Here is a 72089-nt window from a genome sequence, read left to right as displayed (position 1 = left end):
GAGCTCACCCCGTTACACAGCAGCACTAGGGATTCGAACCGCCGAGCTGCTGACCTTTCGATCAACAAACTCAACATCCTAGCCCCTGAGCCACCGTGTCCCTTAGACCACTCTGTTACTGAAGTCATATTTTCTGCAATCGAGTTTGGAGCGGTTTATCTTGAGTTTGTATCTATTATTTGCTCATGTATTGTTGTAGTTGAAGCTGAAGTAGTCATTGACAGGTAGGACATTGTGGTAGATAATTTTATGTACTATGTTTAGGTCAGATTGAAGTCTGCATAGTTCTAAGTTGTCTAAGCCCAAAATTTGGAGTCCGGTGGCATAAATTATTTTATTGCGAGCAGAGGAGTGGAGGATTCTTCTTGTGAAATATCTCTGGACTCTCTCGATTGTATTTATGTCCAATATGAAGTGCGGTTCCAGACAGATAAGCTGTATTCAAGGATTGGTCTAGCAAATGTTTTGTATGCTCTAGTTAGAAGAAGTTACGCAAGATTAGTTAATAACTCTTAGTGCCTTTTTGGCAATGTTATTACAGTGGGCTCTGGCACTTAGGTCTTCAGAAATGAGTACTCCAAGGTCCTTGAGGGAGTGATGCTCGGCATTACAAGACAAGATAGAAAGACCTGCACGTGGATTAAAGAACAAATGGAAGCATGCGATATCATCAAGAGAGTAAAAGAATGGAAATGGAAATGGGCTGGTCACATAGCAAGAATGTGACAGGTGGATCAAGCAGTCATAAAATGGATCCTACTTATTTATTTATTATTTATTTATTTATTTAAATTTTTATACCGCCCTTCTCCCGAAGGACTCAGGGCGGTGTACAGCCAAAGTTAAAACAATTAAATATACAAAATTAAAATATCAATTTAAAATACATATTCAATAATGGCCAAATTAAAACCGTCAATTGACCCAACCTAAAATACCCCATATAAAATTATAAAAAATTAAAATTTGGAAATTTAAAAATCAAGCCAGTCCCGCTTGGATAAATAAATAAGTTTTTAATTCCCGGCAAAAGGTCCGAAGGTCAGATAATTGGCGCAAACCGGGGGGAAGTTCGTTCCAGAGGGTAGGTGCTCCAACAGAGAAGGCCCTTCCCCTGGGGGCCGCCAGCTGGCATTGCTTGGCGGACGGCACCCTGAGAAAAAGCATCCACGAAAGAGACCTAAAACAAAATGGAGCGACAACACCGGCAGGTATTGTGGGCCCAACTGGCAAAAGAAAGCTCTCAGGACTGTAATGGTTGAAAACATGCAGGAGAGGCCTTCATTCTGCAGTGGATAGACAATGGTTAAAACAATGATGAGATGTAGTTTTATTACGAACTATACATATGTGAAAGGTGATGTTTTCCATTCTCTAACTAGTCCTGTCTAGGGTTGCAATAACAAGTTGGTTAACTTTTTAAACATTTATTTAATCAACTAAAAACATGATTCGGATTATCTAAATAATCTTCTATAAACAAGGCAAATTTCTTATCAACATTCTGCATGCATAGAGAACATACCCATTGTGCTGCTCCCTTTCAGGAAATCGGTGTTGAAATTACCCTCATTCTTCAGCACTTGAGGATCTATTAGCCATACTGAGGCTGTAGGATGTGAAGTTTACCTTGTGTATATTTTTGGCCATCACTTTCCCTGTTCTTTGTTTAAGAAATTGCAAAACTGAGGTCATATCCTTCTACCTTTGTTCACAGGCAGGCAGTTGCAGTCGTCTTTCTGACTCTCTTCCTGATCAAATGAGGTTAGGTAAATGGTAGGTGTAGTCTACCTTTATAATGTACTTCCTGTAAATAAATCTCCTGTCTGCTATTGCTATTAAATTTTGTTCAGTATTCTGTGCTCAAGTGAGATTCCTGCTGTTAGGAATGCTCATATGCAGACTCAGAACACTCCACCTTCCAACCATGCAAAGCTCAGAAAATGAATAAGAAATAATAAAAAAATATATTCCTAAATAAAATAATAATCAATTTTAAATTATTAAATATAAAAAAATTCCTAAAACAAGAAAAAGGAAAGGAATCAGTTAAAGCTGGTTTAAATGAAAAAAGCAAAATGTTGGAGATGTAATTGTGATGATGCTACATATTTTCATATTTGATGGACTTGTAAGAATATTAAGGCTTTTTGGATAAGAATTTGGTGGATTTTACAAAATGTTTTGAAAAAGAAGATAAAGTTCCTGCCGCAATTTTTCCTGTTGGGAATTATCACAGACTGTACAGTAATTGAGACTAAGTTGATTTTAAATCTAATAACAGCGGCAAGATTACTGATAGGACAGTATTGGGAAAAAAAAAAGAAGCACCTACAATAGAAGAATGGATATTGAAAGTTGCCAATCTGGCTGAGATGGCAAAAATCTCAGCCTTTTTGAAAGACAATACGCAAGAAAGATATTTAAATAAATGGAAAAAATGGATTGACTATATTCAAAACAGATATCAGACTAAGAGTTATCAGACTGCCTTTGAATGATTAGGATGTATTATTTCTGATTGTTTTGGGGGAGGTTAGGAATTGATGAGAATTGTAGGAGTATAATTGAGTTAGGAGGGAAAATTTTTTAGCATATGTTTGTTTTATTTTTAACTATACCTTGTGTTTGTTCCGGAAAGTCGGGGGGGAGGGGGGGAGGGGGGGAAGGGAAAAAAAAAGTTTTGTAAAACTTTTTCAATAAAAAAAAAAAGCTGGTTTAAATGAACCCATTCTGTTTTACCTTTCTGCCACAAGTTTTGAGTCCCTTGAGATATTAATTGTGACGTTCATACAGGTAATCTTTGATTTAGGAACTGTTCAAAGTTACAACAGCTCTGGAAAAAAATGACAAATAACGGATCCTTGTACTTATAACTCTCATAGCATCCCCATATTTTTTTTTGGTCTTTTAATGACCCCGTAATTCCTTACATCGGGGTGGAGTCAGGGCAACTGAATGGAGCTGAGTGTTTACTGGCCGGATGCCCTTCCTGTCACCAATGCAGAGTTCACAGCAAATAATAACTCATTGTGCCCAGAGGGTGAAATATCTGCCACTAGCTAGGATCGAACTCACAGCCTCCTGATTTTGAGGCAGCAGGTACCTATGACAACTGCAACATCCCAGGGCCATGTGATCGCTATCTGCAACATTCCCAGCCACCTTCTGACAAGTGAAGTCAATGGGGCAAGCTGGAGTCTTTGAATGACAATATGATTCACCTAACAACTGCAGTGATTTGCTGAATAATCGTGGCAAACAAGGTTGCAAAATTGGGCATGAATTACTTAACAACCACCTTGCTTAGCAATGGAAATTCTGGTCCCAAAGGTGGTGGTAAACCAAGGGTCCCCAACCTCTGCTCCGTGGACCAGCACTGGGCCACGGCATGCCAGAGACTGGGCTGCACAAACATGCGAAGTTCCATCCACGGGGTGCAAGCAGCACACAAAACCACATGCCCTCCGATCCACAGGAAAAACCTTTATGGAACCGGTCCCTGGTGGCCAAAAGGTTGGGGGACGCTGTCCTAAACTGAAGCCTACGTGTACTACTCACAGGATCTATCTAGCGCAGGGGTCTCCAACCTTGGCCACTTTAAGACTTGTGAACTTCAGCTCCCAGAATTCCGGGAGTTGAAATCCACAAGTCTTAAAGTGGCCAAGGTTGGAGACCCCTGATCTAGCAGGTCTAGAGCAACATCACATAACCAAAAGTACACGGGCTTTACATCCCCATCCAACGCCCCTCTAATGTCACCTTAAGCATATTCTTACCCAGAATATGTATTCTTACCCAGCTCTTCAACTTTATATTGCCGAAACAAAAGCTCATTATCATGGAAAAACCTACACACAGGGTACAAAGCCACAGTCTGCATAGATTAGAAGGTGAAACAGACTGACTCCAGGTCAGCAAAAGAGTGTGATAAGGCTCTATCCCAGTGATGGCTAAACTTTTTGTCACCGAGTGCTTAAATGCAATGTGTGCGTGACACCCACTTGCGTGCCCTGCCCCCCCACATATATGTGTTATCCCCATGTGCGCCACACCCCATGCGTGTGCGTGTGTGCCCCACATGTGCACCCCACCCCCACCTGCCCACGCATACACGTGTGCCTCCCATATGAGCCCATGCATGCGTGGCAGAGACCCAAAAACTAGTTGGCCGACAGAGGCGGCTGCGCATGCGTGTTGGAGCTGAGCTGGGGCGACGGCTTGTGTGCCCGCAGAGAGGGCTCTATGTGCCACCTGTGGCACGCGTGCCATAGATTCGCTACCACGACTCTGTACTCTTCCTTTATCTGTATGCTGAATATATTTATGGGACTGTCTACTGCCACCGTTTGCCTCCCACCGACCCGTGCGCTCTCACAGAGAGGGACTCCTTAGGGTGCCAAGCAATGTCGGTTGGCGGCCCCCAGGGGAAGGGCCTTCTCTGTGGGGGCTCCTACCCTATGGAACGAACTTCCCCCTGGACTCTGACAACTCCCTGACCTTTGGACCTTCCGCCACAAGCTGAAGACATACCTATTTTTCCACGCAGGACTGGCATAGAATTTTTAGATTTTATTATTGGTTTTAATTTTTAATTGGGTTTTATGGTTTTTAAATGTATTTTAAATTGGGGCCAAATTTGAATAAGTTTTTTAGTTATTGTTTTATTTGTATTGTGTTATTGATTGTTATTTTTACTTGGCTGTAAACCGCCCTGAGTCCTTCGGGAGAAGGGCACTATACAAATTAAATTATTATTATTATTATTGTTGTTGTTGTTATTATTATTATTATTATTATATATTGAGAAAAGCTGGGTTAGAAGGAATCATAGAATCATAGAGCTGAGTGTGATTTTAAAACTGGGGGTGGGCGGGGAGACATTGATTATCGGTGCTATGCTGGCTGGAGAATTCTGGGAATTGAAGTCCACACATCTTAAAGCTGCTGGCATTGAGAAACACTGTTCTATAGTATCCAGTTGTCCCTTCTTCGTTGCGCATTCCTCTTCTATGCTTGTGCCCTGTCATCATGGCTATTTTTGGACATGACTTTAAACACTCAGGAGCAATTTACTTGGACAACTAGACAGATGGCTAAGCCGGCCATTCTAAGTACCCTTCTACTCTTGCCCATCCCTATCCCACTCCAAATTAAAGACAGTGACTGATGGCTGTTCTTCCTGTTAGTAGGTGATACTCACTAAGGAGGGAAAATGATGCCAGGGAGCCGCCTAAATTTGTCCATCATTTAAAAGAGTAAGGGCAGCACCATTCACCGGCCTCGTTACTCTTCTGTGAGAGTAATTCAGTAATATACTTATTTGCCAGCTCAGACTGGAGCATATGACTTTAATGTGGCCATCTGGCTGTAAGCATGTTTCACCCATGCCACATACAGATAGTCCTTGATTTACAGCAGTTCATTTTGTGACCATTCAAAGTCACAATGCCATTGAAAAATGTGATTGTATCTATTTTTATATTTGTCAGAATTATCAATAGAAGAGAATATTTATAACTCAGGTTTGAACTCGAGTTCTTAGGCTGGGTTACTTTCTTGCAAATGTTTCATTACCCAACTAGATAAAAACTTCTTTGATAAAAGAGAGTGGAGTTTGCTCTCTGTATATATATAGTAGTTTGCCCTATCAGTGTTGGTGGGAGTTTTGTTTTCTTTGGATAGGTCTCCTTGATTAGGCTGACTTGTTTACTATTTAATTGTCTGAGTTGGTAGTTCCTTGATTTGGATATGGTTTACTGCAGTGGTGAAATCCAAATTTTTTTGCTACTGGTTCTGCGGGCGTAGCTTGATGGGCATGGTATGGCTTAGTGGGCGTGGCAGGGGAAGGATACGGCAAAATCTCCATTCCCATCTACTCCAGGGAAAGGATACTGCAAAATCCTCATTCCCTCCCCACTCCTGGGGAAATGATATTGCAAAAGCTCCATTCCCACCCCATTCTGGGGCCAGCCAGAGGTGGTATTTGCCGATTCTCCGAACTACTCAAAATTTCCGCTACCGGTTCTCCAGAACCTGCTGGATTTCACCCCTGGTTTATTGCTTGATTGTATGTCTGGCTGGTATTAATCCTAGTGTTAATCCCTGCTTATCTGTGTGTTGATTGCTGGCAAGGATGTGCCCTGTCCTGGTCTTTTTATTTTTGTTTCCTGCTTAGCTTTTTCCTTGTCTCTTTTGAATGCTGTGTAAATGTTATAATGGTGTGCAAATGTTTACATTTGCTGTAGCTGACATTCCGATGGCACTTAGAGATAAATAACTTTTTACGCTATTCAAAAGAAACAAGGAAAAAGCTAACAAGGAACCAAAAGTCCTATGTATAAACACCAGGAACTCCATGGTGAGGATTATATCAGTTATTTGGGGCACATTTTGGCCTGTGAGCCACAGACACAAGAATAGCCCAGTTTTAGCCTAGGTGTGCTTCCCCAATTCTTTGCAAGTTAGAATCTCCAATCTAGAAACCTTCTTGCAAGCGAACATGCCACTGCCCATATTCACCAGTATAGCGGTTATGTACATTGTAGTGACACACACTCTAGGATATAACTTCTCTGTGGAGTCGATTCTTTACAAGATTCTCTGTAGAGTGGATGGCTTTGTTTTCAGATGTTGTTTGTTATGACCAAAGACCATTCTCAGAATCAAAGTTCGTTTCAGGCCTTCAAACTCCCCCACTTTTTTTTTTCTTGATAGGCAATCATTTGTGTTGTAAATGTTGTACCTTGATGAACGTATCTTTTCTTTTATGTACACTGAGAGCATATGCACCAAGACAAATTCCTTGTGTGTCCAATCACACTTGGCCAATAAAATTCTATTCTATTCTATTCTATTTGACGAATGAATTAGAACTACTGCAAGCTGTAGAAGGGTTTTTATAAGGTGACTTCAGTCCTTGTTTTCCCTCACCTGTCCTGGAGAGGGCAGTGGTGTGCCATGGATCTTGCTAACAAGGTTTTGCTAAGAAAATCCAACTTGGACCTTTGCCTAGATGCCAGCCCCTTTGGGAGTTGGCACAGATGGATTGTATCCTGTTTGCAGTTGAGGCAAACTTTTTCCAGCAGCCGCTTTTTCTCCAATCCCCTCAGGAGAATTGGAGCCAGCTAGCATGGCCCTCGGGGTGCTGTTTTTACTGGTGGCATTTACTCAAGGTAAGTAACTAGGGCAGGAAGATGCTCCTGGGATTTTGGATTCCTGGGACAGCTGCACAGGGCAAAAATCAGCATGACTGTTGGTTATCCACTTATGGCTGTTCAAAAAATAATCTGGAATATTGGGCTGCTAGTCTAGGGCAGTGATCTCCGATTTGCAGAGGGAGAGAGGGGATGGTTCTGTGGGAGTGGTGGGCAAGCACACACAGCTCCCTGTGTGAGAGTAGTGGGCACACACGCACACCACTCACACAAATGGAGCTGCATGTCTGCCGCTTCCGCAGCCCGGTTTGGAGCAGGCCGTGGCCCAGTAGTGTGCCACAGCCCGGGGGAGAGGGGTTGGGGACCCGTGGTCTAGAGAATCTGAATTCTGCTGGAAAGCCAGTTTAACCTGCCAAGGTGAGTTGAGTGGCCAGTTTTACAACACACTGCAACAATTATGGCTTTTAGCAAAGCATTCAAAGAATGGCTAAGGTTTATCCGAACGCTCTGAAAACTTTCCCATTACCTGAGATTTGTAAAACGCTTCTAGGACGACTACGAAGGTTTTCATAGCATTAATAGTGGCTGCTCTTTCACTGCTGAGTTTAAACTCGATAATGGACTGGTTTCTTTTGATCAATCACCTCCCTACCACAAAACCTGGTAAAAAAGAGGATGTAAGATTCTGATTCCTGTTGCTCAGAGAGATGAGGAAGTAAGCAATTCTGTTTATCTGCAGGAGAGGAGCATGGAGGAACTAGAAAATAATTCTCAAAGGCTTGGATAATAAATAGGAGTCTGGCTGACCAATTCTCTCTATGATGCACAATGATCTGTAATAAACATTGTACAGCCTTAAGGCATGAAGCATTTTGTTTGATCTACTCCAAAGGCATCGCCCTCAGCTCTTAACTGGAATTCCAATGGGACTATTTTAGTTAATTATTTAACAAACACCAATAGATAAGTTTTAATACAGATAAATTCTGACGTGCTTTAGTCTAGGCTGTAATCTTCTAGCAGTTATATATTTGTAGACTTACAGGTAAGGCTACAATTTAGATAAATATATTTTATTTGGATAAATCTATATTTGTTGGATGAGCACCCTATAAATGGTTCTCCAAGAGTACAGGAAACGCCACATTGGAAAATACCCTTCCAAAGCAATAGGCATCACTGAATCCTTTAAAATGCAAACTGGAGTTTAAAGAATGAATAACAGAATAAAGTACAAAGGGACCTTGGTGGTCTTCTAGTCCAACCCCCTGATCAAGCAGGAGACCCTATACCATTCCAGACAAATGGTTATCCAATATCTTCTTAAAAACTTCCTGTGTTAGAGCATTTACAACTTCTGGAGGCAAGTTGTTCCACTGATTAATTGTTCTAACTGTCAGGAAATTTCTCCTTTGTTCTAAGTTGGTTCTTTCCTTGATTAGTTTCCTTCCATTGCTTCTTGTACAGTAATAAAATAAACATAACTCATGCAATAATTCCAAAAACTCACGGTATCAATAGAATAAACCTGCTTCCAATACAGGTAATACTCGACTTACAACCATTCATTTAATGATCATTCGAAGTTACGATAGCACTGAAAAAAGTGACTTAAATCATTTTTCACACTTAAGACCATTGTGAAATCCTCATGGTCCTGTGATCCAAATTCATATGCTTGGCAATAGGCATGTATTTAGCATGACAATTGGCAACTGACTTATATTTATGATGGTTGCAGTGTCCCGGGGTCATGTGATCACCTTTTGCGACCTTCTAACAAACAAAGCAAATGGGGAAGTCAGTAACAACCATGTCATTAACAACTGCAGTGATTCACTTAACATTTGTGGCAAGTAATGGGGCAAAACTCACTTAACGTCTGAGTGCAGAAACTTTAGGTTCAGCTGTAGTTGTAAGTCGAGGACTACCTGTATTTCTAAGAGCCTCCTTAATATCTTTAAAAGAAGATGTGAAAGCCGACTTCCTCCACTGAGCCAAAGAAACATACACTGATGTTTGGGTGGCCCCATTTGTTGTGCTTGCAGACTGTTTTCTGTTTCCATTTTTATGATGCATTTGATGGGTGTGACAGGCTTTTAATGTTATAACTGGCACAGAGTTGACAACTGAGGTGGCTTACAAGTGCTGTAAAACAGATAGCCTGAAGCAGGGTAAAGATCTCCCTGTCTATCAGTGGTGGGTTGCTCCAGGTTTGGTCTGGTTCTTGTGAACCGGTAGTAACGATGGAGGGAGGCTCTGCCCACCAGCCCGGACATCATCACGAACAATCTGCGCATGTGCAGAAGTGCGTGTGCGCTCCCGTTGCAAACCGGTAAGTAGAACCCACCCCTGCTGTCTATTCCCTGTTTTTGAAAGCAGCAAAGGTAATACATTTCAAAAAGCCAACTAGCAGGTCAGAAAGGCCATAAACAATGTCTCCTTCAGTAGTTAATAATTGAAGATAGACTGCGGTTGAAGCTGGAGGTTCCATTTAACCCTAAGAACGGGTAATGAAACTGATTTTGCTACACTTTGTCTGTCTGCAGACAGCCTTTGTGTTTCAAATAACACAAGCACATCTAGTCTCCTGGAGACATCAACAATTACCGGTACATCAATTACAGCAACTCTAACAGTCTCAAATACAACCCCGAGCGGAGCAGATGTTACCTCAAAAGCAGCCAGCTCACCTGTGCCCCAATCCACTGGAGCCACAAGCAGCACCACAAAAACAAAGGACTCGACCACCAAATGGAGCACCGTGACTTCTCCTACCGGATCCAAAGAGCCTCTCATTACTACCCAAATGGCTGAGTCCACCAACGGCAGCACTCCGGCAGGTAAGAGGAAATTTTGTAACTCGGTTAATTAATTAATTAAATGGTTATGCCACCCATCTCATTCTGCAAAGTGGGCAGCTGACCATAAAAATCATAAATATAAAAATATGATAATATCAACAAAAATAGAGACAAAACTAAGAACCCGAAGACAAAGATGGTACGGTGATAGCATCTTCCCTATATACCAGTAATCTTATCACGCTATTAACCTAATCATGGGTTAGTTGGATTAGATCCAGAGGTATCTTTAGGTAGAGGGTCAAAGCAGTTAAGTGATATTAAAATGGAAGACCTATCTCTTACTTACTTACTTACTTACTTACTTACCGGTACTTACTTTTTGGACTGCCGTTTGTCAAAAATGGTGTAGGGGGGGTTGGATTAGATGACCTATAAAGTCCAGAGGTGGGTTTCAGCAGGTTCTGACCAGTTCTGGAGAACCGGTAGTGGAAATTTTGAGTAGTTTTGCGAATCGGTAGTAAAAATTCTGACTGGCCCCACCCCCATCTATTCTCTGCCTCCCGAGTCCCAGGTGATCAGGAGGAAATGGGGATTTTGCAGTATCCTTCCCCTGGAATGGGGTGGGAATGGAGATTTTACAGTATCCTTCCCCTGCCACGCCCACCAAGCCATGCCACGCCCACCAAACCACGCCCACAGAACAGGTAGTAAAAAAATTTGAAACCCATCACTGATAAGGTCCCTTATAATCTGTTAATCTGATATTTACTTACTTATTTATTAAATTTTTATAGCTTTCCATCCTACCAGAAGCAACTCTAGGTGGCGCATAACAGATAAAAACCACAAATATCAAAACAAAAGATATAAAAATAAAGAATTCTATATTAAGAAAGAAATAGTATGAAAAACAAATATACAAATCCTTAGGTGAAGAAAGGTGTGGGAAGCTCCCGCCTTCCTAGAGAATGAAATATTTTGGGGAATATTAAAAGAGGCAGAATATTATATTTCCTTGAAGGAGAAATGGAGAGAAATTTTTTTAATAAAGGCAGAAAGCAACCCCAGTCTTCCTGCCATAGCCTCAAGCAGAAGCCTCAACGGGCACAAAATATCAGATGGATATTTTGTGCCCGTTAAGAAATCCAGGCTAGCCTATTCATAAAGAAAATGCCTTCAGCCCAGCTCCCCCAGAATTGATGGGATTAAGAATTTACATTCCTCCAAGGACAGGACAGGACGTTTAGGATTTACACACCACCATTAGAATAGCAAAAGTCACAAAGCTCACTACATTGCACAACCCCCTGGAGCATCTCAAACACAAAACCCCATAAACCTATAAAGATCCATCCACTCAGTCAGCTATTTTATCAGCCACCTCAGAAACATACTTCTGTCACCAAAGTTTCTGGCATCCGAAGAGACCTTCTTTCCAACCAGTCAATCTCCATTTTATTCCCAGCATCTTTCTCCTGGCTTGGAACCAGACCAGATTTTTCTTCCTACAAAGAAGAAAAATGGTTACCTCAACGCAGATCTCCTGTTTCCTGCAAGACCGTGCAAGCCCTGCTAACATAACCGGGTCTGAGGGCCTTCCAAAATGACAAAAGCGATGGAACCAGGGGTGAAATACAGCAGGTTCTGACAGGTTCTGGAGAACTGGTAGTGGAAATTTTGAGCAGTTTGGAGAACCGGTAGCAGTTCAGAGAACCGGTAAATACCACCTCTGGCTGGCCCCAGAGTGGGGTGGGATGGAGATTTTGCAGTATCCTTCCCCTACCACGCCCACCAAGCCACACCGCGCCCACCAAGCCATGCACACAGAACTGGTAGTAAAAAAAATTGGATTTCACCACTGGATGGAACTAATCTAATTTTGGAGGGAAGGGTGTTCCACAAGGCAGATGCCATGGCAGAGAAGGCACATCTCCTGGGACCTGCCAAACCCTACCCGATGATACCCGCAGCCACATCTCTGCCACATCTATTGGGACAGGCTGAAATAACCGGGAAGAAGTGGTCTCTCATTTTACATACATCAAAAAAGTCAAATGGAGGCCACAACCATTTATTTATTTATTTTTATCCCACCTTTATTATTTTTATGAATAACTCAAGGCAGTGAACATGCTTCCTTTCTCCTTCTATTTTCCCCACAACAAGAACCCTGTGAGGTGGGTTGGACTGAGAGAAGACACTGAGCTTGTCGATCAGAAAGGTCGGCAGTTCGGAGGTTTGAATCCCTAGTACAGGTCTCCTGCATGAGCAGGGGGTTAGACTAGATGACCTCCAAGGTCCCTTCCAACTCTGTTACTGTTACTCTGTTACACTGACTGGCCTAAAGTCACTCCCCTGGCTTTCATGTATAAGGCAGGAATAGAAGAATTTACAGTCTCTTGATGATTGCCTCAAAGTCACCCAGCCAGCTTTCATGCTTAAGGCGGGATCAGAACTCACAGTCTCCTAGTGATTGGTCCAAAGTCACCCAGCCACTTTTCATGCCTAAGGAGGAACTCGAACTCATATTCCCCTGGTAATTGGCTCAGAGTCACTTAGTTGGCTTTCATGACTAATGTGGGACAGTCTCCTGGTTTCTCACCTGTGCCTTAAAGCCCCACCCTGTTAGAGAGAGAAACAAAGCCCTGGGTGTGATCGCAGCACATCTTAGCAAATAGCACTACTCATGCTTGCTGGAGCACCACCAGAAACACACCTACATGGCACATACTATATGTTATTACTAACTTTATTTCCAAGTAGCCGCCTTATATTTCTGAAAATTTCCCATCCTGTCAAACTTTTATTTTATTTCAGTTCATTAGGACTACAAACATCTGGATGGTTAGTAGAGGGTTGCAGTGTAGGGAGAATCCCCCCTTTTTAACGAACTCCCCATATTAGCAAAGAAATGTTTCCTCCCCAAAGAAAAGTCTTCCCTGAAGTAAAACCACTCAAGCGGCCAGCCTCTGTGAGTGGATATTTAGTTTCATAAATTATTCCATTCATAAACAAAAAGCCTTCAGCGGCAGCCTCCACAAGAGGCTGGAATTGAGCAGATTAAAAAAACAGAGAGACAAAGACACCTAAAATCTACATTCCCCACCCAGCTCCAAGGACAGGGGTTAGGGTTGTGACCTCCCAGCCACAAGACAACAATAATTAGAATACTAAAAGGGCACACACAAGCGCATATTAAAGCAGGGGTCTCCAACCTTGGTCCCTTTAAGACTTGTGGACTTCAACTCCCAGAGTTCCTCAGCCAGCTTTGCTGGCTGAGGGACTCTGGGAGTTGAAGTCCACAAGTCTTAAAGGGACCAAGGTTGGAGACCCCTGGATTAAAGTACATTTCACAAGGAACCTGCCACAAAGCTCTAGAACCATATAAATTAGAGATTAGAATGGCCCCCACTCTGACACTCTTCCAGGAGGCGCTGAAGACCTGGTTCTGCCAGCAGGCCTGGGGAACGCAGAGCGAGACGGAGCCCATTAAATGGCTCATATAATGTGTTGTCGCTGGGACGGGTGGTGATGGTGATTTTATTATATTATTTTATTAATTTATTAGAGGATTCTCTCTTTTATGAGTTTTATTGGTTTTTTATATGATGTTTTTATATTCTTGTAAGCCGCCTTGAGTGGCCATGTGCAACTAGGCGGCAATATAAATCTATAAATAAATAAATACCCATCCACTCACCAGACTGTTTTGTCAGCTGTCCCAGATCTGATGCTATGTTACCTTGCTGCTGATTTCTACATAAATGGAGACCACCTTTCCTGCAGCTTGCCTCCTAATTCATTTTCTCCTGCATCTTTCTCCCAGCTTGGAACTGGACCAGATTTTACTTCCAATAGTAGGAAAGGGGAAAAATCCTCTGTAATGCCAAGTAGCAGTGGATCTGGATTTTTGCCACTTAGCAATGCTAGCACTCATTTCTTTTGAAGTACTACTTGTCATTTGATTGATCAATATGTAGATCAGTATGTTGGTGAGGATCAAATATCTATCTATCTATCTATCTATCTATCTATCTATCTATCTATCTATCTATCTATCTATCTATCTATCTATCATCTTCTCTTCAAACCAGATTAAAAGATTAGCAAAGTTGGAAGGGACATAACATAACATAACATAACATCAGAGTTGGAAGGGACCTTGGAGGCCTTCTAGTCCAACCCCCTGCCCAGGCAGGAAACCCTACACCATCTCAGTCAGATGGTTATCCAACATTTTCTTAAAAATGTCCAGTGTTGGAACATTCACAACTTCTGCAGGCAAGTCGTTCCACTTATTAATTGTTCTAACTGTCAGGAAATTTCTCCTTAGTTCTAAGTTGCTTCTTTCCTTGATCAGTTTCCACCCATTGCTTCTTGTTCTACCCTCAGGTGCTTTGGAGAACAGCCCAACTCCCTCTTCTTTGTGGCAACCCCTGAGATATTGGAACACTGCTATCATGTCTCCCCTAGTCCTTCTTTTTATTAAACTAGGCATACCGAGTTCCTGCAACCGTTCTTCATATATTTTAGCCTCCAGTCCTCTAATCATCCTGGTTGCTCTCCTCTGCACTTTTTCTAGAGTCTCAACATCTTTTTTATAGTGTGGTGACCAAAACTGGATGCAGTAATCTAGGTGTGATCTTACTAGGGCTTTATAGAGTGGTATAACTAGCATCTTCAAAGTAGCTAAAATGATGTAAAATGCATAATGCATGTCTTTCTGAATAAAATATTTAATAGACCCACAAAACAATCAGTAACCTTTAACAATGTTAAAGGTTGACTCAGCCTTCCATCCTTCTGAACTGGTAAAATGAAGACCCAGATTGTTGGGGCAATATGCTGACTTTGTAAATTGCTTAGAGAGTGCTGTATAGCACTATGAAGCAGCATATGTCTCTTAAGTGCTATTACTATTGCTATGGTTGAAGAAATTCAACCTATAGAGCCTTTTCTCCTGTAATGGAAATCCATGATCAATTCTGACCTACTGAATTTTGGGCTGCACTGTAGCTATACGTAGAGAAGGCAGGAATATGAACAAATTGATTGAAGAAACCATTAGGTGGCACTGCAGTCTGACAATAGCCTTTGCTGCAAAAATCATGTCTATTTTTCCCATCCAAAGGATAAAGAAGCATCTTTCCAAAGTACTAAATCATGAAAAGTCCCAGTCTTGGTTTGTAAGGATGAGGTAGGGCTACCATACTGCCTCCAAATGTGGGGAGGGCCAAATACAGAAAATTGCAGCTCCATGCCTTCTGGTACGATCCAGGTTTTAGCAATCCAGATGAGTTTGTTAAACCCAGAAATGTTTTCTGGAGTCACTCGGAATACCTGTATAAATCACTGAATCCATGCCCCATCTTTTTGTTAAATGCATGGTGTCGGTAATAGACTTGCTCAAATAAATCCATGAATAATGGGCACACAAGGAAGCTATCCATTGTGCAGATCATCATATAAGAAAGAACAAAAACTGTATTCTGTCATCTCGGTTTGGTGCCATGTATAGAAGCTGTAGGCTATGGCTTATACAAATATCACATCTTTTACCACTGCTGTATATTTTGTCTAGTTTTCTCCCCTTTCCAATTTTGATTGAAAAAATATATAATTTGATCGAGCTTTGTCAGTCTAGACCAGTGTTTGTCAATCTTAGCAACTTTAACAGAATAACAGAGTTGGAAGTCTTCTAGTCCAGGGGTCTCCAACCTTGGCAACTTTAAGACTTGTGGACTTCAACTCCCAGAGCTCTTCAGCCAGCTGTATTCAAGAATTGGTCTAGCAAATGTTTTATATGTTCTGGTTGGTAGTGTAGTGTTTTTGGAGAAGAAGCTACACAAGATTAGTTTACAACTCTTAAAGCCTTTTTTGCTATGTAGTTGCAGTGGGCTTTGGCACTTAGATCATTTGATATGAAAACTCCAAGGTCTTTAACAGGGTGGGGGTCATCTGTAAGGTAATGTCCATCAAGCTTGTACTTAGTGTTTAGGTTCTTTTTTCCAATATGTAAGACTGAGCATTTGCTGGTTGAGATTTGGAGTTGCCAAGTTTTAGACCATTCAGATACAAAGTCAAGGTCTTTTTGAAGGGTAGCTGTATTGTTGGTGGTGTTAAATAGTTTGACATCGTCAGCAAAGAGAACACAATTACTTGTAATATGGTCACAGAGATCATTAATGTATAATATGAAGAGTGTTGGTCCAAGAACGCTGCCTTGGGGAACATCACTTTTGACAGGAACAGGATTTGATTGCCAAGTTTGACCACTTGTTGTCTGTTTGACAGGAAAGCTGTTATCCAATTCTGGAGGGGTCCTGAGATGCCGTAGGATTTTAGTTTTAGGAGAAGTTTATCATGTACTACTGAGTCAAAAGCTTTACAAAAGTCTGTGTAGATTGCATCTATTGCTTTGCCCTGATCAAGATTTGTAGTCCATATGTTTTTGCAGTGAAGAAGTTGTAAATTACAATTTTTAGACACTGAGTGCCCAAACTGCACACGCGTGCACAAACTGAAAGATGCATGAATGGACATGAGAGCATGCGCAGCAGAGACCCAAAGACCAGTTAGCTCGCGGGAGGCAGGGCATCCCAACACCAGCAACGCAGCAAGAGGTAAGATCTTTTTCTTTCGTGAGCTTCTGTTTCATCGTTTGCAGGGAAACAGAAGCTCACAAAAGAAATACATAGAGATCTGACCTGGGGCGACGGGGCATGTGCCAGCAGAGAGGGCTCTGTGTGCCACCTCTGACATGCGTGCCATAGGTTCGCCATCATGGTCCTATAGCATTCCGGACAAGTGATTGTCCAGTCTCTTCTTTTTTCTTCCCCTAAGATGTGTAGGCTTCGGTTTCCAGATATCCACTCCCTTAACGGAATTTTGGGAGCTGAAGTCTACACATCTTAAAGTTCCTGAGACTGAGAAACACTGGTCTAGAAGCTAGATGATGGTGATGATGTTGGAAGAAATATCCATTTAGTTCAGTTACAAGCCGGTAGAAAGCCACTGGAGACAAAATGGAGGCTGGAGGCTGATTGATGAAGCAGAAGCACATGGGTGGTTCTGGGAAGCTGACCATGTGGAGTTGAGAGTGGGGGGTATTTATACCTTCTCTTGGGCTTTGCACTTGAACTTCCTGTTCCTGTGCAAGAACATGTATTCTATTGACTGTTGTCAAACTCCCATGGGGCCATGTACATATCCTAGGAGTTTGTCTGAGCTACGTTTGGTTGAAGTTTGAACTGCTGGGGGTGGTGCAACTGAGATGATGCAATGAAGGGGCTTTGGGCAATTCCTACTGTGGCTGATGGCTAATCCTACCTTCGTTGGATCTTGGGTGAGGGTATTTGCTTATGAGTAGAACTAGCTATCTCTTTTAAGTGCTGACATCTGCTGAGGGCTATTAAGGAAAATGGGGGCTGCTTTCCAAGAGCATGTTTCTCCATTTCTCATCCAGGGAAATATAATTTTCTGCCTTTGTAATATTTCTCAAAATATTTCATTCTTCTAGGAGAGGGGTGGGTGCTAACTTTCTACAATGATTTTGGTAAAGAAAAGTAGAATTTGATAACATGATCTGCACACACCCGCTGCATCTTTTCTGAGATTGGAATTGCGACTGCATGTTCTTCCTGGCCGTCTGTGTTTCTCCCTTAGAGCCAGGTTTGGAGTCTAAAAAAAAGCCTGATAATCCTAGAGCTTCATCTTTTCTCTCTCTCTCTCTTACAGGACCGCTTAGCACCGAACCGGCATTTTTAACAAAACCAGGCCTGGTGGTTGTGATCTGCCTCTTCGTCTTTGTCTTAGTCATTGTGGCAGTTGTGGTCTTAATAAAATGCTGCCGTCCAAAGGAACCAGCCTTTAAGAAGTTGGACGAGGTGCCGATGGTATGTACTCCAGGGTGGGGTATGAAACAAAGAGATTGAAAAGGCTGTTTCCTGAAATTCAGGGTCATAATCTGTTCTTGGCGTCAAATGTTGACAAACTGGATAGCAGTGGCATTTGAGAAGGCTCCATTTCAGCTTTGTCCTCTCTCCTTTTTCCTTAACAGGGAAAAGTTGCAGAAGATTCTCCATTTGCCCGATTCCCACCAAAATAACCAAGCAGGCTCTTTCCGACTCATCTTCTGGACACTTGCTCCATGGATATTTTAAGCAAGTGTCAAGAATGTCTACTCCACCCGAGAGACTTTGTGTGTGAAATAAACTTGTTCTAGTTGCATGAGTGCCAACTACTGTTTTGTGTCATTTAGCTGCTCTGGTATCTGTGTATGTGTGTGTGGGGGGGGGAACATGTATTCATTTATGTGTCAGTTTAAATAAATATTGATTTTGCAGATGCCTTTCTAAACGTGAAGAATTTTTGCACAGCTACTGAGCTCTTGAGCAATGCTCTACTTTTGTGTTTCTCCACTTTGATAGCTTGAAGATGTGTGGACTTCAACTCCCAGAATTCCCCAGCCAGCACAGTGGGTTGGGGAATTCTGGGAGTTGAAGTCCATGCTTCTTCAAGTTGCCACGGTTGAGAAACTGTTCTAATTGGATGCTGCAGCTCATCTTTTGCATAACCTAGCTCCCTGGGATGTTTGTATGTTTGTTTATTATTTATGTATTTATTAACAATGCATAAGCAGGGGGTTGGACTAGAAGACCTCCAAGGTCCCTTCCAACTCTGTTATTCTATTATATTCTATATAGATACCCAAGTTACACAGATGACTCCAGGCAGCTTACACCATTTAAAAAATTTAAAAGATCCACCATATAATACAGGGAGTCCTTGACTTACAATAGTTCGTATAGCGACAGTTTGAAGTTACAACAGCACAGAAAAAGACTGTTTTTCATGCTTATGACCATTGCAGCACCCTCATGGTCATATGATCAAAATTCAGAGGCTTGGCAACTGACTCCTATTTATGACGGTTGCTGTGTCCTGGGATCATCATGTTCTAAACATGATGATCCACCAGCAATGTTCTAAAGTCAATGAGGAAGCCGGATTAATGTAACAATCATGTCATTAATTTAACAACTGCAGTGACTCACTTAACAATTGTGGCAAGAAATGTCATAAAATGGAGCCTAAAAGTGGTTTTACAGGCGGGTTTTTTTTGTGTATCTACAATTGAGCCTACAATTTATGCTGCTAAGTGAGACAGATGTTAAATGAGATTTGCCCTATTTTGGGGCAAAGCTCATTTAACATCTGACTCACTTAGCAACAGAAATTGTAGTCTCACTTGTGGTCACACATCAAGGCCCACCTGTAAAACCATTTTAAAAGGTATTAGTGATCAATATCAGAGAGTAAAACAAGACCGAGCTATAAGATATGTCAGAAGGACAACAATTATTCATCACAGTAGTTCATGAAGTCATATATAAAAAAGGGAAACCCAGAATATTTACTGAGTTCTTTTCTTCAAAGGAAACAGCATCATTTAAAAAAAATTTAAAGGAAAACTACCTCTCTGAGGTAAGAAATTTGCCATTAATTTCTGCAGAGCCTGGAAGGCACAATTTCTATCCATTCCCTTTTTGTCCTGCATAAATGCGATGCTTTTACAGAGTTATTGGTCCAAAGAACGATCAGATATTTCATATCTTCAAAAGCTTTAAAGGAATGTGAAATACTATTTATTACACAAGGGAATCCTGAGTGCTGCCTGCCTCAACCATCTTGCTTGACACTTCCTAAATTAACTGTCTAGAAATGCGCCTGCCAGGCTAATGAATAACATGGGCAGGGAGTTAATTAGTCATACTAATTGTTGGGCCCTCAGCAGCTCTCCTTGGCATCGGTGTTGGCATGTGGTGGGAGCTAAGAATATCCATTTGTGGCGACATAGGAAGACAAATGACAGGCAAAAACTCTTTCCACTTTTCAAAAGCAAAAATCCCTGCAGCGAACACAGGCATTTCTATACACAGAGAACATTCTAGTGGAAAAAATGGTGACTGACAGGCCCTAGTGTTCTGGGCACAGACAGTTGGCAATTGCAGAGGATCTGATTTACCTTCCTTTAATCCTGCCTCATGGATGGGCTGGGGTTTGTTTTTAAGCAGCCAAAAATGGGCAATTGACCAGCAGAAAATCCACCTGCCAGCCTCATCTCCAGAGAATTGGACTGATGTGCCTTTTTTTTTTTCTAAAGAGACATTCTGCTTCTAACAGAGGGTGCCAGGAAATCCATAGGTGAAATATAAGGGCAGCTGTAATAAGACAGTAATTTTCAACCTTGACAGCTTGAAGATATGTGGACTTCAACTCCCAGAATTCCCCAGCCAACTATGGGGCATTCTGGGAGTTGAAGTCCACACATCTTCAAGCTGACAAGGTTGAAAAACACTATACTAAAAAGCAGACGAGTTCTATACATGGAAGCTTTATTTGAGTCATTTGAGTAATATTGACAACAAAATCTGTTCTCCATGAGGGCATGGTGATAGCCTTGCAAAATGGAGCTGGTTAGCTGTGTCAGGGGATGCCATAAATAAGACTGGGGCAGCAGAGGCATCCATGGATGGGGAGTGTCAAAAAAAAAAAAATCTCGCCAAAATAATGGTTGAGACTGCATGATTGAAACCTCACCCCTTTTTCAACCTGCATTGCATACTCATAAATAAATGGGCTTGGCTGCCATCTTGGACTTTTTAAAAACTTTCCTTTGGATGCCTCACAGACAGAGCAACAGCTATTTGTCCTCCAGAACAGGGGTCTCCAACCTTGGCAACTTTAAGACTTGTGGACTTCAACTCCCAGAATTCCTCAGCCAGCTGGCTGAGGAATTCTGGGAGTTGAAGTCCACAAGTCTTAAAGTTGCCAAGGTTGGAGACTCCTGCTCCAGAAACTAGAACAGCTAATGCTCAATTTACAACCATTCATTTAGTGACCATTCAAAGTTCCAACGGCACTGAAAAAGTGACGTGACTATTTTTCACACTTGTGACCATTACAACATCCCCACGACTCATCTTTATGATGGTTTCAGTATCCCAGTGTCATGTGCTCACCTTTTGTGACCTTCGGACAAGCAAAGTCAATGGGGAAGTCAGGTTCACTTAAGAACCGTGTTATGAACTCAACAACTGCAATGGTTCACTTAACAACTGTGGCAAGAAAGGTCATAAAACAGGGCAAAACTCCTGTAACAAATATCTTGCTTAGCAACAAAAATTTTGGGAATAGAGGTCATAAGAAGGACTATCTGTAATCAAGGATGAACTATGTCTGTTCATAGCTCTGTTTAACCACGGTGGCTATGTATATATATTTATAAGATCTTAAAAATGCCTTGAATCATCTGGCATTGAATTTCCATCAACAGCCCGTCAGTCTTTTAGTAAATTCCCAAGCATGCCAGAAAAGCCACAGTTCTTCACTGGTCCTTTTTTCCCAGCAATTGGCAATCTAAAGTAGCCATAGTCTTATAGTACTTCCAAATATGCTTCCAAATTTTTCCCAGCTGCAGCTAATCAGTAATTAATCAAACTGCAGCTAATCAGTAATTAGTAATTTAGTATGTCATTTCCTTAAAAGGCTAAGCACAGTTTTGACTTTAAAAGGATTTCTTGTATTTACATCCTGATGTTTCTTTAAAAGATCAAAGTGTCTTGGGTGGGCAGGTCCTCTCATTTTGTAGAATGTAGAATCATAGGGCTGGAAGGGATCTTGGAGATCTTCTAGTCCAACCCCCTGCTTAAGGAAGGATACTATCCTGATCAAATGGTTGCTGAGTCTATTTTTCAGACACATATTTAAGATAGTTAACCTATCGGTTAAATATGAATACAAGCTGTATACTCTCACCCTGCCTATTTAACTTATATGCAGAGCACATCATGAGAAAGGTGGGGCTAGATGAATCAAATGTTGGAATTAAGATTGCCGAGAGAAATATCAACAACCTCAGATATGCAGATGATACCACTATAATGGCAGAAAACAGGAACTAAAGAGCCTCTTGATGCAGGTGAAGGAGAGTGCAAAAGTTGGCTTGGAACTCAACATTAAGAAAACTGAGATCATGGCATCCAGCCCTCTCAATTCCTGGCAAATAGATGGGGAAGAAATGGAGGTAGTGACAGATTTTATTTTTCTGGGCTCCAAGAAGGGGACTGCAGCCAAGAAATTAAAACTTGCTTACTCCTGGGGAGGAAGGCTATGGCAAAATTATACAGTATACTAAAAAGTAGAGGGATAGAGGGATCATCATGCCAAAAGTGCGTAGAGTCAAAGCTATGGTTTTCCCAGTTGCAATGTATGGCTGTGAAAGTTGGACCATAAGAAAGGCCGAGTGCCAAAAAATTGAGGCCTTTGAACTCTGGTGCTGGAGAAGACTCCTGTGGGTCCCTTGGACTGCAAGGCAATCAAACCGGTCAGTCCTAGAGGAGATCAACCCTGACTGCTCTCTAGAAGGCCAGATCCTGAAGATGAAACTGAAATACTTTGGCCACCTAATGAGAAGGAAGGACTCACTGGAGAAGAGCCTAATGCTGGGAAAGATTGAGGGCAAAAGAAGAAGGGGACAATAGAGAACGAGGTGGCTGGATGGAGTCACCGAAGCAGTAGGCATGAGCTTAAATGGACTCCAGAGGATGGTAGAAGACAGGAAGGCCTGGAGGAACGTTGTCCATGGGGTCATGATGGGTCGGGCACGACTTTGCAACTAACAACAAAAAAACCTATTGGAATATTCATTGCTATCTAATCTTCAGGAAATGTATTACAGAAAGAAGATTTTGTCCCTACAATGATTCTGTTCCTTTGAGGTAGGTAGGCTAAAAGGACGACTGACTTCCAATTGCCCATTGGACTCTACTGTCAAGGGGCGGGGCTTGCCCCAGGGATCTCCCCAGCTGATGTTCAATGCCATTAGTGATGTACTAATCTGTTTTGTGTGACTGTAGCATGATGTCTAAAACATGGGTTGTGATTTAGTGTTTTATACATATGGTTGTGGTTTATTTTTGACAGTAAGGGAGATGAATTTAATGAGGTTCCATTGCCAGGGTGACATGGGGTGAAATATATTTTAAGTCAGAGCAGATAATATTTGGAAGCAGATCAAACAGATCCCTCCCTAATTCACAGGAATAGGAGTAATAACAGATGGAATAGCACAAATAGGCTTGCAAGGTTTTCTTGCTATAGCCAAAAAGTACTTTTAGTCTTCCTCTGGAGTTGATTATTTAGTCTGGACCCCTACTGGGGCTTACATTTATTACATTAACCAAGGTCAGTAAACTATGGTTTAGTTAGTGTATTGTGTGAATGCATTTCCAGAGGAGATCCTGTATGGGTTGGCAACTGACCTGTAGGGTAAAGATGCAACCCAGATCTGAATAAATATTTGCAGACTCAAAGAATCTGGTGTCTTTTTGAGAATAGTTAAATCTATGTAGTTTGTCTCTGAGAAACAAAAATTGAACATTCATCTACCTTCAGAGATTGGTGCACCTTGCTCCAGGTATGGGATGGAAAGATTTAATCCTTCTACACCGTGCTTCAGATGATCATCCAATATTTCTCTCTTATTTATTTATTTATTTATTTAATCATATTTGTATACCGCCCTATCTCCCGAGGGACTCAGGGCGGTTAACAGGCACTTAAAAACACATAAATACAGAGTAAAAAACAATTAAAAAACTTATTCTAAACGCCAAATATTTAAAAATATAAAAGATAAAACCCAGTTTAAAACCCGTAAATTTAAAATCTAACTCAGTCCTGCGCAAATAAATAAGTGTGTTTTAAGTAAGTGTGTCTTACTGTATGACCCTGTAGAAAAGTAGAGGAAACACATCTTGAGTTTCCAATCCGATTCAAATTTTCTGCCGCAAACGATCTCAAAACGTCTGGAAGAACAGCCAGCCACCAAAATGGGATCGCTCTTCTTTCTGGCTTTAGTTTGTTTGCATTCCTGCTGTCCATCATGCAGCACTGAGTCTATTCCAAGGCGTTTTCTCAATAAATGATTAATTTTGGGTGTTGGAAAATTAACTTTCTACTTCTAGCACCCCATGACCTGTGAGTCCTGTTACAAATTTGCCAAATCTATGGGGAGAGAAAATGGGTCGGATTTTTAAAAATATATCGATAAGTGTTTAGGCATAAAGTAGTCAGCTTTGATCTGAAAAAAGGTGGGTTACAGCAGGTTCTGACCAGTTCTGGAGAACCGGTAGCGGAAATTTTGAGTACTTCAGAGAACCAGTAGTAAAAATTCTGACTGGCCCCGCCCCCATCTATTCTCTGCCTCCCAAGTCCAGCTGATCGGGAGGAAATGGGGATTTTGCAGTAACCTTCCCGTGCCACGCCCACCAAGCCACACCCACAGAATCGGTAGTAAAAATTTTTGAAACCCACCATTGGTCTGGGTGTATCGGAGGTGGGTTTCAGCAGGTTCTGACCAGTTCTGGAGAACCGGTAGTGGAAATTTTGAGTAGTTCGGAAAACTAGTAATACCACCTCTGACTGGCCTCACCCCCATCTATTCTCTGCCTCCCAAGTCCCAGCTGATTGGGAGGGAATGGGGATTTTGCAGTAACCTTCCCCTGCCACGCCCACAGAACCGGTAGCAAAAATTTTTTAAACCCACCATTGATCTGTGATTGTGATCCAGTCATAATTGATGTGCTGATTACAGAAGTGATGAAATAAGTTATCTTTTTAAAATTTTTAATATTCAAATATTTGAAGATCATTTTTTCCACGTTCAAATGCTACTTGTTTGTGATCCAAGGCTCCACACTTTTGATGGTGGTGATAACATCTGGAAATGTTGAGGGCATATCTTAGGCACTTTGTGAAAAGGCTGCTAAGGGGACATAACTAGCTACAAAGCAGCTGTAATTTTTAACATATTACCATGAAAAATGTGCTACCTGTGCATGCAGTCAACCTGCATCTTTCATGGTATTTTGGTTAAAAATAGGAAGGCCTCCTTGTCTGTAGATGGGCTTATCTGTGAGAATATACAGATATGCATGTACTTTAAATATATATACTTGTGAATAATTTTTGTTTGCATTTTGGCACCTACAAATCTCAATTTATCTGCGAGTATATATAATAGCCTCTTTTGCAACTTGTGCTATAACTCTGGAAACAGGATAGGAAGCGTATTTATGCTTTTCAATTCTAGAATTGGAGAAGAATGTAGACAGCTAAAAGAATAAAATGACAAGATCATCAAAAAAATCAACTCAGTTTTCACTTACATGTACAAATGATGTACAAATGACAAAAAGTCTGGGATTGAGACCCGTGTGCAGCGCAGTGGGGTGAGCTCCCATTCCTTGCCTCAGCTCCTGGAAGATAACATTCTGTGCACTTTTGGACATGGAAAGGGCACAAAGTTGGACCCTACTAGACAGAAAAATCTTTACCTTTATCTACAAATGACCAGGCCCAAAACATCCTACCATGAACACATTATGTGAAGATCCAGCATTCTGAAAATGTCTATAAGGCTGGAAAAGGTAGAAGAAAAGAGGAGGATAACCAGTAACAAGATGGACAGATTCATTTCTAGTGACGATGGATGCACCCTTGGAAGACTTGAAAGACCAGGTTAGGTACAGATCATCATGGAGAAAATCTATGTGGTTGCTAGGAGTCAACAAAGACTTGGTGGTACGTAATTGATTTACCTTCTTGAGAGGTAAATATAGCACGTAAGTTGGTAAGTTTTGGCCCAGCGGATTCCTACCGCCTCCAATACATGCAAACTGCCAATTTGCTTAGGCACAGTTTTGAACAACTCCTTTTTTAGAAAGTGTTTTTATTTTTATTTCTCATAAACATACTTAAATGTACAGTCTCTTATCCATTACTAATCATACATATTATCTTTTAACTTTAATATTAGTTCATTCTTCATCCTAAAAAATTAGGGTATACTCGGGGTTGCTCTTCTACCGTTCCATCTCCCTTACGTTACAACAACCCTTCCTCTCCTTCTCCCCTCTTTCCCTTCCCTTCTTTTTCTATCCTTTTCTACTTTCTTCTTTCCTCCTCTCCTTCCCCTTCCTTTCCCCTACTCATCCCCTCTTCGTCTCTTTCTAACCCTTTCTTCCTACTCTTACTTCCTCTCCCTTTCCTTCTCTCTTTTTCCCTTTCTTCTGTCCCTCTCTTTCCTCTCTTCTCCTCTCCTATCTGTCCCTCTAATCCTCTCTCCAGTCCCTCTCCATTGTTGTATTTATTTTCAATTCAATATATGTTCAAAATGGTATTTAAGCAACCCCGATTTTCTATTCACATACATTTTCCTTTCAATTTCTTTTCTATTTTGCTAATTACACCCATGTCATCATTAATGTACATTTATATAGTAACACTTTTTCCGTTTTCCCGCTCCATCCCCCTTTTCCATTTACCCAAGGTGCCATCTGGGTTTCTATTCCTTTTTTTGTCTTTTCTCTCGTTTGCTTTTTGCCCTCTCCAATTTATTGATCTCTAGTCTTTTATTCATATTCCTTTAACAACAACAACTCCTAAGACTGGTGTGTCACGAAATAGACAGAAAACAATTCACCCAGCACAAAAGCTGATGAAAGAGTTTTTTCTTGCCACTTTGCCCCACCGCTACATTTCTGCAGAACTTTTAAAATAAAGAAATTAGAACTAGGCCTTTGGCAGTGGTGGGTTTCAAAATCTTTTACTATCGGTTCTGTGAGTGTGGCTTGGTGGGCGTGGCATGGCTTGGTAGGCGTGGCATAGTGGGTGTAATGTATCTTTAAAAGTTTTGGCGGGAAAAAAGCACGTTGCTGATTGGTTGAGGCCACCGGCTTAACTGTATATAAGGAGAGGTTTTCCCGGGCACTGGTTGCTGGGTTCACCATATAGTAAAGAGCTGTTGTCACTATCCTGGTCTCCTGCCTCGTTATTGCCCGAATCTAACAGTGGGCGTAGCAGGGGAAGGATAGTGAAAAATCTCCATTTCTACCCCAATCCAGGGGAAGGTTACTGCAAAATCCCCATTTCCTCCTGATTAGCTGGGACTTGGGAGGCAGAGAATAGATGGGGGTGGGGCCAGTCAGAATTTTTACTACTGGTTCTCCAAACTACTCAAAATTTCCACTACCGGTTCTCCAAAACTGGTCAGAACCTGCTGAAACCCACCTCTGGCCTTTGGATAGGGCAGTGTTGACTAACTGGGGAATTCTGGGAGTTGAAGTTCACACATTTTAAAGAATTCACACACAATTTGAGAAACATCGTGATAGAACAGACAAGAACTCCGACTCCCAACAGAATAATCCACCAACTTTCTCCAGAAATACGGAGATGATGCTGCCCTGAAGAAACCCCCATCTTCTTGGAATTTTGCTGGTTGAGCAACTTTTGAAGAGAGACCATACTTGCTGGGTGGGATTTCAGATGTGATCTATGGACTGATACCTTTTTCTTGTTTTCACCTAAGCCGTTCATATGACATTCACACCAACAGCAAGGAGAAACAGAGCAGCATCAAATGAAATGTAAAGAAAAGCTTCCATTTAATTCAACAGCTCTTAGTTGAATCAGCAATGCTCTATCATCACCTGTGCTCGTGTGGGCTTACATCCTGCAGCAATATCTTTAACATTATTAAACAACAACTTCTGCCTGTCCCAGACCCTTGAAAAGGATTTGGTAGGTGGAGAAAAATGCCAAATCCAGTCTAAATGTCTGGCTGACTGAGACCCACCATGAGAACAGAGACAATATTGCCAAAAACAGGATGGGATTTTTCCTTTCGCTTTTTCCTTCTCTGATTTGCTTGCACCTGGACAGGGAAGGGTTACACGCCTGTTTGAAAAGAGAGAGGGAGGGAAGGAGAAGTCCAATGAGTTTCCACAAGCTAGAGCTTTCCTGCTGAGCTGCAACCGTTTAGTAAGCAGCACCTCCGCACTCCAGGAGCCGTGAGAGTCCTTGTGCTTCTCTGTCCTGCTAAAGTGTAAGTCCATTTGGGAAACTGGAAAGGGAGAAGGTTGGTGATATGTATGCGTCTTGGATTGAAAAGTGAGCAAAACAATGTTGGCACCTGGATTCCCCCTGTATTTGTTTCGGTAGGATTACCTTAGAGCAGTACTTTTCAAACTTGGGGTAAATTACCCCAAATTGGGTAAAAGTGATTGACACAAACCCATTACCCAATCACAACAGGAACATTGAAATAAGGACAATCTGTTAAGCAGTAAAAATGGGGTTGTGATAGGCACTTTTTGGGTAATGAAGGAAAAAGTTTGGAAAGCATTGCCTTGTAGGAAAGATAAAACTGTAAATTGCTATTTTTGCTGGGATTCTCCAAAACGAAATGTCAAGCATTTAAACCAATTCTTGATTCTAGCCCAGCACCTGTGTTCCATCTGAACACAGCCCATAGTTGGGTGCTGATTTTTCCTGGTACCCAGACAAAAGAACAAGAGAACATATTTGAAAGAATGGTGGTACATGTCAGGCTGTTTGTGAAAATCACCAGGGCAGAAGCAGTGAAAAGAAAAGTTTGCAACTTTATGGGAAAAGCCAGCAGAGGTGTGAAGTTCATAAGAATATACAGTAAACTGCAAGAACAAAGAAAAGCGCCCAGATAGGCCAGCATGCTGATTCCAAAGGGGGCAGATTGTCCAATATGGAACTCTGTTTACAGGATATATTGTGGGAAGCCATTCTATATTTTTTTTCTGCCTGCCAGTATGTAGTAGAGGTAGACTTTTCGCAACCTGGAGGCTTTATTTATTTTGAATTATTGATAGAGCCGTCAATCACATTTAGTGTGTTTAATAAGTAACTATTGCCACCTCTTGGAGACACACATTCCACACATTTTGCATTTGTGTGAAAATATCCAGAAGATCCAGCCCATTGATTTGCTAATGGATTTTTCCAGAGTATCATTTGAACTGAACTTTTTAACATCCCCCACCCTCTAACTCCTTCTTTCTTTCTTTCTTTCTTTCTTTCTTTCTTTCTTTCTTTCTTTCTTTCTTTCTTTCCTTCCTTCCTTCCTTCCTTCCTTCCTTCCTTCCTTCCTTCCTTCCTTCCTTCCTTCCTTCCTTCCTTCCTTCCTTCCTTCCTTGGTAACAATAAGTCTGGCCTGTGAACCTAAAGGATGCTCTCATCTTTCTGTCAGGCAGCTGGATAGCTCATCTAACCTCTGTGCCATAGCCAGTGGATTCATCTGACATAACCTGAGTCTCTTTTAAAAAAAACAAACAAGCAGAAAACAAAATTAAGAATGACATTTTAATTACAGATAGTCTTCAGTTTATGACCACAACTGGGACCAGAATTTCCACTGTTAAGCAAGGCACTTGTTAAGTGAGTTGTGTGTGATTTTACGACATTTTTGCATAGTCTGTTAAATGAATGATTGCGGTTGTTAACTGAACCATGAGGGCATTAAGTGAATCTGGATTCGCCCATTGATTTTACTTGTTGGAAGCCAGCTGGGAAGGTTGCAAATGGTGATCACATGACCCTGGGACAGTGCAACTGTCGTAAATACACCCTGGTTGTTAAATGCCTGGATTTTGATTATCTGACCATGGGGATGTTGTGACATTTGCAACTGGTTGCAAGTCTCTTTTTTCAGTGCCCTTAAAAGTTTGAATGGTCGCTAGATAAAAGGTAGTAAATTGAAGACTGCTTGTATTCCTTGCCAGCAAAAATACAGGTGAGCGCCAGCAGGCTTTAGCTGGTTTGCTCTCAGTCAGTATTGAACAATTCCTGGGGGGAAAAAATCAAGCAGGCTGCTCTGGATGTTGCTGGCAAGCAGTGAAAAGTAGTGATGTCTGGATCATTAGAACAGGGGTGTCGAACTCAATTTCATTGACGGCCGCATCAGAGTTGTGTTTGACCTTGGAGGGGGACAAGAGGGCATGGCTAGCTTGACATCACTGGTGTCATTGTGGTGTTGTCGGGCCACTTGTGTTGGCTCGAGTGCTCTGCCAGCAAAAACGGGCTCCCCAGGTCTGTTTTCAGCTGTGACGGCCTGCAACCCTCTGCCAGTGAAAACTGAGCTCAGGAGGGCCGCTCATAGCCCTCGCAACCTCCATTTTTGGCTGCATCCACCTCCTGTAACTTTCTGCCAGTGAAAATGGAGCTCAGGGGCCACCCATGGCCCTTGCAACCTCCATTTTCAGCTGCAATGGTCTCCTGCAACACTCTGCCAGCGAAAATGGAGTTCTGGAGGACCCGCCTGCAGCCCTCCAGCCCTCAGTTTTCACTGGCAGAGGCACCATGGGCTGGTCCTTTGCTGTTTCCAAGGCAGGCCAGATCTAAGGACCCAGTGGGCCAGATCTGGCCCCCGGGCCTTGAGTTTGACACTCCTGCATTAGAGCATGTTAAGGCACCAGGTTAGACAGTAGGAGACCGGGAGTTCTAGTGCTGCCTTAGGCATGAAAGCCAGCTGGGTAACCTTGGCCAGTCACTCTCTCTCAGCCCAATTTACCTCACAGGGTTGTCGTTGTAGGGAAGGAAGGAAGAGGTGTCAGATTTGTCTCTGAAATCTCACAATTATTAGGAGGGTGTGAGAGCTAACAACCCTGTTACATCAAGAAACCCCAGATATCATGGAAAGAGAGAAGGAGGGAGAGAGAAAGAAGAAAGGGAAGAGGAGAGGAGGTAAGATAGGGGAAATAAGAGTAGGAGAGAAGGTTAGATAGGGAGGAAGAAGGGTGGAGGGGGAGAAAGGAAGGGGAAGTAGAGAAGGAGTAGGATAGGAGAGAAGAAAGTAGGTAGGAAGAAAGTGTAATGTATTTGAATTTTAGGAGGGAAATTTGGGCGGGAAAATGCACGTTGCTGATTGGCTGATGCCTCAGCCAAAATACTATTTAAAGAGGGGTTTTTGCCTGTTGGCTTTTGCTGGGATCACAATAAACCAAAGAGCTGTTGTCACTTGTATCGTCTCCTGCCTCTTCATTGCCCGAACTTAACATTGGCGACGAAGGTGGGATATTGAAGGCAGTGAGACTAGGAAAAGAGCTGAAGGAGCAACGTAATTTCAAACCCAGCCAGTATCAAGGGCGGATACATAGCGATGTCTAGCTATACGCCGCCAGCACCATTCGACCCAGCCAAGGAGAAATGGGGGTCGTACATGGCTCGTTTCGAGTGTTTCCTCGAAGCTAACGAACTGCAAGGAGTATCGGATAATCGGAAGCGCGCTTACTTCCTGAGCCACTGTGGGCCAGAAGTCTTCGATACCGCCAAATCGCTGTCGGAACCAACGCCGGTACAGTCGGTGCCATGGCAAATGCTACAGACGACGCTACGAGCACACTACGCGCCGGTGCCATCGAAGTTTGTACAACGGTTCGAGTTGAGGCAAAGAGTTCAGCGAGAGGGCGAATCGATAAGCGTGTACATGGCCGCATTAAGGAAAGCCGCAAACCACTGTGAGTATAGAGACTTGGAGGACTCTTTATTAGAACAACTCATTTGTGGGGTCAGGGACATCCGACTACAGAGGCGGCTGCTGTCGAAAAGCAACCTAACCCTGGCGATAGCCCTGGATGAGGCCAGGGCACACGAGATGTCCACCAAAGCGGCGGAAACCTTACAAAAGCAGAACATGCCAAATGCCACGGCGAAAGCAACGCCAGTCCACAGCGAAGAAATCCAGGCCGAATCGGACGGTGAAGAAGAGGAAGAGGTTTTCCACACCGGGAGGCTGGAGAGAGATGACCGGGACAAGTGCGTGAGTTGCGGAGGCCAACACCAATGACAGAATTACAGGTTCAAAGACGCAATTTGTCGGCGGTGTGAAAAAAAAGGACACATAGCTCAGGCCTGCCGAGCCTCTCAACCTTCCCGCCCAAAATTCAAACCGGCCAATCAACAGGGCGCCGGATCCGTGAAGCAGCCAGGGATTGGTCAGTTCAAAAAAGGCGCGAAGTTGAATCAGACCACTGTGAGAGTGGGCCACGCATCGACACGGCTAGAAAAGAAAATATTCACCAAGACATACATCGAAGGAGTGCAGTGTAAAATGGAGGTGGATACCGGCTCATCAATCACGATTATGTCTTGGGACACAATCGCAAGGAACCTGCCAGACGTCGCGAAACGCCAGCTGCAACCCCAAAAGCTGAGAGTGCAAGACTACCAGGGGAACTGAATCTCTGTTCGAGGAGTCATGTCCGTCAGAGTGAAATATGGACAATTCAAGAAAACCCTGCTGATCACCATCGTAGATGGAAACCTGCCCAGTTTGCTAGGTCTGGACTGGTTCAGAGCCTTGGGCATGGAAGTAACTGGGGTTCACAGAAGCGGAGTCAACCTGAAGGACGAATTGTTGAGAGAATTCGAGGACGTTTTCCAAGACTGCCTGGGCAAGTATGTGGGGACCCCCATTTCATTCAATTTGGACCCCCAGGTGGCTCCCATTAGATTAAAAGCTAGGAGGGTCCCATTCGCCCTCAAACCCAAGATTGACAGGGAACTAGACAAATTAGTAAGCCAGGGAATACTAGTCCCCGTCGACCATGCAAAATGGGAGACACCAATAGTGACCCCAGTCAAACCGGACGGATCAGTCCATATTTGCGCTGACTATAAGGCAACGCTTAACAAAGCATTGCAAAAGAGTGCTTACCCCGTTCCCGTAGTGCAACATTTGTTGCACTCGTTAGGACAGGGACAGGTTTTTGCCAAACTCGATCTGGCTCAAGCCTACCAACAATTACCAGTTGACGACGAAACGGCCGAAGCGCAGATGATTGTCACACATCGGGGCGCTTTTAAATGCACTCGACTTCAGTTCGGAGTTAGTGTAGCCCCCGGGTTATTCCAAAACCTAATGGAACGACTCCTACAAGGTCTACCGGGAGTAGTTCCATATTTCGACGATGTACTGGTATCAGCAGAAAACTTGGAAGAATTAGGGGTCAAATTGCGGAAGGTTTTGGGCATTTTCAGGTCTGCGGGGCTTAAGGTTAAACTCAACAAATGCCAGATAGGAGTTGAATCTGTAGAATTCTTGGGTTACCGGATAGATAAGGAAGGCATCCACCCAACTGAGAGCAAAGTGTGAGCCATTAGAAAGGCTCCAACCCCAAAAAACAAAACAGAATTACAAGCATTTTTGGGGCTTGTAAACTTCTATGCGGTATTTTTAAAAAATAAGGCAATGGTAGCCGAACCGCTACATAAACTGCTAGCGAAAAAATCTGTTTGGACTTGGGGCAGGGTTGAGGCTAAGGCATTTGAAGGCGTTAAGAATCTCTTGTCCAGCGATAGCCTTCTAATTCAGTACAATGGGACGTTGCCACTAGTACTAGTTTGTGATGCATCACCCTACGGGGTAGGGGCTGTCCTCAGCCACAGGTTACCGAACGGTTCAGAAGCCCCTATCGCATATTTTTCCCGCACGATGTCCGCAGCGGAAAGGAACTATAGCCAACTAGACCGGGAAGCCCTGGCTATAGTTTCTGGGGTTAAAAAATTCTACGAGTACCTGTTTGGGCGGCAATTTGAAATAGTCACAGACCACAGACCTTTATTGGGACTATTTATTTATTTATTTATTTATTTATTTATTTATTTATTTATTTATTAAATTTTTATACCGCCCTTCTCCCGAAGGATTCAGGGCGGTGCACAGCCAAAAGTAAAAACACAAAATATATACAATTAAAACCACAGTTAAAACAAAGCAGAATTATAAAGGCTGATAATTAAAATTAAAATTTTAAATTTTAAAATATTAACAAAACCCCAAAATTAAAATTCCACACTATTTATGCCAGTCCCGCTTGAAGGAATAAATGTGTTTTAAGCTCATGATGGAAGGTCCGAAGATCAGGCACTTGACGTAGGCCAGGAGGAAGTTCGTTCCAGAGCGTCGCCGCCCCCACAAAGAAGGCCCTACTCCTGGGGGCCGCCAGCCGACACTGTTTGGCGGACGGCACCCTGAGGAGACCCTCTCTGTGAGAGCGTACGGGTCAGTGGGAGGCAAAGGGTAACAGCAGGCGATCTCGTAAGTACCCGGGTCCTAAGCCATGGAGCGCTTTAAAGGTGGTAACCAAAATCTTGAAGCGCACCCGAAAAACCACAGGAAGCCAGTGTAGACTACGGAGCAGTGGTGTTACATGGGAGCCACGAACGGCTCCCGTTACTACTTGCGCAGTCTCATTCTGGACTAACTGTAGCCTCTGGGTGCACCTCAAGGGCAGCCCCATGTAGAGAGCATTGCAGTAATCCAACCTAGACGTAACCAGAGCGTGAGTGACTGTGCATAAGGCATCCCGGTCAAGGAAGGGACGCAACTGGCGGACCAAGCGAACTTGGTAAAAGGCCCTCCTGGAGACGGCCACCAGATGTTCATCAAAAGACAGCCGTCCATCCAGGAGGACACCCAAGTTGCGAACCACCCCCTCTGGGGCTACTAACTCGCCCCCAACAGTCAGCTGCAGATGCAGCTGACTGTACCGGGGTGCCGGCATCCACAGCCACTCCGTCTTGGAGGGATTGAGCTTGAGTCTGTTTCTCCCCATCCAGACCCTCTTGGCGGGGGACCGTCCAACACCGGTTGCATTATCACCCAGGCTGACCCGTTGGACTATTTTCCTGGCAGCATATTCATACAAACTGTCTCACCGACCGGGCAAGGATTTGGGACATGCGGATGCTTTAAGTAGATGCCTGTTGCCAGAGACTATTGAAGACCCGACCCCAGGGATGCCCGTCTTGTTAATTGACTCTTTGGACTCTGGCCCAGTCACATCTACGGAAGTGACTAGGGCATCTTACAAAGACATTGTCGTAAGAACTGTGATCGGTTGGGTGCAGAAGGGATGGCCCACTGCACCGGGGGATCGTTTCAAAGAATTTACAAAAAAGCGTTCGGAATTGTCGGTACAAGGGGGTTGTCTGTTATGGGGGGATAGAGTGGTTATTCCGGAGAAATTACGAGGGCATGTGTTGGAACTATTGCATGTGGGCCACCCGGGGATTGTAAGGATGAAAAGCCTAGCGAGAAGTTACGTGTGGTGGCCACAAATGGATAAAGACATTAGCGACCAGGTAGGGAAATGCCAAGCATGTCAAGAATCAAGGCCACTACCCGCAACAGCCCTGTTGTGTCTTGTCCGCTCTCACCGCAGCTGGGGTCTGCTTATCTGCTCCCGAACACGGAGGAATGTATGTCTCCCGGCCCCAGTTCTGGCTCCATGCCCAGACAAGCTGCAGAGGAGGGGGCACCTCCCGGTCCCAGCCCTGGCTCCATGCCCAAGTAGGCTGCAGAGGAGGGAGCATCCCCCCGGCCCCAGCCCTGGCTCCATGCCCAGGCAAATGGAGCAGCTAGACCCCTCCCCCTCCTCCACAGCATTTGAGCCTGAGGAAAGTTTACTTCCAACAACAGCTGATTGGAGTGACCCTCGCATCAGAAGATTGGATGCACTCGTTAGGACAGGGACAGGTTTTGCCAAACTCGATCTGGCTCAAGCCTACCAACAATTACCAGTTGACGAAGCGGCGAGTGCAGATGATTGTCACACATCGGGGCGCTTTTAAATGCACTCGACTTCAGTTCGGAGTTAGTGTAGCCCCTGGGTTATTCCAAAACCTAATGGAACGACTCCTACAGGGTCTACCAGGAGTAGTTCCATATTTCGACGATGTACTGGTATCAGCAGAAAACTTGGAAGAATTAGGGGTCAAATTGCGGAAGGTTTTGGGCATTTTCAGGTCTGCGGGGCTTAAGGTTAAACTCAACAAATGCCAGATAGGAGTTGAATCTGTAGAATTCTTGGGTTACCAGATAGATAAGGAAGGCATCCACCCAACTGAGAGCAAAGTGCGAGCCATTAGAAAGGCTCCAACCCCAAAAAACAAAACAGAATTACAAGCATTTTTGGGGCTTGTAAACTTCTATGCGGTATTTTTAAAAAATAAGGCAATGATAGCCGAACCGCTACATAAACTGCTAGCGAAAAAATCTGTTTGGACTTGGGGCAGGGTTGAGGCTAAGGCATTTGAAGGCGTTAAGAATCTCTTGTCCAGCGATAGCCTTCTAATTCAGTACAATGGGACGTTGCCACTAGTACTAGTTTGTGATGCATCACCCTACGGGGTAGGGGCTGTCCTCAGCCACAGGTTACCGAACAGTTCAGAAGCCCCTATCGCATATTTTTCCCGCACGATGTCTGCAGTGGAAAGGAACTATAGCCAACTAGACCGGGAAGCCCTGGCTATAGTTTCTGGGGTTAAAAAATTCCACGAGTACCTGTTTGGGCGGCAATTTGAAATAGTCACAGACCACAGACCTTTATTGGGACTCTTGGCGGGGGACCGTCCAACACCAGTTGCATTATCACCCAGGCTGACCCGTTGGACTATTTTCCTGGCAGCATATTCATACAAACTGTCTCACCGACTGGGCAAGGACTTGGGACATGCGGATGCTTTAAGTAGATGCCCGTTGCCAGAGACTATTGAAGACCCGACCCCAGGGATGCCCATCTTGTTAATTGACTTTTTGGACTCTGGCCCAGTCACATCTACGGAAGTGACTAGGGCATCTTACAAAGACATTGCTGTAAGAACTGTGATCGGTTGGGTGCAGAGGGGATGGCCCACTGCACTGGGGGATCGTTTCAAAGAATTTACAAAAAAGCGTTCAGAACTGTCAGTACAAGGGGGTTGTCTGTTATGGGGGGATAGAGTGGTTATTCCGGAGAAATTACGAGGGCATGTGTTGGAACTATTGCATGTGGGCCACCCGGGGATTGTAAGGATGAAAAGCCTAGCGAGAAGTTACGTGTGGTGGCCACAAATGGATAAAGACATTAGCGACCGGGTAGGGAAATGCCAAGCATGTCAAGAATCAAGGCCACTACCCCCAACAGCCCCCATAAGGGATTGGGAGAAACCCCAGGGTCCTTGGTCCAGGATCCATATAGATTTTGCCGGGCCGTTCCATGGGCAGACCTTCTTAATTGTGGTAGATGCCTACTCGAAGTGGTTAGAAATTTTACTCATGAAAACCACAACAGCGGAAGCTGTAATCACAGTATTGAGACATCTATTTGTGACACACGGGTTGCCCGACACTCTAGTGTCCGATAATGGCCCACAATTCACGGCCACCCAGTTTGAGGGGTACTTGGCAGAAGAGGGCATCCGACATGTCCTCTCGGCGCCTTTCCACCCGGCGACGAACAGACTTGCAGAATGTTTCATACGCAGTGCCAAGGAAGCGCTATCTAGAATTAGCCCAGGAGATTGGCAATCCAAAATTGATACCTTCCTGGCAGTCCAACATAGAACTCCCTGTGTGACCACCGGCCGCAGCCCATCGGAGTTATTAATAGGTAGAAGACTCCAGTGCCCCCTAGATCGGTTAAACCCAACATACTCCCCTGATGGATACCAAAGCACAAAGGGAAGAACCAGAACAATGACAACAGGTGACCCGGTATGGGCACATAACTATAGTGAGGGCCCAGCGTGGCTAAAGGAACAATTGTAGGAGTGACGGGCCCAAAGTCATACATAGTGGACATGGGGGATGGCCGAGTGTGGAGATGCCACATAGATCAATTACGAAAAAGAATACAAAAAAATCCAGAAACCAAACAGCCAGACCCTGACTACCCAATATTTGAACCAACAGCTAACTCAACCCCTAGGCAATCGGAGGACTTAGCTGAGTCTGAAGAAGTCCAGCGACGCCAACCAGCTCCTCCAGAGGACAGCAGGGACGACTCTGCCAATAATCCAGGGCCGGATGGCCCAGAGGAGGAGCTGGGAGGAACAAACAATCCCTCCGACCAGCTCGACTCACTCCCAGGGAATGAATTGTGCAGGTCAGAAAGAGTTAGGAGACGCCCTGTCTACCTGCGTGACTACGTGGAAAAATAACATGCAAATGTTATGCAAAAAACTATGTAAATATGGTACAATGTGTTCTGGGAGGGGAGGAGTGTAATGTATTTGAATTTTAGGAGGGAAATTTGGGCGGGAAAATGCATGTTGCTGATTGGCTGATGCCTCAGCCAAAATACTATTTAAAGAGGGGTTTTTCCCTGTTGGCTTTTGCTGGGATCACAATAAACCAAAGAGCTGTTGTCACTTGTATCGTCTCCTGCCTCTTCATTGCCCGAACTTAACAGAAAGGAGGGAGGGAAAGGAGTGAGAGGAGAAGAAGGGATTGCTGTGAAAAGGGAAAGATGAAATGGAAGAAAGGCAATCCCGAATATATTTGAATATATTAGGATAAAAATTGAAATAGTTAAAAAAAAGAATGAAAGCGAATAAATATGAATAAAAATGGAGAAATTAGAACTTGAGGGCGAAAGAAGATGTGACTTAATAAAATGAGCAAGGAAATATTAGGACATGAATAAAAACTATGAAAAAAGAATATTTTGGCAAAATCTGTAACTAAGTAAAATATATTTGAATATATTGAATTGTATAAGATATGATATGGTCAATACTCTGTTCATAAATTATGTATGTGTGTAGGGGGGAAAACTAAAAAATCATTAACAACTTGTAATAAAAAGAAAAAAGAAAGAAACCCCAGATATCAAATCTTCTCTTGTAGAGGCGATCTTGTAGCCAAGATATATTTTGGCTACTTATTTTCTGTTTTAACCCGAATTGAAGACTACCTGTATTCTATCTATCTATCTATCTATCTATCTATCTATCTATCTATCTATCTATCTATCTATCTATCTATCTATCATCTATCTTCTGTCTAACTTTTTAAACACCCATCTCCCTCACAGAGGGGCTCTGGGTGGTGAATTATAGTGAGGAAAAACTGGAATAAAGAATGCTGCCTCTTGGAGGAAAACAGGACATAAATCTACCATAAAACTAAAACAGATAAAATAAAGAGTAGTACCATGTTTGAGAAACCTTCAAACTGGCATGATTGAGACTGTTTCCATCTCTCTCTCTCTCTCTCTCTTTTTTTTTAGGAAAGAAAACCATAATTGTGTCTGGACATTTTGTCATCATGCGGCGCAGCCGAACCACCATGTCCTTTCTGAGCATGGAGGTAAGAAAGCTGGGGGAGAGGAGAGAAATGGTGGCCATGATGGCTAGCTGAACTATCTGGAGATTTGGAGAAAACTAGGATTCATCCTTGCCAAACTGGGTAACAGAAAACCCTTGGATATGGGGATATCAATGGAGGAACAATTCCCAAAAAATAAGTTGGGGCTCCTCCTCTTTTTTCACATATTGTGGACACCATTTTGATTTTCCTCATCCCTCCCCTGCAGACACCCCTGTTGGGATTGATATAATAGGTTGTCTGGGTGCTCAATTTGAGAAGATCAATCAATCAATCAATCAAAGATGATTACAATAAAGGGAAAGGTTGAGGGCACAGTGCTCATCTCCAATTCTTAGCTGAGGGAGCCAGCATTGTCTGAAAACAATTTCTGTGGTCATGTGGCCAGTATGGCTATATGCCAAAGACATACAGATGCTGTTACCATCCCACTGAAGTGGTAGCAAGACATAGCACTTCGACTTATATACCATTTCACAGTGCTTTACAGCCCTCTCTAAGCGATTTAAAGAGTCAGCCTATTTCCCCCAACAATCTGGGTCCTCATTTTGCCAACCTCGGAAGGATGGAAGGCTGAGTCAACCTTGAGGTGGTGAGAATCGAACTGCCAAACTGCTGGCAGTCAGCATTCTAACCAATGCGCCACCACAGCTCAGTAAGTACCTATTAATCTACTCACATTTGAGTATGAGGGAAGCAGATAAATATACAAAATAAATAAGATAATATGCTGTAAGGCAAATGACATTCCATGATCGGTCTTGTTTTATGAGCCAAATTATACATTTCTTCACCTGGAATTCATTGTACATCTGAATCTGGATAGCCTGGCAAAGCCAAGCTTTCTTCTTGGCATTGCCAGGCTATCCTATTCAGATGTATAGTAAATTGCTCATGAAGCATCCACTGCTGGCCTTATCTTGTCTCCAATTTATCTCTCATACAATCTCAGATGGATTCTTTATGCATTGCAATTGCAAAACATCCTCCCAGCCCAATTAAGACATCATACAGCCATTGGGTATAAACTTCATTGCACCCTTGCTTTTTTGGAGGCAGGTGAGCTGATGTGGCCAGGTTTGGCATATCATCCATTAAATCTGTGGAGGAAGGACACCCATATTTTAGGAGAGGGGGCAGGAAATGCATGCTGTGGGCTATTCATCACCCGATTAGCACTCCCAAAATTTTCTACCTGAGTCAAAAAGGACAATACAGAAGGACCCAAAACAGCAAGGAGAGTTCATGTAGTATATTGTTATTCCACAAAGATAGGATAAAGATAAACTCTCAGCAAATGTGGGCCATCAGAGAGGTTCACCAAAGCCTGAATTGTAGCCCATAAACAAGAGCGAGGAAAGCTACATCATTTATTGGTGAAGCACCTGTTTTGCATGTAAACAATTTTCTATTTCATATTCATCGTCAATCTTCAGAGCTGTCTTTTGACTTCTCATGTTTCTCTATCAATTGCCCAGCCAGATGACAGCATATATTTGAGTTAGACAGAGTTTGAAAAATGTAAGCAGAACTTGGATAGGAGACCATGAAGAAATCTTAAGGCTGCTGGCCAGACTAGGAAATTGAAGGGGGGAAAAAAAACCTCCCTGGAAGAAAGGAAGGGCAAACCACTTTTATACTTTTGCTAAGATAATTGTATGGATATAGGCATGCAAGGAGTCAAACTTGACATGAACAAAAGTATTATTCTGGGCAGCGGGTTGAACCTCTAAAGTTCTTTCCAATACTACCTTTGTACAGGTAGTCTTTAACTTGTAACCATTTGTTTAGTGAGTGTTTGAATTAAAATAACACTGAAAAAGTGACATAATCGTTTTTCACAGTTATGACCATTGCAACATCCCCATGGACACAAAATCAAAATTCAGATGCTTGGCATCTGGCACGTACAGTAATTATGATGGTTGCAGTGTCCCAGGATCCATTGATCACCTTCTGTGACCTTCTGACAAGCAAAGTCAAAGGGGAAACCAGATTCATTTAACAACCTTGTTACTAACCTAACAATTGCTCTGCCACCAATTGCAGTGATTCACTTAATAACTGTGGCAAAAAAGGTCATAAAATGAGGCAAAATTTACTCAACAATGGTCTTGCTTAGCAGCAGAAATTTTGGGCTCAATTGTGATTGTAAGTCAAGGACTACCTGTATAATATATCGATCAGTCAGAAGAATGTTGATCAGTTGGTTCATGGTGTTTTCAGGATTTTGAGCTTGGTAGCAGCTCAGTGGCTAGGACGCTGAGCTTGTCGATCGAAAGGTCGGCAATTCAGGGGTTCAAATCCCTAGTGCCACATAGCGGGGTGAGCTCCCAGCTTCTCCCAACCTAGCAGTTTGAAAGCACATTAAAAAATGCAAGTAGAAAAATAGGGACCACCTTTGGTGGGAAAGTAACAGCGTTCCACACGCCTTTGGCGTTTAGTCATGCTGGCCACTTGACCACAGAGACGTCTTCGGACAGCGCTGGCTCTTCAGCTTTGAAACGGAGATGAGCACCACCCCCTAGAGTCAGGAACGACTAGAACATATGTGCGAGGGGAACCTTTACCTTTACCTAGTAGTAAAAATAATTGGCCTCCAAAGGATTTTGCAGGCAGAACTGCCCTCCTTGCCAGGACCTGGCATGTCTGATCCTTCTCTTCTTCCTCTGTTGCCTTTTCCTTCTACCTGGGATAATGGAGGCAAGCCTCAGCCTGCACTGAAGATGTTTCAGCAGGTCAAGGGCAACTGGGTCCTTTATGTTTCAGGCCCACGGTTTCTTAGTTACCGGTCACGCTTGTTCAGCTCTTCAGCTGCCCAGTTAAACTAGACAGTGTTTTTTTCTTTTGTATATATATTCATTTCTTTTTCTATTGCAAACACAAAATCCAGAAGTAGTTTCAGAATAATAATAGCAATAGTACTTAGACCAGGAGTGTCCAAACTTGGCAACTTTAAGACTTGTGGACTTCAACTCCCAGAATCCCTCAGCCAGCAAAGCTGGCTGAGGAATTCTGGGAGTTGAAGTCCACAAGTCTTAAAGTTGCCAAGTGTCGTGTCCCACTCCTCCGCTGACGGCTGGGTCCGGGAAATCCGAATCAGGCTTGCCTCTGCAGCTCTGCCCAAAGTCCTAGCAAAGTCCTCAGAGCAGGCAGGAGACCAGTAAGTGACTTCAGCAAGATAAGTTTGACTTTTGCCTGACTCAGAGACTGCCAGAAAGTAGATCCTTTATATAGGCCATGGGGTGTGGCTCCATGACTCAGCACTCATTAAGGCCTGCCCCTCCCTTCCCTCTGTTGCCTCCGCCTCTCCAATCTTCTGATGCGAGGGTCACTCCAATCAGCTGTTCTTGGGAGTAAACCCTCCTCAGGCTCACCTGCTGTGGATGAGGGGGAGGGGTCTAGCTGTCTTGCCTGGGCATGGAGTCAGGGCTGGGGCAGGGAGATGCTCCTTCTTCTGCAGTTTGTGGGGGCATGGAGCCAGGACTTGGGCCGGAAGGCATACATTCCTCAGTGTTGGGGAGCAGGTAAGAAGGCCCCGGCTGCTCTGAGGGCGGGCAAGACACAACACCAAGTTTGGACACCCCTGACTTAGACCTATATACCGCTTCACAGTGCTTTACAGCTCTCTCTAAGCAGTTTACAGAGTCAGCCTATTGCCCCCAACAATCTGGGTCCTCATTTTACCCACCTCAGAAGGACGGAAGGATGAGTCAAACTTGAGCCTGGTGAGATTCAAACTGCCAAATTAAAGGCAGCCAGCAGGCAGCAATAGTAGCTTGTAGTACTGCATTCTAATCACTGCGCCACCATTAGATATATTCTCTTCTTTGGATAAAAGAATCAATGTTTTTTTCCGTTTGTGTTCCATCTAGCCCGCTGGGGCCATGGCTATCTTGGCGTGGTGGTACAGCTCACCCATGCCAGGGTTTCATGGAATGGAGGACCTCAGGCGCCAAAGGGCAGGGGGCGTGGCCAGGGTAGCCATGGCCAGCTCGATATCACTTGTGCCGGGAACACCTGTGGTGGCCTGAGTGCTCTGCCAGCGAAAACAGGCTCCTGAGCTCTGTTTTAAGCTGTGACTGCCTCCTGCAACCCTCTGCCAGCGGAAACAGAGCTCAGCAGCACTCCTGAGCTCTGTTTTCACTGGCAGAGGCCCCACGGGCCAGTCTTTTGCTGTTTCCAGGGCAGCCCCATGGGCCAGATCTCAGCACCCTGTGGGCCGGATGTGGCTTGTGGGCCTTGAGTGTGACACCCCTCTTCTATTCCAATCCCCTGTCCGTGGTATAAGATCCTATATCATTCCAGACAAATGGCTGTCCAGTTTCTTCTTAAAAACCTCCAGTGGTGGAGCACCCACAACTTCCGGAGACAAAGCTGACAAACAAATCAAATTGAGGCAAATCAGGACTAGATAAAAAGCGAGGCAAGCAGTGCTAACATGTTGTTAAGGGCACCTGGTTTGCATGCAAAACATTCCAAATTTCAACTCGGGTATCTTGCATGGAAATTGAAACTGCCAGTGCAGAAAATCAACTTTCCTCAACCTTACTGTATCCATCATCCATTAGACTCCTTTAGCACTTTTAAGGCAACTGTTCTTAGGGACGTGGTGGCTCAGTGGCTAGGACGCTGAGCTTGTCGATCGAAAGGTTGGCAGTTCAGCAGTTCGAATCCCTAGTGCCGCGTAACTGGGTGAGTTCCCGTTACTTGTCCCAGCTTCTGCCAACCTAGCAGTTCGAAAGCGCATAAAAAATGCCAGTAGAAAAATTGGTGGGAAGGTAACAGCATTCCGTGCGCCTTTGGCGTTTAGTCATGCCGGCCACATGACCATGGAGACATCTTCGGACAGCGCTGGCTCTTTGGCTTTGAAACGGAGATGAGCACCGCCCCCTAGAGTCAGGAATGACTAGCATATATGTGTGAGGGGAACCTTTACCTTTACCTTTTAGGTAGTTCTTACCCTCATAATTGAGCGACTGGAACTTCTATCACCTAAGCAATGTGATCTTTTAGTGATTAGTGCCCAATTATATATATATTGTTTGGGTCTTTTCCCGTGTAAGATTGGAAGTATTTAGGCAATGTTTCGATGAGATCTCATTCATCATCTTCAGGCTTTGGCTTTGTTCTTATGTGAGCAAAGTGTGGATTTTAACTGCTGTTTCTCTATAAATACTGGTGGGGGGGGTGTTTTTTGAATTGCAGGCCTAGCTGTTGCAAGCTGATTGGTTGGCTGTGTTGCTACATATTGATTGGTTAATGGAGTTTTTTGAATTGCTGGCCTAGCTGTTGCAAGCTGATTGATTGGTTGTGTTGCTAATTGGTTAATGGGGTTGATGTTTGTGTGGGAAGTAGCATTTTGAGCCCTGGTCTGGTTCCGAGTTCGAGGTTCTATTATGTGTTGATGTTTGTGTGAGGAGTAGCATTTTGGGGCCTGGTCTGGTTCCGAGTTCAAGGTCTTGTCATGTGTGGATGTTTGTGTGGGAAGTAGTATTTTGGGCTCTGGTCTGGTTCTGAGTTCGAGGTCCTGTTGTGTGTTGGTGTCAATTTTTGTAGCTGGGATTTGTTTCTTGACTAGTGCTAGTTTCCAGATGTCTGGTAAGCGAGAGGTATTGTCACGTTTATTCATGTTATTGGGGTGTTTCTCTATTTCTATGGCTTCCATAATAATTCTCTTGTGATAGTGTCCAGTTTTGGAGATTTATTTATTTATTTATTTATTTATCACATTTCTATACCGCCCTTCTCCGAAGACTCAGGGCGGTTTACAGCCAAGATAAAATCGCACAGAAACAAACGTTAAGAACATTATTAAAAATCTAATTCAAAATTGGCCCAATAATTTTAAAAACTAATAAAATATAAAATAAACCCTAATAAAAACCACCCATGTTAAAATTGCAATTAGGCCAACCCTGCACGATGGAACAAGAAAGCCTTAAGCTCGCGCTTAAAGGTCCGGAGGTCAGGGAGTTGGCGTAGCCCCAGAGGTAACTCATTCCACATGGCAGGAGCCCCCACAGAGAAGGCCCTCCCCCTGGGAGCCGCCAGTCGGCATTGTTTGGCTGACGGCACCCTGAGGAGGCCCTCCCTATGGGAGCGCACAGGTCGATGGGAGGCTATTGGTGGCAGTAGGCAGTCCCATAAGTAACCCGGTCCCAAGCCATGGAGTGCTTTAAAGGTGAGAACCAACACCTTGAATTGCACCTGGAAGACCACTGGTAACCAGTGCAGCTTGCGCAGGAGAGGTGTTATATGGGAGTTACGAGATGCTCCCTCTATCCCCCGCGCAGCCGCATTCTGGACCAGTTGAAGCCTCCTGGTGCTCTTCAAAGGGAGCCCCATGTAGAGAGCATTGCAGTAGTCCAGGCGGGAAGTGACGAGGGCATGAGTGACCGTGCATAACGAATCCCGGTCCAGGAAGGGATGCAACTGGCGTATCAGGCGCACCTGATTAAAAGTTCCCCTGGCGACGGCCATCAAATGCTCTTCCAGCAACAGCTGTACATCCAGGAGAACGCCTAAGTTGTGAACCGTCTCCCTGGGGGCCAACGACTCACCCCCCCCCCAGTCAGCGATGGAGCTAGCTGACTGTTCCGGGATGCTGGCATCCACAGCCACTCAGTCTTGGATGGGTTGAATCGAAGTCTGTTCTTCCCCATCCAGACCCGTACGGCCTCGAGGCACCGGGACATTACTTCGACGGCTTCGTTGGGGTGGTTCGGGGTGGAGATATACAGCTGAGTATCATCAGCATATAGGTGGCAACTCCTATATTAATTTGGTTCCTTCAAATTGGTTCCAACCAATCAGCTTGCAACAGCTAGGCCTGCAATTCAAAAAACACCCTCCCACTAGTATTTATAGAGAAACAGCAGTTAAAATCCACACTTTGCTCACATATGAACAAAGCCAAAGCCTGAAGATGATGAGTGAGATCTCATCGAAACGTTGCCTAAATACTTCCAATCTTACACGGGAAAAGACTCGAACATACCAAAACCTGCATACATATACCCATGAAAACCTACAAAAACACACACACACACACACACACACACATATGTAGGTCTTTGGTTATTCGAGTTTTCTCCCGCGTAAAATTGGAAGTGTCTTGGTGATGTTTCGACGAAGTCTCATTCGTCATCTTCAGGCTTCAGCTTTGTGCTTCTAGGAGCAATGTATATATATCTCCTTGGACGTCAAATGAATCATCTCAGTTGTTAGGCGAATCATGTGGTTATTAAATCAGTCCAGCTTTCCCCATTGATTTTGTTTGTTAGAAGCTCCCGAGAAGGCTGCAAATGGCAAATCATGTGAGCCTGGGAGGCAGCCACCATTGTAAATACTGTACACGTCTAGTTGCCAAGCAACCAAATTTTGATCATGTGATTGCGGGGACATTGCAATGGTCGTAAGTTCAAGAATCGGTCGTGTCAGTTTTTTCAATGCCTTTGTAACTTTAAATCGTCTTTAAACAAACAGTCGTATATTGAGAACTAAAATGTAAGTCTAAAATGAGAAGCTAAACTAGGCGAAAAGCAACAAATAAAGATATTCTTTGCATAAGATGTTATCTGTCTTGAGAGAAAAGACAAATTGTTCTCCTGAAAGTGAAAAGAGAGAAGACTAAATACAATTTAGGGGGGAGTTCCTGCCACTGTTTCAGAGTGACTTTTATTTGCATTTACAGAAAGATAGTCCTTGACTTATAACCTTGACTTCATTTAATGACTTTTTGGCGTTAACAACAATACTGAAAAAGGTGACTTTATGACCAATTTACAAACTTGCAACCGTCCCCATGCTCCAGTAATTGGAATTTAGGCACTTGGCAACTAGCATATGTTGACAGTTGCAGTGTCCCAGGGTCTTGTAACCGTCCCAGATGGCTTCTAGCAAGCAAGTCAACAGGGAACCCAGATTCACTTCATGATCACATGATTCACTTAACTGCAGTGATTCATTTAACAACTGCAGCAAAAAGGTCATAAAATGGGGCAAAACTCACTTAACAACTGCCTCGCTTAGCAACAGAAATTTTGGGCTCAATTGTGGTCGTATGTCAAGGACTACCTGTATTGTGGTAAACCAAGGTTTCGTTGTGGGCTGAATAAACTATAGCTTGTTTCAATTCACACAGTCCTGAGGAGATTCCCATACAGAATAGGGATTTGAGGATGAAAACTATTCTTGAATGCCTGTGGTAATCAATTTAATTCTAATCCAAATTATAGCTGGTGTATTGTATTCACAAAGTGCATTTGCCACAAATAGTTTGTCCCCCCAAATTAAATCAATAGGCTGTTTACATCCCGTGGCCATAAATATGTCACATTACATTGACTCAGTTACAGTTCAATTTGATGACGCTCATGGGTCACTTAGCAATATTCAGGATCAATAACTCCAACCTGATAATGCTAAACATCATAATATCCCTATTAAGGATGCTTGTGGGTGACTTCCTTGCACTCACCAAACAAAGGCAGAACAACTGCAGCAGCCTCAAGATTTATTCAGACACAACAAAACAAGATGCACTACAAAAATGACAGCAAAGATTAGCCTCTGAGCCCTCCTCAAATCCAGCTTTTGGGCTTTGTTTGGGCTACAACAGGGTGTCAAACTCGATTTCATAGGGTTGCGTTTGAACTCAGGGGGACGGGGTGGGCATGGCCAGGGTGGGCGTGACCAGCTCAATGTCACTCGTATCGGGGGCGCCGGTGGCGGCCCAAGCGCTCTGCCAACGAAAACGGGCTCCTGAGCTCCATTTTCTGCTGTGATGGCCTCCCGCAAACCTCTGCCAGCAAAAGCGGCCCCTCAGGCCAGGTCTAAGTACCCCCGTGGGCCGGATCTGGCCCCCAAGCCTTGAGTTTGACACCCCTGGGCTACAATCTAACCCACAACACCAGCCGCACAAGTCACACTTTGCCACTAAGCTTCATCAAGTGGGGAGGGCAGAGAGGCTGAGCTGAGATGCCCGCTGCTTGCCCTTGCTGCTAGCTGGCTGGAACCAAACCAAGTTCTGCTTGGGAAAGAAACAGGCCTCAAGATATGGGCAAGAAAGTTGCCTCACCATTACTGTGATTTGTGCCAAGCCAATGAGCCATCACTTCTCTGGAATGGTTGCCCTGAGGTGCCAATTAGTACCACAACAGGGTTAGCTCTTGTTCTTTCCCTCTCACACAAACACCCATACGCCTGCGCACACACTCATCTCATTAGCTGCCAATCAATCTTCCTCTCTGCCCTCCGAGGCATGTTTAGCTTCTAGAAACCAGGGATTGATGTGGACCTAAGCATACATTTGCATTTTCCAGACTTTGGGTTATAGAGGCAAGGAAAAGTGTTTGCACAATAAGGCACTGAGTGTCAGCATTGATTTATGCTGTTTTTATTATTTAAGGTACTCTGATTGCAGGCTGATTTTCAGAACCTGCTCTGAGGGTCAAAATGCAATAAGAAACACAGTAGAAAGACAGTTACACTTTTTAATCGAAGCAATTTACTCATTGTAGATTTTTATAGTGTCATTGCTCTACCGTAATCCCCTTGAAGGAAATTTCTGGACTTTGTTTGGAATCCTTTCGGCATTTTAATGCGAAACAAAAGGAATTGTTAGCTGTCGTATAAAGCAGGGCACATAGTTTATTTTTAAGAAGGAAAATAGGAAATTTAAATATGGAACTGAATATTACCTCAGAGAAACGTCAGACAGCTATTGTGTGTGACCCTGTATGTTGAGACTCTAGAAAGAGTGCAGAGAAGAGCAACAAAGATGATATGGGGACTCTGGATGCTAAAACATGTAAAGAACAGTTGCTGGAATTGGGTATGTCTAGTTTAATGAAAAGAAGGACTAAGGGAGACGTGATAGCAGCATTCCAATACCTCAGGGCTGCCACAAAGAAGAGGGAGTCAAGCTATTCTTCAAAGCACTTGGAAGCAGGACAAGAAGCAGTGGATGGAAACTACTCAAGGAGAGAAGCAACCTAGAACTAGGAAGAAATTTCCTGACAGTTAGAACAATTAATCAGTGGAATGGCTTGCCTCCAGAAGTTGTGGATGTGATGTTCCAAAACTGGAAGTTTTAAAGAAGATATTGAGCAACCATTTATGTGAAAAGGTATAGGGTTTCCTGTCCGAGCGGGGGGTTGGACTAGAAGACCTCCAAGGCCCCTTTCCACTCTGTTATTCTGTCCTGTCTGTAAACACTTTGTAGGCATCTTCATGTTTTGTGACAACGCACAGAAATATCAAAGAATCAGACTATAGTTTGATTTCATATTAACAAGCTTAAGCATAATTTATCAAAGGGGTTTGTCTAATAAAAGTCAGTAAATGTAGTGGTTAAGGTGCTGGCCCAGAAACCAGAAAACAGTGAGTTCTAGTCTCACCTTAGGCATGAAAGCTGTCTGGGTGACTTTAGACCAAGCACTTTCTCTCACAGCCGAACCCACTTCATAGGGTTGTTGTGGGGAAATTAGGAGGAGGAAGGGGTACTCTATTATGTATGTTTGCTCTTGGATTACTTATAAAATAATAAATAGACCCCAACACTGTGCCCAAAATTCTATTCCCAGTATGCTTCTTTATACGAAAGAGGTAGACTGCTCTTGTATAAGAAGGTGCAATTATATCATCTTTCCTGGCTAGCAGCTATGGATACATGCAACTGTTTCTCAATTAATTCGATTAATGTTCCCTGTAAAAGTCAGATAAAGGGAATATAGATAGTCCTCATTTAGTGACCAGAATTGGGACTTCAAATTTGATTGAAGTGATTGATAAGTGGAACTGCAACTATGGTTATGATTTTACCTCAGTTTTCCTTTGCTTTGGGGAAGGGACTGGCTTACAATCTGACATTTGCTAAACAAGACAGTCCCTAAAATCACTAAAAGAGGACTACTGGTAGTTAAAACCCATTGTAAAGATCCTTCCAGATCTTCTTGTTCCCACAGTGGCCAGCAAAATGCTTCTGAAGATCCAAAAGTGTCATACTTAGAATCGTAGGCTGGCCAGAGTCATTTAATTGAGTTGGGCAGCTATAGAAATTGAATGAATGAAAGGAAGGAAGGAAGGAAGGAAGGAAGGAAGGAAGGAAGGAAGGAAGGAAGGAAGGAAGGAAGGAAGGAAGGAAGGAAGGAAGGAAGAAAGAAAGAAAGAAAGACAGACAACAGGCATCCCCACTTTTGAGATCTTCTACTGGTTGCCCTTAGGAAGGAGGGAGAATCAGGCCTCTCCTCCCTGCCTTTCCCAGCCATGGGTTCTTTCCACCTGATGTCCCATCCTCATTAGCTCTGGATGTGAGCCCTTTTGCAGGCCAACCCATTAAGGCGCAAAAGTGCACACCAAGGCGGAGGCATGATGCAGACAGAATGATTTACTGGCCTGGCACGAGGGCAATTAGCTGCGTAAACATGGCCTAATGAGCTCCATTATTTTGCACAGCTCCCTGGTAACATTAGACAGAAGTATTGTCACCCCTCGGCATCACCTTCCTAGCTGAGCCAGATCCAGAAGCTGTTGACTTCCCCCCATCACTCCAAACCAGATCAAGTGGGGCAGAGGTGGATTTCAGCAGGTTATGTATGACCAGTTCTGGAGAACCGGTAGCGGAAATTTTGAGTAGTTCAGAGAACCGGTAGTAAAAATTCTGTCCGGCCCCACCACCATCTATTCTCTGCCTCCCAAGTCCCAGCTGATGTGGAGGAAATGGGGATTTGGCAATAACCTTCCCCTGGATTGGGGAGGGAATGGAGATTTTACAGTATCCTTCCCCTGCCACGCCCACCAAACCACACCCACTAAGCCATGCCATGCCCACCAAGCCACGCCCACAGAACCAGTAATAAAAAAATTTAAAACCCACCACTGAAGTGGGGGCTCATTCAGAGATGGGGCACCCACTTTGCACATGGAGGACTTTTCCCTGCTTTGCATCCAAGTCCAACCACAGTCCAAACCTATCCCAATGTAACTGGCGGAAAGAATAACCTTGAGGAACAGAAGGAAGATCCACCACTAGTGAGATAGATGGACGTGACTCAGGCTTGATGCTTCCTGGTTCTCTTGGAGATAAAGGGAGGGAGCCATATTCAGACTTGCAAGGTTCTTATGACTTATGACCATTTTTCACATTTACAATCATTGCAGCATCCCCATAGCCAGGTGATCAAAATTCAGATGCTTGGCAACGGGTTCATACTTACGACCGTTGCAGTGTCCCAAGTTCATGTGATCACCTTTTGAGATCTTCTGACAAGCAAAGTCAATGGGGAAAGCCAGATTCACTTAACAGCCGTGATACTAACTTAACTGTGGGGGCTCCCACCCTCTGGAACGAACTCCCCCCAGGACTCCGTCAACTTCCGGACCTCCGAACCTTCCGTCGCGAGCTTAAAACACACTTATTCATCTGTGCAGGACTGGACTAGATTTTAAATTTATAGGGGTTTTAAATTGGTTTTAATATTTTTATTATTTTTTAATAATTTGGCTTTTAGAATAAGTTTTTTAATGGTTATCTTAATCTGTACATAAATGTTTTTATTTGCCTGTGAACCGCCCTGAGTCCTTCGGGAGATAGGGCGGTATACAAATACGAATAAATAAATAAATAAAATAAATAAATAATAACAACTGCGGTGATTCGCTTACCGACTCTGGCAAGAAAGGTTGTAAAATGGGGCAAAACTCACTTAACAAATGTCACAGCAACAGATAGAATAGAATTTTTTATTGGCCAAGGGTGATTGGACACATGAGGAATTTGTCTTGGTGCTTATGCTCTCAGTGTACATAAAAGAAAAGATACATTCATCAAGAATCATAAGGTACAACATTATAATTATAATTGCTGAAATAGGCTGTATATTAAAAACATGGCTTCAGCAGTTTCTGAAAGCTCTGTGAGGCTTCAGTACTTCATCAACTTGAAAAAGGACAATGCCACCCACCATTTTTTACTACAGTAATAGACAGCTCATTCATATCTATCTAGTTGGATATTCTTAATCCAGGGACTTAAATATTTGTTTATATCCCACCTTTATTATTTTTATAAATAACTCACAGTGGTGAGTTAATTATAATAACTCCTTCTTCCTCCTATTTTCCCCACAACAACAAACCTGTGAAATGGTTTATACGGCTGATTGGGAATTCTGGGTGTTCTCATCCCCAATCATCTGTAAGCGGAATGGGACTTTTCAGCTCGAACCCTTCTCCTTGCCTGTTTCACCTCAAGGTTTTGGGCCTCTGGTGGCTCAGCAGACTAAGTCTGTCAGTTATTAACACAGCTGCTTGCAATTACTGCAAGTTCAAGTCCCACCAGGCCCAAGGTTGACTCAGCTTTCCATCCTTTATAAGGTAGGTAAAATGAGGACCCAGATTGTTGGGGGCAATAAAAGTTGACTTTGTATATAATATACAAATGGATGAAGACTATTGCTTAACACAGTGTAAGCTGCCCTGAGTCTTCGGAGAAGGGCGGGATATAAATTCAAATTAAAAAAAAAAAAGGTTTTCACCTCTGGGTTATTAGCCACAAACTTTTCTCCTCAGCTGGCCCTTCCCCAGTCTTTCGCCCCGGCACAATGGCCATGGCCACTCCCTCCCAGGTGCTTCACTGCAGCCCATACACAGAAGGAGGTTTCGTCCTAGGTTTTTTGACACCTGGACAGTTAGGGCCCAACAAATCAACTAGAGGGAAAAGGAAGGAAGGAACAGCCTTGGTGAAACGGGAGGGAGAAGACGGGAGGGGGTGGCTTTTTTTTCCGAGAGAAGGAAGAACCCTTTTCTGGCCAGATATCCAAATCGATAACTAATGACAATGAATAATTTACAGCATTGATTCCCACCCCCAAAAAAGTGGGGAGATGTTGGCAAACATCCCATTCAAGATTTAGAAAGGAAGAAAAGGAAATTGTAAAAGCTCTCCATTCCCACCCCTGCCCGTTCCCCCAGTTCAAAAGGAAGCACTCCTGGTTTTTTTTATTTTTAATTTTTTCGCAATGCCAAGTTGTAATACACACACACACACACCCCATCCCCACCCGCTCCTGAAATCTGCACAAACGTCTCGGGAGGAAAAGAAGAAAACAAACAAACCGAAGCGCTACTATCTGTTGATTTTGGTTAAGAAATTAATTGCAACTAACTCTTCCCCTTGCAAAATTTCACCAAGGCTGCACCTTCATTCCTTCTCCCTAGGTCGATAAAATTAAACATATATTTATTTTATTGGCACTTCCAACAAAATCAGTGTTGAAACATTAAAAACATGCTGTGCAGCAACGCTAATCAACATGATAAACATTTGAACGATACACGAGGCTTGAAAAACACAATAATACTCAGTAAGCCATACAGTTGCTGTGTTTATATGATACAAGGTGCATTGAAGGGTTAACATACACAGATTACCATGGGGCTCCTATGCTCGTGAGGCCCATAGGCAAGTGCCCATCAAGCCCATGGGTTAAGACAGCCCTGCACACTCACCCCAGCTCCATGAAGGGGAAAAACGTTGCAAAACGTCACGTGGCAGCAATGTGACGCTGCGAGTTTGACACCTGTGCTTTAAACCTAGGACAGTATTCAATGGTAGGGTGAGTCAAGCAAAGTCTTTGCAACTAGGACAGAAGTTCTTATCCTGTTAGATTTCAGGGAATATGTGAAGGTGGATAAGAAAAAAAATGGAACTTTCCCCCCACTAATATCTAACTGAAATTGAAGAGAATGATAGTCCCTTTTCCAACTAGCAAATTTAATTAAAAGGCATAAACTTTCCTGGTGGGGTTTTTTTTTGGGGGGGCCACTTTAAACCAGCACAAATTCCTGCTGCACTACCCCAAATTTAGCTTGCCTTGTTATTGATTTCATGAATTAATAAAGAAGCATGTGCATTATGTAATACATACTTGCTATTTTCCAATAATTGATAACTGTATCTGGGCATCATTGGATTAATTTGCAATACGATCTCTGTATTTTTAGAATGGGAATGCATTTTTCTGAGAAAGGGTGCGTAGCTTTCAACAGACTCTCAAAGAATTTGATGCCACAAAAAATTTAAGGCCCCTGAGCTAGAATATTCTATGAAACATTCTGTGGCCAAGCTGGAAACACCTAATTGTTGGCTTAATTTTAAATGTTGATTAGCTCTGCTTATTAGCTCTTTGCACATCCATTTTATTCAGGCTTCCTGAATAGAACTTGATAGTTAAGTACATTGTGTGCAGGATTGAATGAGAGGCATGATTTCTATTTACACAAACCATATTAAGACCTGTTGGAGATTTGAATTTAGCAGAAGCCCTTGATAAAGAATGTGCTAATAAGTATTGTTGAAACAATACTAAAGAAGTACCAGAAAATTTAATGAAAGAAGAATGTTTAAAGAAACATTCCTAGATGTCCTGGGTGCAGAGTATTGGCACAGCCCAGCTGCTGATGAATATTTAGACATATTTAAAATAAAAAGCAGATTAGAAAATGCACAAAGGTAAGAAAACCTTTGCTTCTATCAAAACTAATATGTTGAAGAAAGAGAGGTATTGTGTGGTGGGCTTCAATAGGCAAGAACTAGACCAACATAGCTACAACAGCATTTATTGACTCAAAACTGGAACTGAGGAATGGCAGGCAAACGCCTGTAATTTATTTATTTTTTTAAACCATTATTAACATTTAAAATCCTAAAATACAAGTTAAAATACATCTATAACAAAAATACATCCGTAATAATTATACAATTCAACATCATTCTGACAGTACATAATTCTTAATTTTTTATTTTTTATTTTATTTATAATTTAATTTCTCCCGAAGGACTCAGGGCGGTTTACAGCCATATTAAAAACAGAGAATATACAAAATATAAATAACAAATTTAAAACGAATTTAAAACAAAATATTTAATAGGCCAAAATTACTAAAATGGTCATAGACCGACATAAAACCCTTTAAAATTTAAAATTTTAATTAAAAGGCATAAACTTTCCTGGTGGGGTTTTTTTTTGGGGGGGCCACTTTAAACCAGCACAAATTCCTGCTGCACTACCCCAAATTTAGCTTGGCTTGTTATTGATTTCATGAATTAATAAAGAAGCATGTGCATTATGTAAAACATACTTGCCATTTTCCAATAATTGATAACTGTATCTGGGCATCATTGGATTAATTTGCACACGATCTCTGTATTTTTAGAATGGGAATGCATTTTTCTGAGAAAGGGTGCGTAGCTTTCAACAGACTCTCAAAGAATTTGATGCCACAAAAAATTTAAGGCCCCTGAGCTAGAATATTCTATGAAACATTCTGTGGCCAAGCTGGAAACACCTAATTGTTGGCTTAATTTTAAATGTTGATTAGCTCTGCTTATTAGCTATTTGCACATCCATTTTATTCAGGCTTCCTGAATAGAACTTGATAGTTAAGTACATTGTGTGCAGGATTGAATGAGAGGCATGATTTCTATTTACACAAACCATATTAAGACCTGTTGGAGATTTGAATTTAGCAAAAGCCCTTGATAAAGAATGTGCTAATAAGTATTGTTGAAACAATACTAAAGAAGTACCAGAAAATTTAATGAAAGAAGAATGTTTAAAGAAACATTCCTAGATGTCCTAGGTGCAGAGTATTGGCACAGCCCAGCTGCTCATGAATATTTAGACATATTTAAAATAAAAAGCAGATTAGAAAATGCACAAAGGTAAGAAAACCTTTGCTTCTATCAAAACTAATATGTTGAAGAAAGAGAGGTATTGTGTGGTGGGCTTCAATAGGCAAGAACCAGACCAACATAGCTACAACAGCATTTATTGACTCAAAACTGGAACTGAGGAACGGCAGGCAAACGCCTGTAATTTATTTATTTTTTTAAACCATTATTAACATTTAAAATCCTAAAATACAAGTTAAAATACATCTATAACAAAAATATATCCGTAATAATTATACAATTCAACATCATTCTGACAGTACATAATTCTTAATTTTTTATTTTTTATTTTATTTATAATTTAATTTCTATACCGCCCTTCTCCTGAAGGACTCAGGGCGGTTTACAGCCATATTAAAAACAGAGAATATACAAAATATAAATAACAAATTTAAAACGAATTTAAAACAAAATATTTAATAGGCCAAAATTACTAAAACGGTCATAGACCGACATAAAATCCTTTAAAATTTAAAATTTTAATTAAAAAGCACTTAGGATAGTCCCGCACGATTAAATAGTAAAGTCTTCAATTCTCACTTGAAGGTTCGGAGGTCGGGGAGTTGGCGTAACCCCGGAGGTAACTCATTCCAAAGGGCCGGTGCTGCCACAGAGAAGGCTCTCCCCCTGGGGGCCCCCATCGACATTGTTTGGACGACGGCACCCTGAGCAGGCCCACTCTGTGGGAGTGCACAGGTCATTGGGAGGCTATCGGTGGCAGAAGGCGGTCTCGTAGATAACCCGGTCCTAAGCCATGGAGCGCTTTGAAGGTGGTCACTAACACCTTGAATTGCACCCGGAAGGCTACCGGCAGCCAGTGCAGGCCACGCAGGATAGGTGTTATATGGGAGCAATATGGTGCTCCCTCTATTACCCGCTCAGCCGCATTCTGGACTAGCTGGAGCCTCCTGGTGCTCTTCAAGGGGAGCCCCATGTAGAGAGCATTGCAATAGTCCAGGCGAGAGGTAACGAGGGCATGAGTGACCGTGCGTAAGGAGTCCCGGTCAAGGAAGGGGCGCAACTGGCGAATCAGGCGAACCTGATAAAATGCTCCCCTGGCGACGGCCGTCAGATGTTCTTCTAGGGACAGCCGATTGTCCAGGAGAACGCCCAAGTTGCGCACCCTTCCCCTGGGGGCCAATATTTCACCCCCAACAGTCAGCGAGAGCGTAAGCTGACTGTACCGGGACGCTGGAACCCACAGCCACTCTGTCTTGGTGGGGTTGAGCTGGAGCCTGTTCCTCTCCATCCAGACCCGCACGGCCTCAAGACACGGGCTATCACCTCAACAGCTTTGTTGGGGTGGTTCGGGGTGGAAATGTACAGCTGAGTATCGTCAGCATACAGATGATAATCCACCCCAAAACCACGGATAACCTCACCCAGCGGCTTCATGTAGATGTTGAACAGGAGAGGCGAGAGAACCAACCCCTGAGGCACCCCACAAGTGAGGCACCTAGGAGTCGATCTCTGCCCCCCTGCCAACACCATCTGCAAGCGGTCAGAGAGATAGGAGGAGAACCACCGATAGACGGTGCCTCCCACACCCAATCCCTCCAACCGCCACAGCAGGATACCATGGTCGATGGTATCAAAAGCCGCTGAGAGATCTAAAAGGACCAGGACAGAGGAACATCCCCTGTCCCGAGCCCTCCAGAGGTCATCCACCAACGTGACCAAAGCCGTCTCAGTGCTGTATCCAGGTCTGAAGCCGGACTGGAACGGATCTAGAAAGACAGTTTTCTCCAGGTATTGGCGAAGCTGATATGCCACCACACTCTCAACAACCTTTGCCAGAAAGCGAAGGTTGGAGACTGAACGATAGTTCGCCAATACAGCTGGGTCCAGGGAAGGCTTCTTGAGGAGGGGCCTTACCACCGCCTCTTTCAAGGCGGTGGGGAAAATGCCCCCCAACAAAGAAGCGTTGGTAACTCCCAGGAGCCAGCCTCGTGTCACCTCCCGTATGGCCAGTACCAACCAGGAGGGACACGGGTCCAATAAACATGTGGTGGGATTCAGCCTACCCAACAACCTGTCCATGTCATCAGGAGTTACAGGATCAAACTCAGCCCAGGTAATATCCACAAGACTCGTCCCCGTCATCCCGCCCGAATCTATCCAATCAGTGTCCAGTCCATCCCGGATCCGAGCGATTTTATCGGACAGATACTGTACAAAGTCCTCAGCACGTCCCTGCAAGGGGTCCTCCCGAGCCTCCTGCAACAGCAGGGAGCGGGTCACCCTAAACAGGGTAGCTGGGCGATTATCTGCCGATGCGATAAGAGCGGAGAAATAATTATGTTTCGCCGTTCTTATCGCCACTAGATAGGTCTGAATATGTGACCTAACTAGTGTTCGGTCGGATTCGGTGCGGCTGGACCTCCAAACACTCTCTAGGCGCCTTTTCCAGCGCTTCATCTCTCTCAGCTCCTCGTTAGACCAAGGAGCTGGTCGAATTCAGCACCGGGTCAGAGGAAACTCAGGGAATTCCCTTTCTTTCTTCATTTCATCAAGAATATACCACAAGAAAAACAGGCATGGGACAGTGCGTGAAGACTCAGCAGTCAAAACAGATAGTGGATTATTAGTCTGAAAATGACAATCTGGAGTTCTGTACAGGAAGGGATGGAAGCATCTGTCAATTGGCCAGCCATGTCATGTTGGGAAGTGTCTGATTATGTATTCAAGATCTACCAGAAAGTTGACAAACTTACAGAAAGCCACGCTGACAGCTATTAGCTTCATGTCTTGGATTCAGGCCTGTGATAAAAATATGAAAGTGATGGGATAGACCATAAAAGGGCTGGGGAGTATGAATTTGGCAAGAGCCTCACAAATCTTATCCAGAAGGCTTCAAATTAAGGTATCTGCAGCTAAGCCCTATCATTGGTGACAGAACGATAAGCTTACAAGAATTGAAGAACAGTTACTGACATTCGGTAATGGGGAAAAGTGTCAGTTGGGTCACATAGAGTTGGAAGTAGCTGAATGGCCACGATATCTTGCAAGGGTGGGATATAAAGCTTATAATGAATAGAAGGGGAAGGGGAGTGGAATGAATAGAATAGAATAGAATAGAATAGAATAGAATAGAATAGAATAGAATAGAATAGAATAGAATAGAATAGAATAACAGAGTTGGAAGGGATCTTGAAGGTCTTCTAGTTCACCCCCACCCCCCATCCCCGCTCAGGCAGGAAACTTATACCATTTCAGATAAATGGTTATCCAATCTCTTCTTAAAAACTTCCAGTGTTGGAGCCCACACAATTTCTGGAGGCAAGTTGTTTCACTCATTAATTGTTCTGTCAGGAAATTTCTCCTTAGTTCTAAGTTGCTTCTCTCCTTCCTTAGTTTCCATCCATTGCTTCTTGTCCTGCCCTCAGGTGCTTTGAAGGATAGCTAATCAAAGAGGTAATTACAGGTAGTCCTCAACTTACAAACATTTATTTAGCAACCATTATGAAGGCACTCAAAAAAATAACTTTAGATTGGTCCCGACGCTGATGATCATCACTGTGTCTCTGCAATAACATGATCAAAATGTGGGCACTTCAGAACTGGCATGTATTTACAACAATTGCAGCAAGGTCTTTAATCAGGGGTCTTCAACCGTGGCAACTTTAAGACTTGTGGACTTCAACCCCCAGAATTCCTGAGGAATTCTGGGAGTTGAAGTCCACAAGTCTTAAAGTTGCCAAGGTTGGAGACCCCTGCTTTAGATGATGTCCATGGCTTTGATATTTTCTCTTGCCCCAGACAGTGGTGGTATTCAGCCAGTCCAGACCGGTTCGGGTGAACCAGTAGTGGCGACCTGTGGGTGGCCCCGTCCCCGCCCAGGCCTGCCCCTGCCCTGGTCCTATGTTGTCCTATGTAGCCACATTTTCTAAGCCACGCACATGCATGCAAGCCCCGCACGCAAGCAAAGCACATGCACAGAAGGCTGCACGTGCTCACATTTTCGGTGCGTGGCGAACTGGTGACAAAATTATGTGAAACCCATTTCTGGCCCCAGAGGGTAGAATTAGAGCCAGTTGCATAGAAGCTTTAAGGAAGCAGAGCATGGATAAAATATGGAGGAAATTTCAATTGATGAGGGCTGCTTGGCAGCGCTGGGTTGCTACTGGTTTGGCCTGGTTTGGGAGAATTGGTAGCAGCGGCGGCGGGAGGCTCCGCCTACCCGCCCAGATGTCATAAAATACGATCTGCGCATGCACAGAAGCTTCTGCACATGCTCAGACGGGGTGCACGCACCAGCAAACCGGTAGCAAAGGTAAGTGAAACCCACCCCTGCTGCTTGGCCCTCAAAATATGTTCAAATTTTGCTTGCTGGAGTATTTAAGTACAATAGCAGAGATAGGTAACTTGTGGCCCTCCAGGAGCTTTTGAACTACAATTCCCAGCATTCTTCCTCTCACCTGCATTTGTATTCTCCATTCTTCAGTGCAGACATAGTGGATCTGGAGGAGCCAGCTTGAAGCACATTTAAATATTTGTAATAAATATGGAACAAGGACAATATATAATGCTATGCTCAACATTATTAATTATTATTATTAATTATTAATGTTATTCTTAACATTATTAAGGACTTATCTCCAGCATGTTGTAATCATTTTAGGTGAATAGCTTTCTCTTTGCTTTAGATCTCTATTTGCTATAAAAAAAGGGGGAGGGGTTAATGGCATACTAGCTTAGCAAAGTATGACGTATAGAAACATAACAGCAATTGATAAATTCAGGCCGTCTTCCCCTGGTTTTCCTGCCTTGCAGTTAATACATGCTGTCAATAGATGGCGCTAGTAGATGGCCAATTTACTTCCTTCTAATAATGCTGGATAGGGTTTACAAATTAGGGATTGAAAAAGATCAACCCAGAGTTTTTCCTTTTAAAAAAGTGTTTTAGTTTGCTATGGATCTAGTTTGCTACGGCTCCAGCCTACATACATTTTCTTTTGGGGCTGTCTGGGATTTGAAATTCACACATTTTAAAGTTGTTCAAGTTGCAAAACTCTGCTCGAGAGTACGTGGCAGTCTTCAGAAATCACCCACCTCTGATTATGGCAGTCCTATATAATTTCCAGAGACAGGGGATATGTTGACAAGGGCAGGAATTGTTACGTTGCAGCAATCTCCAAACAGAGAATTCTTGTCTCTCTTTTTTTTCAGAAATCCCGAGAACAGCTAGACTTGGCAACTTGCATTGGGGCATTGCCCGGCGGTGCCATCAAGCGCCGGTTTTCGGGGACTCCACTGCTCCCACCACTTGCCTCCCGCCATGCAACCATCAGTGACCTCAGCCATGGGCCAGAGTTGGAGCACTGCAGGGTAGTCTTCACCATTGAGGAATCTACTCCTGCTGAGGTCAAGGACTCCGACCTAATAAGGTAGGGATGAAAGTTCCAAGCAGTGGTCATATTAGAAGAATCCCAGGAGTGGTAAAGTTTACAGATTCACTTAACGGGTTTGGTTAACAATCACAGCATGCACTTAATGACTGTAGTGTTCACTTAATTACCGCCGCAAAAATGTTATAAAATTGGGCACAGTCACATATGACCCACTTAGTGGCCACCATGACTTATGACAGTAATACCAGGCTCAATTACAGTCATAATTTGAGGACTTTCTGTATTTATTATGAAAAGCAAGAGACACGTCTGAGTGAACCAAATGCCTACCATTATGGAGCGGTCTGTTCTTAGAGAGTGCAACCAGATTATTTATCTACAGTCAGTCTTTCATCATCACTCCCAGCAATTGGCATTCATAGCTTTCCTCCTCACAAGATGCAAAGCTTTAATATGGTTCATCTGGTTTTGATGTGTTGTCTGATGTGAACCAGCCATTGAGGTCTTTGATTGACATGACAGCAGTGTTCCAATATTTGAGGGGCTGTCACAGAGAGGAGGGAGATAATCTCTTTTCCAAATCACCCGAAGGCCAGACAGATAACAATGGATGGAAACTGATCAAGGAGAGATTCAACCTACGGTAGAAATAAGGAGAAATATTCTGACAGTGAGAACAATCAACCAATGGAACAGAAGTTGCCTTCAGAAGTTGCGGGCACTTCATCACTGGAAGCTTTCAAGAAGAGATTGGACAACCACTTGTCAGAAATGATATAGGATCTCCTGCTTGAGCAGGGGGGCTGGACTAGATGACTTACAAGGTCCCTTCCAACTCTATTCTCCCTGCAAATCCTAGTTTATGGCTTAGATTTTGCATAAACCTAGTCAGTTGTGGTTTATCCTGTACATTTAGCATGGCGTAGCATAATGTGTGTGAACCAGTCAAAAGCGACACTAAAATTCCATCCTGAGCTGTTAAGATATAAGGTCTTAAGAGGTGCCCATCTCCTCCAGCATTTCTCAGAAATTCCACTCTCCAAATTGAAGAGACATCCAGAAATCTAGGAAAGATTATGAAGGCTACAGAGCACCTTTGTGGCTTACCCCAATATTTGAGTATGAAACATGATCAACCAAAAGCTAACATTTGTATTATTGATTGCCTAAAATTATGTCATCTTATTGATTGATTGATTGATTGATCAATTGATTATGTGCCATCGAGTTGGTGTCAGCTCTTAATGACCACATTGATGGTTTTTCTCCAGGAGGCTCTATCCTCAACCCGGTCTTTCAATAGTGTCTCATCATCACTATAACTGAGTCCATCCACCTACTTTGCAGCTGGCCATCATTCTTTCCTTCCATTTTTCTCAGAATCATAGACTTCTGGGTCTTTGCATAATATGTCTGAGATAGGATAATTAGCTTTTCAATTCCACTGTTTCATAGTTGCACAGGGCTAAAACTGTACACAACTGTACACTTCTTCTTGTGCCATATCCATGTGTCGTGTCCCACTCCTTCGCTGACGGCCGGGTCAGAGAAATCCGAATCAGGTGTGCCTCTGCAGCTCTGCCAAAGTCCTAGCAAAGTCCTCAAGGCAGGCAGGAGACCAGAAAGTGACTTCAGCAAGATATGTTTAGACTTTGCCTGACTCAGAGAATGCCAGAAAGCAGATCCTTTATATAGGCCATGGGGTGTGGCTCCATGACTCAGCACTTATCCAGGCCTGCCCCTCCCTTCCTTCTGTTGCCTCCGCCTATCAAGTCTTCTGACGCGAGGGTCACTCCAGTCGGCAGCTGTTGGTAATAAACCTTCCTCAGGCTCACATGCTGTGGAGGAGGGGGAGGGGTCTGGTTGTTCCGTTTGCCTGGGCATAGAGCCAGAGCTGGGGGCTGGAGGTATTTCTTCTTCTTCAGCCTGTCTGGGCATGGAGCCAGGGCTGGGGGCTGGAGGTATTTCTTCTTCCATGTTCGGAAGCAGATAAGAAGACCCCGGCTGAGGTGAGATTGGACGAGACACAACACCATGATTGGATGTTGGCGATCGTGTTGGCGATCCTATTTTTATCAACAGCCGCACAAAAAAGTGCTGCTAAATTTTGTCCAAACCAGTCCCTTCAATTTTGAAGTCATGATGTTCTTCTGCCTGGACCTCATTTGCCTTCAATCTTTCCCTGGAGAATTATGTATGCCGTATTTTTCTGGGTGTTGCATCACATGTCTGAAATATTCTAACTTTCGCTTTTTAATGGTTTTGATGATTTCCCTTTGCTTCCCCAAGCAGCTTATCACCTCCTCATTTCTGATTTTGTCAACCCAGCTTATACGTAACAGCCATCAAATGTAAATCCACAATTTCAAATGCTTCTAGTCTCTTCAAGTGGCTTTCTGTCAAAGACCAACTCTCTACTCCGTAGAGCAGGATAGAAAAGATGTGACATCTGACAAGCCTGCTTTTCAGTCTTAGGCTTATGTTGTGACTTCAGAAAGAAACTGTACACATATTTTTTTAAAAAATGTATATTTATAAACATTTTCATCTATTCTTTTGTCACTTTCTATACCCTTGAGGAAGGAATTGTTTTATTCCAAGGCATGTTGGGTTTTATTAAATAAACATCATTTGCAGGCATTTTGAAGGACAACCAATTTTTGCTTTCCCTTTCTTTTAAATTCTCTTTTAAAGCAGCAGTAGCCTGTAGTCATCATTGCATCTAATGCCAGTGAATTCCATAAGTTAATAACCCTGAATAAACAGGTTTCATATGCTAAGAATTTCACTTCGTCTCCATGGATTTGTTTAAATGACCCTTTAAAATTGTCTGAGCTAACAGGCACCATCACATTTTTATGGTGATGAGTTCCATTATTTAATTTTTAACGGTGTGAAGGATTTTTCATTCTCAGCACAATCTCCTAAGGTAAAGGTAAAGGTTCCCCTCATTTTACTCTCATTTTACTCTTCTAGCCTTTTTAATCTCCTAGCCTTTCATTTTACTGCATAACCCTAGAATCATAGAGTGGGAAGGGATCTTAGAAGTCTTTTAGTCCAACCTTCTCCTCTCTGCAAGGGAGGAAACAAAATTTGCCATTCTTTGGTTTCCCAAATTGGGGATCTTTGTTACTAAACTAAACAGTCATGGCCCCTAACCATTGTTCAAGCTACTTAGATTTGATAGGAGTTAGAATGCAATACTTGGTAGTGTCTCTGTAAAATCATATTACATTCCTAAACTCTCAATATCATTGTTTTCCCTCCAAATTAAAGCTGCAGATGCTATATTAGTTCCGTGGCCTCCCAGAAGTTTTGCTTCTGCCTTAGTTTTCTCATCTTGTTTTCCTTCCAGATGCATTGGACCAGTGGTGGAATTCAATTTTTTTTACTACCAGTTCTGTGGGTGTGGCTTGGTGGGCGTGGTGTGGCTTGGTGGGTGTGGCTTGGTGGGCACGGTAGGGGAAGGATACTGCAAAATCTCCATTCCCACCCAACTCGTGGGGGAAGGATACTGCAAAATCCCCATTCCCTCCTCACTCCTGGGGGAAGGATATTGCAAAATCTCCATTCCCTCCCCACTCTGGACCCAGCCAGAGGTGGTATTTGCTGGTTCTCCAAACTACTCAAAATTTCCACTACTGGTTCCCCAGAACCTGTCAGAGCCTGCTGAATAGCACCCCTGTATTAGGCTGTATGTCCCACTATAGCCAACCCAGTCTGTCCAATGGAAGACTGATAGATTTACTTAGTTACAATAGCTAAATAGAGTTTCCTGATTCAGAGGCAATCTGTCCCCAAAAGAAAGGGTAGATGAGGAGACCATATACCAAGAGGAACTTTCTGGTGATACTGACTATCATGTTCTTCTAGCACCGGGCTTCCTGTGAAAGGGAGCAGATGGGGTGGCTAATAGTAGAAGCAAGATGCTAAGCTAGATGGGGCTTTTCTTGCTATGTTAGAAAGAGATGCGAGTCATATTCAGCTTCTTTTTGCAAAATAAAGGTCTCCTCCTCCCCTTCTTCCTGCTTCCCACTTTATTTATTTATCTGTGAAATTTATTGGCCGCCCATCTTATCTCAGAGTAACTCTGGGAGGCTTACAATCATAAAAAAAATAAAAACTAGATAGCTAAAAGACATAGATTAGCTAAAACAAACCCCAAACACTGCAGCTCAATTAAAAGATGGAGAGGGCAGGAGCAAGATGGTGCTGTGTGTGTGTGGGGGGGGAGGACATTAGGATGGAGAAAATACTTCGGATCCTCTTCTTCCTCCATATCTGCATTACCAAAATCTCAGCAGCCAAATCTCAGAATGCAGCTGCGCGGGTGATAGAGGGAGCTACACGTAGCTCCCATGTAACACCGATCCTGCGCAGGCTGCACTGGCTGCCTGTGGCCTTCCGAGTGCACTTTAAGGTGTTGGTTATGACCTTTAAAGCGCTCCATGGCTTAGGACCTGGGTACTTACGGGACCGCCTGCTGCTACCACATGCCTCCCACCGACCCGTACGCTCCCATAGAGAGGGACTTCTCAGGGTGCCTTCCGCCAAACAATGCCGGCTGGCGGCCCCCAGGGGAAGGGCCTTCTCTGTGGGGGTGCCCACACTCTGGAACGAGCTTCCCCCGGGTTTACATCAAATACCTGACCTTCGGACATTCCGTCGCGAACTGAAGACACATCTCTTTATCCGCGCGGGGCTGGCTTAAATTAGATTTAATGTGAAATTTTATCAATTTTTAAACGGGGTTTTTAGTATGGAAATTTTTAATTTTAGGCTAATTTAAATAAGTTTTTTAAATGGTATTTTAATCTGTATATTGTATTGTTTTATCTTGCCTGTACACCGCCCTGAGTCCTTCGGGAGAAGGGCGGTATAAAAATCAAATAAATAAATAAATAAATAATAAAATAAATAAATAAATAAATTGTTGGAAGAAATGTCCATCTGGTTCAGTTCCAAGCTGGGAGAAAGACCCTGGAAACATGGAGGCTGATTGGAGAGGTGGTTTAATGATGAAGCAGAACCACATGGGTTCTGGGCAGCTGACCACATGGAGTTGAGAGTGAAGGGTTTTTACACCTTCTCTGGGCTCTGTGTTTGAACTTCCTGTTCCTGTGCAAGAACATGTATTCTATTGTCTGTTGTAGGGGTTATGTAGGGTCATAGCTGGCTCTATAGGTTATCTAAGTGTGATTAAAGTTTAGAGGGTGATGCATTGTCCTTAGGAGATTGTGCAATGTGGTGAGGACTGCTGCTAGTGGGTTAATCCTATTATGTCCTGGAGGGTCATGTCTTAATCCCATCATCCTGGAGCTGAAGGTCTTTTGTTTTGTAGATAGGATGGCCCAGTCTCTCTTAATGGGCACAAAATATCTGCTGGGAGCAGGGAGCTGGGGCTCTGAGTTTCTGTCTCCCTTAAGATTTTTATTTCAGTTTTAGGGGAAATATTTTATCTTGACTTTTTAAAATATTTCTCAAAATATTTCATTCTTCTAGGAGAGGCGTGACTTCCTACACAACCATTTCTGTGCTTGGTGCTAAACCAGATTGGGGCTGGATGATGCTGAATTGGGAGAAAATCCAAGGAACCCATGTGCTGTAGGCTAGGCTCGGAAACTAAAAAACATCTGGGAGAAGTCAGTAGCAAATGATTTCAATAGTAATGCGCCCGTGAAGGTATCATGAGATCCATTTTTATTTATTTAAAATATAGAATAACAGGTTTGGAAGGGACCTTGGAGGTCTTCTAGTCCAACCCCCTGCTCAAGCAGGAGACCTTATACCAGTGATGGCGAACCTTTTTGGCACTGAGTGCCCAAACTAGAACGCAGGTGCACGTGTGCTGGAGCCCTGGAAACCGAAACCGAAGATTAGCTGGTCTTCTGGTTTCCGTCATGCGCCAGCTGGTCTTGGTGCACGCTAGCATCCCGGAAACTCGAAGACCAGCTGGTCTTTGAGTTTCCGGGGCTCTGGCACGTGCAAAGATCAGCTGGCCGGTGTCCATGTGTGGGTTCAGGGATGGGTTCTACTTTACTACCGGTTCTCAGCGGGCTTGCGCGCATGCGCATGCGCAGAAGCTTCGACGCCGGGGTCAATGGGTGGAGCCTACCCCCAGTTTTACTACCGGTTTGCAAGAATGAGTCCAAACCAGGGGCAACCCGCCACTGGCTGAAACCAGAAGAGCAGCTGGAAATGGCGTGCGTGCCCACAGAGAGGGCTCTGCGTGCCACGTCTGCCACCTGTGCCATAGGTTTGCCATCACATCCTTATACCATTTCAGACAAATGGCTGTCTGATCTCTTCTTGAAAATCTCCAGTGATGGAGCATCCAGAACTTCAAGAAGCAAGCCATTCCACTGATTGATTAGTTGTTCTCACTTTCAGGAAATTTATCCTTAGTTCTGGGTTGGATCTCTCTTTAGTGATCTTCTTCCTGTTACTTCTTGTCCTGCCCTCATTTGTTTTGGAGGAGCATTTATCTAGTTCAAATTATCATGAAAGCCAGTCTGGTCTAGTGTTGAAGGTGCGAAGCTAGAAACCAGGAGACTGTGAGTTGTAGTGCCATCCTAGGCTTGAAAGCTGACTGGGTGACTTTGGGCCAGTTTCTCTTTCTCAGCCCATCTGACGTTACAGGATTGTTGTTGTGGAGGAAATAAGAGGAGGAAAGGGTATTAGGTATGTTTGCCTCAGTGGTGGGATTCAGCCAGTTCACACCACTTCGGGAGAACCGGTTGTTAACTATCTGAGCAGTTTGGCAAATTGGTTGTTGGAAGAAATCATTAGCGCAGAGAACCGGTTGTTAAATTAGTTGAATCCCACCACTGGTTTGCCTCTGGAGTTATTGGGGTGGAATAAAAAATAAATGAATAAAATCATGAGTCAAACTATACTCAAAGGGGGCACTGTAAGATGCCTGGATGGTTAAAGCTAGACACACAAAGAACGCCAAGCATTCTAATATTTTGAGCATTCTAAAATGACTGTTTTAAAGATTAATACTATAGTACTTATAAGGATCAGAGAGATTGTCAGAATGAGGGAGTCATTGCTTCAGTTTACAGCCTAGATGTCACAATTAAGGCTAAGATTATTGATTACACTTAATTCGGCATTTTGCTGTACTGTAGGACCTATTTTGGGTTCCTTCATTTTCCCAGGTTTCTCTCTCTCTCCCTTCCTCTCTCTCTCTCTCTCTTTCCCTTCCTCTCTCTCTCTCTCTCTCTCTCCCTCCCTCCCTCCCTCTCTCTTCCCCAATGCTTTCCCATGTCTGGTTTCCTATCCTGCAGTACAGTTTTGATGTCTGCCTCTTTCAAGCTCAGAGACAAATTATCCATTTCATTTTATTATTATTTTTATTAAGGCTGTGGATGGTGTTTTTTTTTCTTTCAAACGTGTGCCTTGCAAAGAAATAACACTGCAGGAGTCTTGCTGTAGAAGAGGATGACTTTCCCCTTCAAGGGTTCCTTGTTTTAAATATATGAATATTTGACACATCTGAAATTAATGGAGGAAAAAGAAGCCAGTAGACAGAAACAATCAGCTAAACCAAGGGTGGGATGAGGGGAGAACTTGATTAAGGGTACCATTTCCCCCCAGGCTGAGGATTATATTTTGTGAGCTAGGGTTCAAAAAGTAGTGGGTGGAAACCAAGCCAAAATATAAATGACTTAATTTCCATATACATTTCAGGTTGAAAATAATACGATTACTCTCCCGTCATGTCTGCTAAATTTTTCCTTCTCTTATATGAAACTAATGACTTTGGTGACAGTTTGGAATCTCAACATCTAAGAAGGACTGGATTTCATTAATGTGAGAACCCCATAGAGATTCCAAGGTTGTAAACTAGATTGGGATGTTGGAGGAAAAAAATGTCCTGGAAGAAAGCATGGTAAACTTCTACATTGCCTTTAACAAAACAATGACACACGTATGTCCATATAGTCACTAGCAATTTAATTCAACTTGAAGGTGGCTTTCGGAAGAACTGTCTGAAGTTGCCTTAGCAATAGCAATAGCACTTAGACTTATATACCACTTCATTGTGCATTTACAGCCCTCTCTAAGCGGTTTTCAGAGTCAGCCTATTGCCGCCAACAATCTGAGTCCTCATTTTACTGACCTCAGAAGGACGGAAGGCTGAGTCAACCTTGAGCCAGTGAGATTTGAACTGCCGAACTGCAGCTAGCAGTCAGCTAAAGTAGCCTGCAGTACAGTAGTGGTATTCACTTACCTTCGCTAACGGTTCACCAATGGGAGTGTGTGTGTGCTTCACTCACGCGCGCCACCTCTGCGTATGCGGAGAGCATCTGTGATGACATCTGGGTGGGTGGGCGGAACCTCCCACCGCTACCGGTTTTCCCGAACCAGGGAGAACTGGTAGAATCCTACCACTGCTGCAGTACTGTACTCTAACCACTGCGCAACCTTGGCTCACCTTGCGGCACATTTTGAATTTGTCTAAGATGGGAGATTTGTAGGCCTCCAGAAGTTGCTGAATTCTAGGTACTAACAACTTTAGTCAGCATAAATCAATGGTTAATAATGCTGGCAGTCTCAGTCCCCAAGATAAAACTGTAGGGTTGGAAAGGTTGTTAGTAGCCACGTAGTCCAATTTTCTACTGAGTGCAGCATCCACTCTGATAAATGACTATTCAGGCTCTATTGGAGCATCTCCAGTGAAGGAGAACTCAGCGCTTCTAAGTGGCAGTCCATTCCTGTTCTGCTGTCTGATAGTATGGTCAGGAAGTTGTTCCTTGTATCCAGCCTGAACCTCTTTCTTTAAATTGTTAAATCGTTAGTTTTGCTTTCTGAGACATTAGGGCTACTCCATCTACAATGTGATGGCCCTTCAGATATTTGAAGATTACTATCCAGGGGTGGGATAAATGCTAATTTACATCTGGTTCGCCGAACCGGTAGTTGCAAGGAGTGTCTTCCCCCGCCCATCCTGCCCTGCCCCTCCCAGGAGTCTCCACATGGCCCATTTTGGATGCCAGGTAAGTGCAGGGCCCGTGCGGAGGCTCCGGGAGGGTGAAAAACAGGTCTCCCGGAAGTTCCGGAAGTCTGGAAACAGGCCCGTTTCTGGCTTTTGGAACCCGGGGGAGGCTGTTTTAACCCTCCCGGAGGCTCCAGGAAAACCTCTGGAGCCTGGGGAGGGTGAAAACGCCCCCCCCCACCGCCACGGTACAGGAGGCTGAGTAGGCCACACCCACCATTTTAATTTGTTGTTTTAATATTGTAGATTGTATATTTTAATTTGGCTGTACACCGCCCTGAGTCCTTCGGGAGAAGGGCGGTATAAAAGTCTAAATAATAAATAAATAAATAAATACCATGTCTGTGCCCACCCAGCAATCATGCAGAGAACCGTTGCTAAAATTTTTGAATCCCATCCCTGTTACTGTCATATTCTCAGTCATCTCCTCTGTAGGCTACAAACACCTCAATTTTATAATCATTCCTCACAGGGCTTGGTTTCCAGACTCTCAGCATCTTATTAACCCTCTTGGTTTAGCATCTTATTTGTCCTCCACCTTACTTTGCCTAGAACTAAGGAGAAATTTCCTAATGGAGAGAACAATTAATTAATGGAAGAACTTGTTTGCAGAAGTTGTGGATGTTCTATCTCTGGAAGTTTTTAAAAAGAGATTGGGCAACTAAATGGTCTGAAATGGTATAGAGTTTCCTGCCTGAGCAAGGGGTTGGAATAGAAGACTTCCAACTCTTTTATTCTATTATTTCTCTAACCTCACTCCAGTATCGTGAGGGTATTGGATGATCTTAAGCCAGTCATTCTTTCCTAGATCTTTCCATGGTCCCAAAAAAGGAGGCAGTGGCAAGCCACTTTTGAAATTTTGCAAGAAACCCCCAGTGATGTGGCCAGGCAGATGCCAGGAATCAATGCTGACTCAAAGAACAGTGTCCCCTCACAAAAAAACCCCACCTCATTTTAACTGATCACTATTATTTTAAACTGTGGTACCCAGAATTGGATGTATTACTCCAGATAGTAAAGTAAGTAAAAGGAATATTAGGACAGGGACGGAAGGCACGCGGGTGCACTTATGCACGTCCCTTACAGACCTCTTAGGAATGGGGTGAGGTCAACAGCAGACAGTTTAAGCTTTAAGTTTTGGGGGTTTGGGGAAGAAACCACAGAGTCAGGTAGTGCATTCCAGGCATTGACCACGCTGTTACTGAAGTCCTATTTTCTGCAATGGAGTTTGGAGCAGTTTACCTTGAGTTTGTATCTATTATTTGCTCATGTTTTGTTGTGGTTGAAGCTGAAGTAGTCATTGACAGGTAGGACATTGTGGTAGATAATTTTATGTGCTATCCTTAGGTCAGATTGAAATCTGTGTCGTTCTAAGTTGTCTAAGCCCAAAATTTGGAGTCTGGTGGCATAAGGTATTTTATTGCGAGCAGAGGAGTGGAGGACTCTTCTTGTGAAATATCTCTGGACTCTCTCGATTGTATTTATGTCCGATATGCAGTGCGTGTTCCAGACAGATGAGCTGTATTCAAGGATTGGTCTAGCAAATGTTTTGTATGCTTAGTTAGAAGAAGCTACGCAAGATTAGGTTAACAACTCTTAGTGCCTTTTTGGAAATGGTGTTACAGTGGGCTCTGGCACTTAGATCTTTAGAAATGAGTACTCCAAGGTCCTTGACAGAGTGAGGGTCATCTGTAAGGTCATGTCCATCTAATTTGTATTTTATGTTTTGATTTTTTTTGCCAATGTGCAAGATCTGATGCTGAATTATTATTCTCAGAATCCCTCATTATTAGACTCGCTGGGAGATATTCTATACATTGTTGATATTCGATTCCTTTGACTCTTGATGGATATCAGTCACAATCACTCAGATCATTTGAAGTCACTGAATACAATGAACAGAAAATGAAGAGTTAAAAATGATCAAACCTGCTTATTTCAACCATGGAAATCTGGATCAAAAATCCAAGGAAATAATATCAGGTCAGTTAGCTACTTGACTA

At 43.4% G+C, this 72089-nt stretch overlaps 1 protein-coding gene and 1 pseudogene across 1 annotated transcript; both read left to right on the top strand.

The window, feature by feature from the left end:
• The first annotated feature begins 7040 nt into the window (after positions 1-7040).
• CIST1 (colon, intestine and stomach enriched 1) lies at positions 7041-18252 on the top strand. Its single transcript, XM_058171824.1, has 4 exons — positions 7041-7175; positions 9707-10000; positions 17702-17859; positions 18024-18252. The coding sequence occupies exons 1-4, from the start codon at positions 7133-7135 to the stop codon at positions 18069-18071; spliced, it is 543 nt and encodes a 180-aa protein (XP_058027807.1). The 5' UTR covers positions 7041-7132; the 3' UTR covers positions 18072-18252.
• Positions 18253-32333: 14081 nt separating this feature from the next.
• Positions 32334-61122, top strand: LOC131188035 (uncharacterized protein K02A2.6-like; annotated as a pseudogene).
• The last annotated feature ends 10967 nt before the right edge of the window (positions 61123-72089 follow it).

Source organism: Ahaetulla prasina, chromosome 1, assembly GCF_028640845.1.
Source record: "Ahaetulla prasina isolate Xishuangbanna chromosome 1, ASM2864084v1, whole genome shotgun sequence".
NCBI classification, from domain to species: Eukaryota; Metazoa; Chordata; class Lepidosauria; order Squamata; family Colubridae; genus Ahaetulla; species Ahaetulla prasina.
The sequence above is the reverse complement of the archived record's forward strand: the minus strand, read 5'-3'. Positions and strand labels throughout refer to the sequence as shown.

Excerpts from the sequence above, each read along its gene's own strand:
- CIST1 (XM_058171824.1), top strand. The coding sequence starts at position 7,133 with ATGGCCCTCGGGGTGCTGTTTTTACTGGTGGCATTTACTCAAG. Across the intron at positions 7,176-9,706 it reads ACTGGTGGCATTTACTCAAG|ACAGCCTTTGTGTTTCAAAT; the intron begins GTAAGTAACTAG and ends GTCTGTCTGCAG. Across the intron at positions 10,001-17,701 it reads CAACGGCAGCACTCCGGCAG|GACCGCTTAGCACCGAACCG; the intron begins GTAAGAGGAAAT and ends TCTCTCTTACAG.